The sequence below is a fragment of the Lolium perenne genome, chromosome 5 (genome assembly GCF_019359855.2).
Source record: "Lolium perenne isolate Kyuss_39 chromosome 5, Kyuss_2.0, whole genome shotgun sequence".
NCBI classification, from domain to species: Eukaryota; Viridiplantae; Streptophyta; class Magnoliopsida; order Poales; family Poaceae; genus Lolium; species Lolium perenne.
Genome location: NC_067248.2, coordinates 229,417,187 through 229,489,275, shown reverse-complemented (window position 1 = coordinate 229,489,275; position 72,089 = coordinate 229,417,187). Strand labels below are relative to the sequence as shown.

Sequence of the window (72,089 nt, the reverse complement as noted above, 5' to 3'; positions counted from 1 at the left end):
TGTAGTAGCTTTTGTGGAGTTGTTGCCTTTGTGGCGTTGTTGACTTTGTGGTGTTGTATCCTTTGTGGCCTTGTAGCTGTTTCTCACGTTGTAGCCTTTGTAGCCTTGTAGCTGTTTGCCTCAAACTTGTTACTTGGGAGATTTCCCCAAACTTGTACGGTTTTGGTGACCACCTCAAGGAACCCTTAGTGGATCGAGGTTTTCCCTTTTGGTGGGAAGGCTCGAGGAGAATAATGTGGCCTTTCTGGCATTTGGAGTGCCTTGTGCCTCCACACCGCACCAACGGAGAGTAGCATCCGCAAGGGTGAGAACTTGGGGATACATCGTTGTCTTCGCATGCCTCGGTTACTTCTCAACCCGATCTCCTTTACTTATATACTTTACTTTGTGATAGCTTTCGTGCTTGATGTTTCATATATTGGTATCACCTTGTTGCGTATCTTACTTAGCATATGTTGTTGGTGCACATAGGCAAACCCTAGTTTATAGGTAGGCTTTGTGGTTGACAATTAAAACTTAGTTTTATTCCGCACTTGTTCAAGCCCCCTAGGTAAAAGTTTTTAAACCGCCTATTCAGCCCCTTCTAGGCGACATCGTTGGTCTTTCAGTTATGATAGCATGTGCAACCGACTTGATGAGAACTTCCTTCCCTCCCGATGTCAAAAGAATTTCCATCCATCCTTGAACCCTTTTGCAGATCCTATCCTTCAAGTATTTAGAACATCCATTCATAGATCGGCCAACATCTTATGGGAGACCCATGTATCTATGTGACAAAGATTCATTTGGGACTTTAAGCACTACCTTGATATCTTCCCGCACATTTTCTACAACTCCTTTAATAAAGAAAATTGACGAATTTTCCTTGTTAATTCTCTATCCCGAGGCATTGCAACAGATTTGAAGGATTTCTCCAACACGCCCAACTTCTTGTGCACTAGCACCAAAAAAAATAGCAGGATGTCATCCGCGAATGAAAGATGATTAACTGAAGGAACCGTACCTGCAACCTTAACCCGCTTGATCTCTTCGGCATTAGCATGCACCTTCATGAAGCAAGAGAGTCCTTCCACTGCCAAGAGAAAGAGATACGGCGATATAGGTTTCCCTGGTGGATCCTAGAGAATGCCTCAGATATTCCCATTCTACGCCGGCGTAAGCATGACTGCGTACTGCCAAGAGAAAGAGATACGGCGATATAGGTTTCCCTGGTGGGACACTTTCTACAACAACCACGTCAACATCGGCAGCCAAGATGTCGGACGAACTGATCAAGTACGAGAATCTACCTGCAGAGCATAAGAAGAAATACGATGAGCTCAAGGCCATCTTTGAAGCCGATCTCATCGGCTCTTTTGAGAAGACCCGTTCGCACGGCATCAGGTTCAAAGGATTCTCACCCGAAGGCACGTTCGAGGGATTAGATCTGTCTCTCCCTTCGGAGGAACGTACCAGAGCCCTGCGCCAAGAAATTAACTATGCTGTGGCTCATTCTCTACATCGGCATTCTGAGAGCCTGGTGAATACACTTGAGCGAGTTGCGCTTCGTGTGGTGCAAGAAATCATGAAACATCAGTATTCTCCGTCAGGACCCGCTTTAGGGACTCATCAGGGAGAGATACCATTCCACACCAGGCCACCACTGCCATTCGCGATGGCAGCTCCACAGCAACAAGGTTCACCGGTATACGTTGTCTACAAGGTTGGAGGTGATCCTGGCGACTACCAATTCTTGTATGAGCCGCCCAAGGAGATCCCACATGGATACGTGTGCACATACGTGCCGGACTGCAACAACTGGACGCACGCGATCCAAACTTCAGCAGGAGGAATTGCCGGAGCAGGAGCTATTGTTACGACAGGAGGGATTCTTTGGAGCAGCGGGGAGTTCTGGAACAGATGCTGAGAAACAAGCGTGGCTAACTAAATATGCCACTGCAACGAGTCATGAAAGCTCAACCCCTACAGCCCCTACTGTGGATCAGATCAGCGCAATCTTGAGAGATCAGTTTGGCATCCTGCCAAAGAAGAGAACAATCGGCTATTCCAAGCCGTACCCCAATGAGTATGACCTAATCCCGCTGCCACCTAAGTATCGGCTCCCTGACTTCACAAAATTCAATGGATCAGAAGGGTCTAGCTCCATCGAGCACGTGAGCCGATACTTGGCACAGCTGGGCATGGTTTCAGCATCAGAGCCCCTACGTGTGAGGTTCTTTGCCCAATCTCTCACGGGTCCAGCCTTTGGGTGGTACACCTCGCTACCCCCAAATTCAGTTCGGACATGGAAGCAGCTGGAAGAGCAGTTTCACATACAATATCATTCAGAAGCTACTGAAGCGGGCATTGCCGATCTGACACAGGTTCGGCAAAGGCGAGGAGAGACGGTGTCTGAATACATTCAACGTTTCAGAACTGTCAAGAACCGATGTTATTCGGTTCATTTATCTGAGAAAGAAGCAGTCGAGCTGGCCGTGGCAGGCCTCGCAGCGCCACTCAAGGATCTGACGTTCCTAGTGGAGTACAATTCGTTGGCGCACATGGTCCAGAGACTAACTTCGTATGAACAGCGCCACCCAGAATTGTACCAAGACAAGTTCAAGCGCACGATAGGCCTGGTCGACGCTGAGGAGGATGAAGACCTTGCGGAAGATCAGGAAGTCGCCGTGGCTGAATGGACTCGGACGGCAGTTCCCGTGTCCTGCAAATGGGTGAAACAACCAGGGCCTCCAAAAGGGTTTGACTTTGATTTAAGCAAAACTGAGCAGATTTTTGATTTGCTGCTGAAGGAGAAACAGCTGAAGTTACCCGAAGGCCACAAAATTCCTACGTCACAAGAGATGAACGGTAGGCCATACTGCAAATGGCATCACACGTTCACCCACGCCACCAACGATTGCAAAGTGTTGCGCGCACAGATTCAAATGGCGATAGAGTCAGGCCGATTAATCTTCGGACAATTTGCCATGAAAGTAGACACACATCCGTTTCCTGGCGTCAACATGGTGGATCTCAGTCACTCCATAAGATGTGAGCCAGGTTTCTCTTTTGGTGTCAACATAGCAGGGCTTGGTAACCGCCATGACAAGGATAAAGCAGAAAGCAGTAAATCCCGTGGCAAGGAGAAAGAGGAGGCCGATCCACGCGACCGGCCCCAACATGATAACAGACGGTACCTGACAGAAGAAGAAGTGAGTGATACGTCTCCGACGTATCGATAATTTCTTGTGTTCCATGCCACATTATTAATGATATCTACATGTTTTATGCACACTTTATGTCATATTCGTGCATTTTCTGGAACTAACCTATTAACAAGATGCCGAAGAGCGATTCTTTGTTTCTGCTGTTTTTGGTTTCAGAAATCCTAGTAAAGAAATATTCTCGGAATTGGACGAAATCAACGCCCAGGGTCCTATTTTGCCACGAAGCTTCTAGAAGACCGAAGAGGAGACGAAGTGGGGCCACGAGGTGGCCAGACCATAGGGCGGCGCTGCCCAGGCCTTGGCCGCGCCGACCTATAGTGTGGGCCCCTCGTGTGGCCCCCTGACCTGCCCTTCCGCCTACAAATAGCCTCCGTCGCGAAACCCCCAGTACCGAGAGCCACGATACGGAAAACCTTACTGAGACGCCGCCGCCGCCAATCCCATCTCGGGGGATTCTGGAGATCTCCTCCGGCACCCTGCCGGAGAGGGGATTCATCTCCCGGAGGACCCTTCACCACCATGGTCGCCTCCGGAGTGATGAGTGAGTAGTTCACCCCTGGACTATGGGTCCATAGCAGTAGCTAGATGGTTGTCTTCTCCTCATTGTGCTTCATTGTTGGATCTTGTGAGCTGCCTAACATGATCAAGATCATCTATCTGTAATACTATATGTTGTGTTTGTCGGGATCCGATGGATAGAGAATACTATGTTATGTTAATTATCAAGTTATTACCTATGTGTTGTTTATGATCTTGCATGCTCTCCGTTATTAGTAGAGGCTCTGGCCAAGTTTTTGCTTTTAACTCCAAGAGGGAGTATCTATGCTCGATAGTGGGTTCATGCCTCCATTGAATGCAGGACGATGTGAGAAAGTTCTAAGGTTGTGGATGTGCTGTTGCCACTAGGGATAAAACATTGATGCTATGTCTAAGGATGTAGTTATTGATTACATTACGCACCATACTTAATGCAATTGTCTGTTGTTTTGCAACTTAATACTGGAAGGGGTTTGGATGATAACCTGAAGGTGGACTTTTTAGGCATAGATGCATCTTTGGATAGCGGTCTATGTACTTTGTCGTAATGCCCAATTAAATCTCACTATATTTATCATGTCATGTATGTGCATTGTTATGCCCTCTCTATTTGTCAATTGCCCGACTGTAATTTGTTCACCCAACATGCTTTTATCTTATGGGAGAGACACCTCTAGTGAACTGTGGACCCCGGTCCTATTCTTTACATCGCATACAATCTCTTTGCAATACTTGTTTTCTTGTTTTTCTGCAAACAATCATCTTCCACACAATACGGTTAATCCTTTGTTCTGACAAGCCGGTGAGATTGACAACCTCACTGTTTCGTTGGGGCAAAGTACTTTGGTTGTGTTGTGCAGGTTCCACGTTGGCGCCGGAATCTCTGGTGTTGCGCCGCACTACATCCCGCCGCCATCAACCTTCAACGTGCTTCTTGACTCCTACTGGTTCGATTAAACCTTGGTTTCTTCGAGGAAACTTGCCGCTGTGCGCATCACACCTTCCTCTTGGGGTTCCCAACGGACGTGTCAACTACACGCATCAAGCAAATTTCTGGCGCCGTTGCCGGGGAGATCAAGACACGCTGCAAGGGGAGTCTCCACTTCCCAATCTCTTTACTTTGTTTTTGTCTTGCTTTATTTTATTTACTACTTTGTTTGCTGCATTATATCAAAACACAAAAAAATTAGTTGCTAGCTTTACTTTATTTACTGCCTTGTTCTCTATATCAAAAACACAAAAAAATTAGTTACATGCATTTAGTTTACTTTTGTTATCATGTCTAGCTCTGTACCTGTTACTTCTTCACCTGAGGAATTAGTTTTTACTTTTAAACAAGGGGATGAGGAAAGTTTTAAAGATGCTTGGTCCAGGATTTTTTACTTCTTATCGTAAAGCTGAACCTCAAATGACTCTAAGTTTACTCCTTAGTAATTTTTATTTTGGTCTTATGATTCGCTATAGATATGCCTTGGATGCTCTAGTGGGAGGAGATTTCCTTCATTGTAATGGGGATCAAGCTTTTAATGCCATAAAGAAGTTGGTTGCATCACATGATTCAGCTAATAACTTTGATTCAGCCCTTATTAGCATTTATAATAGATTAAACACTCTTGAGACAAGTGCATCTCGCTTAAATGAAAATTATGGATATATTCGTAACCGTCTTGATCAAGCTTTAGTGAACTCTGAACCTTCATTGTGGGATCCAACTATTAAAATTGTCATAGGTGACCAAACTCTTCATGCTAATTGTGATATTATGACTGAATTTTGCCTAATGCCTAAGAGTATTCATAAATCTTTGAAATTTGGGAATTTGCTGAAGGGGGAGAAGGAATAACTCTTATTGATAACTCTGTTATAATTCCTAAAGGGATAGCTGCGGGTGTGCATACAACCATTCTTGGGAGAACAATATCCATTGATTATCTTGTCATTGAATGCGCAGGAACAGGACAAATCACACTCGGAAGATCCCTGCTGAAACTATTGGGAGCAGTCATAGACATGAGAGAAGGCACCCTAAAATTCACCTCTACACCCGGGGGTAGCCATATATTCCCTAAGCCAAAGAGTAAGAAAAAGGACAAGAAAGGTAAGGGTAAAACCCAAGGTAACGTCGATGCTTCGTCTCTCGATAATACTTGATATACACTTTCTGCGCCTAGCTGAAAGGCGTTAAAGAAAAGCGCTTATGGGAGACAACCCATGTTTTTACTACAGTATTTTTGTTTTATATTTGAGTCTTGGAAGTTGTTTACTACTGTAGCAACCTCTCCTTATCTTAGTTTTGTGTTTTGTTGTGCCAAGTAAAGTCTTTGATAGTAAAAGTTCATACTAGATTTGGATTACTGCGCAGTTTCAGATTTCTTTGCTGTCACGAATTTCGACCTGCCTCCCTGTAGGTAGCTCAGAAAATGTCAACACCCGGATTTTGAAGTCCAGATGCCTATTATGCCGTACATCGCAATCCCAGGAATAATGTTTTTGCGAGACATAATAGTAAGTAGCATAGAGTCATCATTTATTACAACACATATTGTCTTACAACCATAGATCACATGATCCAATATTACACGAATATATTGTTCAACATCACAAATAGTAGCGGAAGCGAAGTAGTAGTGGACGAGCTATTCCACAGGCAACGCTTGACGTTAGAAGACGATCCTAGTTATCGTAGACGTCCTGTTGTCCGTCATCCTGATACTGGTGCTCTCCTTCATAGTCTGGCATTTGAATAGCCAGGGCAAAGCCATGAGTACTTTTTAAAGTACTCGCAAACTAACTCTAAGATAAATACTCATTAAGTGTAAGAGGGTGCTAAGCTCTAGGTTTATTTGCATAAAGCCAAGTTTTAGTTTCATAAATCTTTGGTAAAAGCCTAATTCATGTGCTAGACTAACTCAAGTGGGAACATTAGTGTCATTCCCACAACTCATTATGGATCACCATAATGTCACCTTTCAAACCACCATTCATTTCTCGAATCAAAACATTTTAATGATAACGGAGATAGTATGGCCTTTCCAATCGTCCGTAACCGTGGACACGGCTATTCGAATAGGTTTAACACTCTGCAGAGGTTGTACTCTTGTGCCACAACTTTTGATTACATCCGTCGAGGGTAACCTCGAATCATCGTAACACAGTACGCGGATCATCAATCGAAACCTTTCACTTATATATGCTAGTATGAGCACCTCTCCCCATGAGCTTGGCCTCCCGGTGAAAACCGCAGTCAACCCGGAACTGCACAGGGCTTGGGCCGTACATTCACCTCATTTCAACATCAATCCACAAGTAACGGAGGCAGCCGCAGCGTAACCCCTATGATGTTTGTTCAGAGGGAACCCATACTAAAATACACAAGTTTCTAGTTAAGCCCTACCCATAATCAGATATTGTGGGGGTACTTGTATAATTGGAAGGGTATCGCATTCAAACTCAATCATCTATTTTATCAAAAATCACCATCTCCTCAAGGTCATATTCACCTTCAAAATCTTCCACTTCAGTTCATTTCACAAATGTTCCCATCTAGAGTAGTCAATTTTAGTTCTTAGCAATAGCCACTAGTCATGAGGGGGTGCTATCTATCTTTATTTGCTTAGGCTAACTTTGATGCTCTTGTTCTAATCTAGACAAGTGAGTCATAAATCAAAAAGTACTTTGAAATAAATAAGCAAAAGCAATTGTAAGTAAAAACATGGGATGGGTAATACATAAATGTAAAGGGTGATGGTGCCTTTGCTCTTGTAGAGCTAAGCACTTGTGTTTAGCAAGGGTTAGCTTGCCTTGAGCTGGGTAGTTATCGAAGTTCTCTTCTTCTTCTGAGAGTAGCCCTCCTCCTCTTGGTATTCCTCGGTACTAGCGTCTATATACGAATACGAGGTATAAATACTAAACCAAGCTTTCATACTAGACTAGAAACACTCAAAGAGTTCACACTCTAGTCCTATTATCAATCAAACATGGCATGGTGGGTTATTTGATGAATTATTATTTAGGAGAAAAATAATTTCCTCTCATTATTCCTAATTCTTAAATTTGGTATGTAGATCTTTAAAAGAATTCATTCCTTTTCATTACCTCTTATTAAGATTTAATCTCTTCATATAATAATAAGGTATGAAATATAGGTTGACCCAAAGTCAACATTTCATATCTATTATATGTGAGTTCAATTTAATTGAAGTGCTATACTTCACATAGTTTTAAAACTTAACATTTAAATGAATTAAAATCTCTAAGTAATAATTCTCAAGGGTTCATTAGCCTAAGTCATTCCCCCTGGTTATTAGTACTTAGGATCAAAATTTAAATGAGAGGTAATTCTCATATTGGGGTTGAGTTTGAATTCCACTTTAAAATGCTCTAGAAATGACTACATAGCCATTTTATTTGATCTAGTCCATGATCATACAAACAACAGGGCTATGTTATTGCATAATCAATTAGAGGACATCATTTGTGATTTATTAGAATTGGAATTACTTAAAAATCTATTTTGGTTGAATTTTAAATAAAGTTTGAATGTGCAAAAGTCCCTGTCTTGTCTTTTTTGTCAAATTAAATCTACAAAGAAAATGGAGATGGGGCCAGTGGCATTGGATAGATAAATTCATGGGCTTTCCCACGGTATAAAGTTTGCTAGATTTGGTTTGGTAGAATTCAAATTATTCAAATTTTTCTAAACATTCAGCAGGGTAAATTTGAATAAAGAATAAACCCAGATTTGAATTTGTGGGCTAGGCGGGAAAAGTTATTGGGCCGAAACGAATTTCAACAGCACTTCGCAGCCCAACACGCGGCTGGCGCGCTCGGGCCGCGCTGACAGGGTGGGGGCCACCTGTCGGCGCCTCTTTAAACGCCGAAGCGGTATTTCCTATCTCGACCGTAGGATTAGAAAGAGGATCGACGGCGGTTGAGCGTCGTCGTCACCGACGGGATTCCGACGAGGTCACGGCGGCAGTAGGGGGTCGGAGAGCCTACCAGGCCGATGCAGGACTCAGGCAGTATGCGCGGTGAAGGTGTAGTAGATGGGGAAGAGCTTGGGAGCAGCGGCGGCGCTTGGGGTGGCGCCAATCGTCGACGGTGAGCTGCGTCCCCCGGCGGCTCCGATCTTGAAATTGCTTCTCCTCCGGCGGCAATCGATCAAGCTAAGGTGGTGAGGAAGATCAGGGGTGAGAGGGGAGTCGATTGGTGTGAGGAGAGCTTGCTGGGAGGGCCTCGGGGTGCCGTGGGGTGCTGCAAGGGCGCGGCCATGGCGTGGCGTTTCCAGCGAGCGAAAGGGCAAGCGAAGGACTGCTACGGCTAGCTGGTGTACGGGAGATGCTCAACCTGTATCGGGACAGAGAAAAGAGTGATGGGAGAGCTCGAGCGCTGGCAATGTCTATCACTGGGCGCGCGGCATCATTTTGGTCTAGGGCGACGGCGACGGTGCAGGGCAGGCACGGGCGTCCGTCTAGCGTGTAGAGGGTGCAGACGCGATGCTCGACGCGTTGATAGGGATGCAGGGCGAGGGCGGTAGCGGTCGAGTGCGTGGCGTCCTTGCGCGTTCAGGGCGTGATCACCACGCCGGCTGGCACGTCCTGGCACGTTTTGGACGCGGGCGTTCTGGCCAGTGCCGTGCAATGGCGATCGAGTGAGGGGTACAGGCTTGGTCCTTATGCATCAGAGATGCTCGCAGACATGGAGAAACGACGAGGGAGAGGCCAGGGAGAGGAGTGCCAAAGGTGGCCGGCATGGCATTGTTTGGCAAACTTTAGTGTTTCTCCTCGACTTTAATCGACCATGCAAGTACTGGGCTAGAGGCAGGGGGTGTAGGGGAGGCTGATGATCACAAACCAAAAGTGGTTTAGGTCAAAATCTGGTGGATAATAGCATGTAACAACAATTCTAGAAGCTGCCTGCCACCTGTTCGGCAGAATGCCCGCATGAAAGTTTCTTTTGAAATTTGAAATTCTCTTTGGTGATTCTCATTTATATAATTATTGTGATGTATTGGTGGTGGTGGCACTCAATTTGGAAGTGATTTGCAACTTTGCAAATTTGAGGTGATCTTCTTCTCTCTCTCGGGTTCCCTCTTTGCCCTCTTATTCTGGTCAACCTAGTCAACTTTAGGGAGGGTGGTCAACATCAAAGTTACTCACCTTGACCTGGTCTTGGATGACCTGGCTTTAGTTGACCTTGCTTAGTTTAAGATTTGAGAAATACAGAGGGGTAAAGTGGTGAAGAAAATAATTTTGGGCTAAGTGACCATTATCACATGTATGTAGAAATCTTGATTTATTGCTATTTGATTCTTGATCCAAGGATGCAATTGTGTTAGTTTATCACATTGAAGTATTTTAGAAGCAAGGGAGCAAGCAATCTTGGCCTTGGTTGAGGATTTGCTAAAATGCATATTGTGTATGTGAGTGAGAAATGAGTTTTTCTCATTTTCTCTATTTCCCCTCAAATTAGGGTTTAGTGATCTTGCTTAGGGTTCACATAACAATACTTAATCATACTAACACTCATCATGGCAATTGCACAAAAGAATATCACTCAAATGCATATATCTATATGTGGCACTATATGCATGGAAAAAGTTTTTGTTAATTGCAAAATTTGGGTTTGGGGAATTTCTCTTTCTTGTTTATTGTTGTTGAAACTTGGGATGTTACAGAAAATTAAGCCAATTTACGTGCGTGATCCTCAGATATGTACGCAAATTTCATTCAATTTGGGCATTTTCATTTGAGCAAGTCTGGTGCCTCAATAAAATCCATCTTTACTGACTGTTCTATTTTGACAGATTCTGCCTTTTATTTCGCATTGCCTCTTTTGCTATGTTGGATGAATTTCTTTGATCCATTAATGTCCAGTAGCTTTATGCAATGTCCAGAAGTGTTAAGAATGATTGTGTCACCTCTGAACATGTTAATTTTTATTGTCCACTAACCCTCTATGAGTTGTTTCGAGTTTGGTGTGGAGGAAGTTTTCAAGGATCAAGAGAGGAGTATGATGCAATATGATCAAGGAGAGTGAAAGCTCTAAGCTTGGGGATGCCCGGTGGTTCACCCCTGCATATTCTAAGAAGACTCAAGCGTCTAAGCTTGGGGATGCCCAAGGCATCCCCTTCTTCATCGACAACATTATCAGGTTCCTCCCTGAAACTATATTTTTATTCCGTCACATCTTATGTGCTTTGCTTGGAGCGTCGGTTTGTTTTTGTTTTTGTTTTTGCTTGAATAAATGGATCCTAGCATTCACTGTATGGGAGAGAGACACGCTCCGCTGTAGCATATGGACAAGTATGTCCTTAGGCTTTACTCATAGTATTCATGGCGAAGTTTCTTCTTTGTTAAATTGTTATATGGTTGGAATTGGAAAATGATACATGTAGTAATTGCTATAAATGTCTTGGGTAATGTGATACTTGGAAATTGTTGTGCTCATGTTTAAGCTCTTGCATCATATACTTTGCACCCATTAATGAAGAAATACATAGAGCATGCTTAAATTTGGTTTGCATATTTGGTCTCTCTAAAGTCTAGATAATTTCTAGTATTGAGTTTTGAACAACAAGGAAGACGGTGTAGATTCTTATAATGTTTACAATATGTCTTTTATGTGAGTTTTGCTGCACCGGTTCATCCTTGTGTTTGTTTCAAATAGCCTTGCTAGCCTAAACCTTGTATCGAGAGGGAATACTTCTCATGCATCCAAAATACTTGAGCCAACCACTATGCCATTTGTGTCCACCATACCTACCTACTACATGGTATTTCTCCGCCATTCCAAAGTAAATTGCTTGAGTGCTACCTTTAAAATTCCATCATTCACCTTTGCAATATATAGCTCATGGGACAAATAGCTTAAAAACTATTGTGGTATTGAATATGTACTTATGCACTTTATCTCTTATTAAGTTGCTTGTTGTGCGATAACCATGTTTCTGGGGACGCCATCAACTATTCTTTGTTGAATATCATGTGAGTTGCTATGCATGTCCGTCTTGTCTGAAGTAAGAGAGATCTACCACCTTAATGGTTGGAGCATACATATTGTTAGAGAAGAACATTGGGCCGCTAACTAAAGCCATGATTCATGGTGGAAGTTTCAGTTTTGGACATATATCCTCAATCTCATATGAGAATAATAATTGTTGCCACATGCTTATGCATTAAAGAGGAGTCCATTATCTGTTGTCCATGTTGTCCCGGTATGGATGTCTAAGTTGAGAATAATCAAAAGCGAGAAATCCAAAATGCGAGCTTTCTCCTTAGACCTTTGTACAGGCGGCATGGAGGTACCCCATTGTGACACTTGGTTAAAACCTGTGTATTGAGATGATCCGGTAGTCCAAGCTAATTAGGACAAGGTGCGGGCACTATTAGCATACTATGCATGAGGCTTGCAACTTGTAAGATATAATTTACATAACTCATATGCTTTATTACTACCGTTGACAAAATTGTTTCATGTTTTCAAAATAAAAGCTCTAGCACAAATATAGCAATCGATGCTTTACTCTTTGAAGGACCGTTCTTTTTACTTTTATGTTGAGTCAGTTCACCTATCTCTCTCCACCTCAAGAAGCAAACGCTTGTGTGAACTGTGCATTGATTCCTACATACTTGCATATTGCACTTATTATATTACTCTATGTTGACAATTATCCATGAGATATACATGTTACAAGTTGAAAGCAACCGCTGAAACTTAATCTTCCTTTGTGTTGCTTCAATGCCTTTACTTTGAATTATTGCTTTATGAGTTAACTCTTATGCAAGACTTATTGATGCTTGTCTTGAAGTACTATTCATGAAAAGTCTTTGCTTTATGATTCACTTGTTTACTCATGTCATTACCATTGTTTTGATCACTGCATTCATTACATATGTTTACAAATAGTATGATCAAGGTTATGATGGCATGTCACTCCGAGAAATTATCTTTGTTATCGTTTTACCTGCCTGACGAGCAGAACTAAGCTTGGGGATGCTGATACGTCTCCGACGTATCGATAATTTCTTGTGTTCCATGCCACATTATTGATGATATCTACATGTTTTATGCACACTTTATGTCATATTCGTGCATTTTCTGGAACTAACCTATTAACAAGATGCGAAGAGCCGATTCTTTGTTTTACTGCTGTTTTTGGTTTCAGAAATCCTAGTAAATAAATATTCTCGGAATTGGACGAAATCAACGCCCAGGGTCCTATTTTGCCACGAAGCTTCCAGAAGACCGAAGAGGAGACGAAGTGGGGCCACGAGGTGGCCAGACCATAGGGCGGCGCGGCCCAGGCCTTGGCCGCACCGACCTATAGTGTGGGCCTCTCGTGTGGCCCCCTGACCTGCCCTTCCGCCTACAAATAGCCTCCATCGCGAAACCCCGGTGCGAGAGCCACGATACGGAAAACCTTGCGAGACGCCGCCGCCGCCAATCCCATCTCGGGGGATTACGGAGATCTCCTCCGGCACCTGCCGGAGAGGGGATTCATCTCCGGAGGACTCTTCACCGCCATGGTCGCCTCCGGAGTGATGAGTGAGTAGTTCACCCCTGGACTATGGGTCCATAGCAGAAGCTAGATGGTTGTCTTCTCCTCATTGTGCTTCATTGTTGGATCTTGTGAGCTGCCTAACATGATCAAGATCATCTATCTGTAATACTATATGTTGTGTTTGTCGGGATCCGATGGATAGAGAATACTATGTTATGTTAATTATCAAGTTATTACCTATGTGTTGTTTATGATCTTGCATGCTCTCCGTTATTAGTAGAGGCTCTGGCCAAGTTTTTGCTTTTAACTCCAAGAGGGAGTATTTATGCTCGATAGTGGGTTCATGCCTCCATTGAATGCAGGACGAGTGAGAAAGTTCTAAGGTTGTGGATGTCTTGTTGCCACTAGGGATAAAACATTGATGCTATGTCTAAGGATGTAGTTATTGATTACATTACGCACCATACTTAATGCAATTGTCTGTTGTTTTGCAACTTAATCTTTGGAAGGGTTCGGATGATAACTTTGAAGGTGGACTTTTTAGGCATAGATGCATGCTGGATAGCGGTCTATGTACTTTGTCGTAATGCCCAATTAAATCTCACTATATTTATCATGTCATGTATGTGCATTGTTATGCCCTCTCTATTTGTCAATTGCCCGACTGTAATTTGTTCACCCAACATTCTTTTATCTTATGGGAGAGACACCTCACGGTGAGCTGTGGACCCCGGTCCTATTCTTTACATCGCATACAATCTCTTTGCAATACTTGTTTTACTGTTTTCTGCAAACAATCATCTTCCACACAATACGGTTAATCCTTTGTTACAGCAAGCCGGTGAGATTGACAACCTCACTGTTTCGTTGGGGCAAAGTACTTTGGTTGTGTTGTGCAGGTTCCACGTTGGCGCCGGAATCTCTGGTGTTGCGCCGCACTACATCCCGCCGCCATCAACCTTCAACGTGCTTCTTGACTCCTCTTTGGTTCGATTAAACCTTGGTTTCTTACTGAGGGAAACTTGCCGTTGTGCGCATCACACCTTCCTCTTGGGGTTCCCAACGGACGTGTCAACTACACGCATCAGTGAGAAGCGTGCGGTATCAACGACCACTCTCCGCGCACCTCCTTAACAAATATGAGCAGCAGTATGACCGACGTCGGCGCTACGACGTGGATGACGAAAGATATCGTCGGTCGATGCGGATGACGGGAAGGTATCGTCGATATGATAGAGACGATGAAGGGTACGAGTGTCACGCTAGAGGGAAGTCAAGAGAGCAAGAAGACTTGGATAGGCATTGGAACTGTCCTTTCTTTAAACACTGCTGGGACTCAGGAATGAGCCGATTGCCTACAATCGAGAACTGCCCAGAATGTAGACAGCAGAGGAAGGGAACAAATGAAGTTTCAGTGTTCAAGCGTCTAGGGCCTCTCCCACCTCAGAACAAACGAGCTGCGTCATCTCAAGATGAAGACTTTGACGAGTCAGATGAAGAAGAAGATAGGTACCACCGGCCAAGATGGTGCCCTGATGGACTCAGCCATTCTCAGAAGCGTAGGGTGCAACGGTGATACGCGTACAACACGCGTCCACGGGAACCCCAAGAGGAAGGTGTGATGCGTATAGTGGCAAGTTTTCCCTCAGTATGAAACCAAGGTTTATCGAACCAGTAGGAGCCAAGAAGCACGTTGAAGGTTGATGGCGGCGGGATGTAGTGCGGCGCAACACCAGAGATTCCGGCGCCAACGTGGAACCTGCACAACACAACCAAACTATTTTGCCCCAACGAAACAGTGAGGTTGTCAATCTCACCGGCTTGCTGTAACAAAGGATTAGATGTATAGTGTGGATGATGATTGTTTGCAGAAAACAGTAGAACAGTATTGCAGTAGATTGTATTTCAGTATAGAGAATTGGACCGGGGTCCACAGTTCACTAGAGGTGTCTCTCCCATAAGATAAACAGCATGTTGGGTGAACAAATTACAGTTGGGCAATTGACAAATAAAGAGGGCATGACCATGCACATACATATTATGATGAGTATAGTGAGATTTAATTGGGCATTACGACAAAGTACATAGACCGCCATCCAGCATGCATCTATGCCTAAAAAGTCCACCTTCAGGTTATCATCCGAACCCCCTCCAGTATTAAGTTGCTAACAACAGACAATTGCATTAAGTATTGCGCGTAATGTAATCAGTAACTACATCCTTGAACATAGCACCAATGTTTTATCCCTAGTGGCAACAGCACATCCACAACCTTAGAACTTTCTCACATCCTTGTCCCGAGATATCAATGGAGGCATGAACCCACTATCGAGCATAAATACTCCCTCTTGGAGTTACAAGCATCTACTTGGCCAGAGCATCTACTAGTAACGGAGAGCATGCAAGATTATAAACAACACATAGACATAACTTTGATAATCAACATAACAAGTATTCTCTATTCATCGGATCCCAACAAACGCAACATATACAATTACAGATAGATGATCTTGATCATGTTAGGCAGCTCACAAGATCCGACAATGAAGCACAATGGGGAGAAGACAACCATCTAGCTACAGCTATGGACCCATAGTCCAGGGGTAGACTACTCACACATCAATCCGGAGGCGACCATGGCGGCGTAGAGTCCTCCGGGAGATGAATCCCCTCTCCGGCAGGGTGCCGGAGGCGATCTCCTGAATCCCCCGAGATGGGATTGGCGGCGGCGGCGTCTCTGGAAGGTTTTCCGTATCGTGGCTCTCGGTACTGGGGGTTTCGCGACGGAGGCTTTAAGTAGGCGGAAGGGCAAGTCAGGAGGGGGCACGAGGGCCCCACACCACAGGTCGGCGCGGCCAAGGGGGGGCCGCGCCGCCCTAGGGTTTGGCCACCTCGTGGCCCCACTTCGTCTCCTCTTCGGTCTTCTGGAAGCTTCGTGGCAAAATAGGACCCTGGGCGTTGATTTCATCCAATTCTGAGAATATTTCGTTACTAGGATTTCTGAAACCAAAAACAGCAGAAAACAGCAACTGGCACTTCGGCATCTTGTTAATAGGTTAGTTCCAGAAAATGCACGAATATGACATAAAGTGTGCATAAAACATGTAGATAACATCAATAATGTGGCATGGAACATAAGAAATTATGGATACGTCGGAGACGTATCAGCATCCCCAAGCTTAGTTCTGCTCGTCCGAGCGAGGTAAAACGATAACACGTATAATTTACTGGAGTGACATGCCATCATAACCTTGATCATACTATTTGTAAAGCATATGTAGTGAATGCAGCGATCAAAACAATGTATATGACATGAGTAAACAAGTGAATCATATAGCAAAGACTTTTCATGAATAGCACTTCAAGACAAGCATCAATAAGTCTTGCATAAGAGTTAACTCATAAAGCAATAATTCAAAGTAAAGGTGTTGAAGCAACACAAAGGAAGATTAAGTTTCAGCGGTTGCTTTCAACTTGTAACATGTATATCTCATGGATATTGTCAACATAGAGTAATATAATAAGTGCAATATGCAAATATGTAGGAATCAATGCACAGTTCACACAAGTGTTTGCTTCTTGAGGTGGAGAGAAATAGGTGAACTGACTCAACAATGAAAGTAAAAGAATGGTCCTCATAGAGGAAAAGCATCGATTGCTATATTTGTGCTAGAGCTTTGATTTTGAAAACATGAAACAATTTTGTCAACGGTAGTAATAAAGCATATGTATCATGTAAATTATATCTTACAAGTTGCAAGCCTCATGCATAGTATACTAATAGTGCCCGCACCTTGTCCTAATTAGCTTGGACTACCGGATCATCACAATGCACATGTTTTAACCAAGTGTCACAATGGGGTACCTCTATGCCGCATGTACAAAGGTCTAAGGAGAAAGCTCGCATTGGATTTCTCGCTATTGATTATTCTCAACTTAGACATCCATACCGGGACAACATAGACAACAGATAATGGACTCCTCTTTTATGCATAAGCATGTAACAACAATTAATAATTTTCTCATATGAGATTGAGGATTTTGTCCAAAACTGAAACTTCCACCATGGATCATGGCTTTAGTTAGCGGCCCAATGTTCTTCTCTAACAATATGCATGCTTAACCATAAGGTGGTAGATCTCTCTTACTTCAGACAAGACGAACATGCATAGTAACTCACATGATATTCAACAAAGAATAGTTGATGGCGTCCCCAGAAACATGGTTATCGCACAACAAGCAACTTAATAAGAGATAAAGTGCATAAGTACATATTCAATACCACAATAGTTTTTAAGCTATTTGTCCCATGAGCTATATATTGTAAGGCGAATGATGGAATTTTAAAGGTAGCACTCAAGCAATTTACTTTGGAATGGCGGAGAAATACCATGTAGTAGGTAGGTATGGTGGACACAAATGGCATAGTGGTTGGCTCAAGTATTTTGGATGCATGAGAAGTATTCCCTCTCGATACAAGGTTTAGGCTAGCAAGGCTTATTTGAAACAAACACAAGGATGAACGGGTGCAGCAAAACTCACATAAAAGACATATTGAAAACATTATAAGACTCTACACCGTCTTCCTTGTTGTTCAAACTCAATACTAGAAATTATCTAGACCTTAGAGAGACCAAATATGCAACCCAAATTTTAGCATGCTCTTTGTATTTCTTCATTAATGGGTGCAAAGCATATGATGCAAGAGCTTAAACATGGGCACAACAATTGCCAAGTATCACATTATCCAAGACATTTATAGCAATTACTACATGTATCATTTTCCAATTCCAACCATATAACAATTTAACGAAGAAGAAACTTCGCCATGAATACTATGAGTAGAAACTAAGGACATACTTGTCCATATGCTACAGCGGAGCATGTCTCTCTCCCATAAAGTGAATGCTAGGATCCATTTTATTCAAACAAAACAAAAACAAAAACAAACCGACGCTCCAAGCAAAGCACATAAGATGTGATGGAATAAAAATATATTTTTATGGGGAGGAACCTGATAATGTTGTCGATGAAGAAGGGGATTCCTTGGGCATCCCCAAGCTTAGACGCTTGAGTCTTCTTGATATATGCAGGGGTGAACCACCGGGGCATCCCCAAGCTTAGAGCTTTCACTCTCCTTGATCATGTTGCATCATACTCCTCTCTTGATCCTTGAAAACTTCCTTCACACCAAACTCGAAACAACTCATTAGAGGGTTAGTGCACAATAAAAATTAACATGTTCAGAGGTGACATAATCATTCTTAACACTTCTGGCCATTGCATAAAGCTACTGGACATTAATGGATCAAAGCAATTCGTCCAACATAGCAAAAGAGGCAATGCGAAATAGAAGGCAGAATCTGTCAAAACAGAACAGTTCGTATTGACGAATTTTAAAATGGCACCAGACTTGCTCAAATGAAAATACCCAAATTGAATGAAAGTTGCGTACATATCTGAGGATCACTCACGTAAATTGGCATATTTTTCTGAGTTACCTACAGAGAATTTAGCCCAGATTCGTGACAGCAAAGAAATCTGAAACTGCGCAGTAATCCAAATCTAGTATGAACTTTTCTATCAACGACTTTACTTGGCACAACAAAACACAAAACTAAGATAAGGAGAGGTTGCTACAGTAGTAAACAACTTCCAAGACACAAAATAAAAACAAAGTACTGTAGGTAAAAACATGGGTTGTCTCCCATAAGCGCTTTTCTTTAATGCCTTTCAGCTAGGCGCAGAAAGTGTGTATCAAGTATTATCAAGAGATGGTGTGTCATCCTTACCTTGGGCTTTTCCCTTACCTTTCTTATTGTTTTTCTTTCCCTTTGATTTAGGAAATATATGATTCCCCCCCCCCCCCCGGTGTAGAGGTGAATTCCAGGGTGCCTTCTCCCACATCAATTACTGCTCCCAATAGTTTCAGCAGGGATCTTCCGAGTGTGATTTTTCCTGTCCCTGCACATTCAATAACAAGATAATCAATGGATATTGTTCTTCCAAGAATGGTTGTATGCACACCTGCGGCTATTCCCTTAGGAATTATAACAGAGTTATCAATGAGAGTTATTTCTTCTCCTCCTTCATCGACTCCCCAAAGTTTCAAAGATTTATAAATGCTCTCAGGTATAAGGCAAAATTCAGACATAATATCACAGTTGGCACGAAGAGTTCGATTACCGATAACAATTTTAACAGTAGGATCCCATAATGAAAGTTTAGAGTTCATTAAAACTTGTTCAAGACGATTACGAACATGGCAATAGTTGTCATCCAAGCGAGATGTACTTATCTCGAGATTGTTTAATCTATTATAAATGCTAGTGAGGGCTGAATCAAAGTTATTAGCTGAATCATGTGATGCAACCAACTTCTTTATGGCATTAAAAGCTTGATCCCCATTGCAATGAAGGAAATCTCCTCCCACTAAAGCATCCAAAGCATATCTATAACGAATCATAAGACCAAAATAAAAATTACTAAGGAGCAAACTTAGAGTCATTTGAGGTTCAGTTTTACGATAAGAAGTAAAAATTCTAGACCAAGCATCCTTAAAACTCTCCTCATCCCCTTGTTTAAAAGTGAAGACTAATTCTTCAGGCGAAGAAGTAACAGGTTCAGAGCTAGACATGGTAACAAAAGTAACTAATTTTTTTTTTGTATTTTTAATGTAGAGAGCAAGACAGTAAATAAAGCAAACTAGATAAAGTAAGTGCAAGTAACTAATTTTTTTTGTATTTTGATTTAGTGCAGCAAACAAAGTAGTAAATAAAACTAAGCAAGACAAAAACAAAGTAAAGAGATTGGGAAGTGGAGACTCCCCTTGCAGCGTGTCTTGATCTCCCCGGCAACGGCGCCAGAAAAAGTGCTTGATACGCGTACAACACGCGTCCGTTGGGAACCCCAAGAGGAAGGTGTGATGCGTATAGCGGCAAGTTTTCCCTCAGTATGAAACCAAGGTTTATCGAACCAGTAGGAGCCAAGAAGCATGTTGAAGGTTGATGGCGGCGGGATGTAGTGCGGCGCAACACCAGAGATTCCGGCGCCAACGTGGAACCTGCACAACACAACCAAAGTACTTTGCCCCAACGAAGCTTGATGAGGTTGTCAATCTCACCGGCTTGCTGTAACAAAGGATTAGATGTATAGTGTGGATGATGATTGTTTGCGTAAAACAGTAGAAACGATATTGCGATAGATTGTATTTCAGTATAGAGAATTGGACCGGGGTCCACAGTTCACTAGAGGTGTCTCTCCCATAAGATAAACAACATGTTGGGTGAACAAATTACAGTTGGGCAATTGACAAATAAAGAGGGCATGACCATGCACATACATATTATGATGAGTATAGTGAGATTTAATTGGGCATTACGACAAAGTACATAGACCGCTATCCAGCATGCATCTATGCCTAAAAAGTCCACCTTCAGGTTATCATCCGAACCCCCTCCAGTATTAAGTTGCTAACAACAGACAATTGCATTAAGTATTGCGCGTAATGTAATCAGTAACTACATCCTTGAACATAGCACCAATGTTTTATCCCTAGTGGTAACAGCACATCCACAACCTTAGAACTTTCATCCTTTGTCCCAGATATCAATGGAGGCATGAACCCACTATCGAGCATAAATACTCCCTCTTGGAGTTACAAGCATCTACTTGGCCAGAGCATCTACTAGTAACGGAGAGCATGCAAGATTATAAACAACACATAGACATAAGTTTGATAATCAACATAACAAGTATTCTCTATTCATCGGATCCCAACAAAGGCAACATATAGAATTACAGATAGATGATCTTGATCATGTTAGGCAGCTCACAAGATCCGATAATGAAGCACAATGGGGAGAAGACAACCATCTAGCTACAGCTATGGACCCATAGTCCAGGGGTAGACTACTCACACATCACTCCGGAGGCGACCATGGCGGCGTAGAGTCCTCCGGGAGATGAATCCCCTCTCCGGCAGGGTGCCGGAGGCGATCTCCTGAATCCCCCGAGATGGGATTGGCGGCGGCGGCGTCTCAGTAAGGTTTTCCGTATCGTGGCTCTCGGTACTGGGGGTTTCGCAACGGAGGCTTTAAGTAGGCGGAAGGGCAAGTCAGGAGGGGGCACGAGGGCCCCACACCACAGGTCGGCGCGGCCAAGGGGGGGGCCGCGCCGCCCTAGGGTTTGGCCACCTCGTGGCCCCATTTCGTCTCCTCTTCGGTCTTCTGGAAGCTTCGTGGCAAAATAGGACCCTGGGCGTTGATTTCGTCCAATTCCGAGAATATTTCGTTACTAGGATTTCTGAAACCAAAAACAGCATAAAACAGCAACTGGCACTTCGGCATCTTGTTAATAGGTTAGTTCCAGAAAATGCACGAATATGACATAAAGTGTGCATAAAACATGTAGATAACATCAATAATGTGGCATGGAACATAAGAAATTATCGATACATCGGAGACGTATCAAACGGCTACGAAACCTAGAGGAAGCCGAGGCTCAGTACCTGTACACATTGAGGAAGGCACGGCCCGACCTGGCCGTGAAAATTCAGCAAACGCTGGAGACGGAGACGCGCCCGCCAAAGAAAATGTGGCGCCCCAAACAGACAAAAGCCGATGCAGAGGCATCGACTGATACAAACATGGTGTTCATACTCCCGTCAGAGTTTTGTGCTCCAAAGGACGAGGAAGTATCGGTGGCTCAATTCGACTGTGGTCCACGGCCAGTGATCTTTGAGAAGCCACGAGAGAGGAGCTACAGGCATTTGAAAGCTCTATACCTAAAAGGTTATATCGATGGGCAGCCTGTCAGCAAGATGTTGGTTGACATGGGGGCGGCAGTCAACATAATGCCGTATTCCATGCTACGACGTTTGGGACACTCCAATGACGATCTGATCAAGACCAACGTCACGTTAAGCGATTTCAACGGCCAAGCATCAGAAGCAAAAGGTGTTCTGAATGTAGACCTGACCGTGGGCCGAAAAACCATACCTACCTCGTTCTTCATCGTCGACAGCAAAAGCAATTACGCTGTCCTGTTAGGAAGGGATTGGATTCACGCTAATTGTTGCATCCCATCCACGATGCACCAATGCATCATACAGTGGGATGGAGATGAAGTGGAGGTTGTTCAGGCAGATGACTCAATCGAGATCTCACTAGCTGCCATGAATATTTGGGATGCGAACGGCCAAGAGCCGCTCTCTGGAATCAGTTTGGACGGTTGTGAACGCATCGAAGCTTCAAAAAATGGGGTGAGGCTGGTCTTATCCACCGGCCTGACAGAGTAGTGATGTCTACGCCCCCCTCCTTTTCCTGTAGACAGTGTTGGGCCTCCAAGAGCAGAGGTTTGTAGAACAGCAGCAAGTTTTCCCTTAAGTGGATCACCCAAGGTTTATCGAACTCAGGGAGGAAGAGGTCAAAGATATCCCTCTCATGCAACCCTGCAACCACAAAGCAAGAAGTCTCTTGTGTCCCCAACACACCTAATAGGTGTACTAGTTCGGCGAAGAGATAGTGAAATACAGGTGGTATGAATAAGTATGAACAGTAGCAACGGTGCCAGAAAATAGCTTGCTGGCGTGTAGTTGATGGTGGTAGTATTGCAGCAGTAGTAATGTGATGAAAACGATGTAAACAAGCAGCGATAAGCGATATTTAGGAACAAGGCCTAGGGATTACACTTTCACTAGTGGACACTCTCAACATTGATCACATAACAGAATAGATAAATGCATACTCTACACTCTTGTTGGATGATGAACACATTGCATAGGATTACACGAACCCTCAATGCCGGAGTTAACAAGCTCCACAATTCAATGTTCATATTTAAATAACCTTAGAGTGCATGAAAGATCAATTCGACTAAACCGAGTACTAACATAGCATGCACACTGTCACCTTCATGCTATGTAGGAGGAATAATACACATCAATACTATCATAGCAATAGTTAACTTCATAATCTACAAGAGATCATAATCATAGCATAAACCAAGTACTAACACGGATGCACACACTGTCACCATTACACCGTGCAGGAGGAATAAAACTACTTTAATAACATCACTAGAGTAGCACATAGATAAATTGTGATACAAAACACATTGCAATCATAAAGAGATATAAATAAGCACTTCACTATGCCATTCATAACAGTGAATAAGTATTCTGTGAAATATAGCCTAAGAGACCCACACGGTGCACACACTGTCACCTTTACACACGTGGGACAAGGAGTCTCCGGAGATCACATGAGTAAAATTCACTTGACTAGCATAACGACATCTAGATTACAAGCATCATCATATGAATCTCAATCATGTAAGGCAGCTCATGAGATTATTGTATTGAAGCACATAGGAGAGAGATGAACCACATAGCTACCGGTACAGCCCCGAGCCTCGATGGAGAACTACTCCCTCCTCATGGGAGCAGCAGCGGTGATGAAGATGGCGGTGGAGATGGCAGCGGTGTTGATGGAGAAGCCTTCCGGGGGCACTTCCCCGTTCCGGCGGCGTGCCGGAACAGAGACTCCTGTCCCCCAGATCTTGGCTTCGCGATGGCGGCGGCTCTGGAAGGTTTCTGTGGGTTTCGTCGAACGTAATAGGGTTTTCGCGACGGAGGCTTTAAATAGGCGGAAGGGCAGCCTCGGAGGGGGCCTGGGGCCACCACACCATAGGGCGGCGCGCCCCCCCTCTGGCCGCGCAAGGGTGTAGTGTGGGGCCCCCAGGGCTTCCCTCTGGCGGCTCTCGGGTGTTCTGGATGCTTCCGGGCAAAATAGGAACCTGGGCGTTGATTTCGTCCGATTCCGAGAATATTTCGTTACTAGGATTTCTGAAACCAAAAACAGCAGAAAATAGGAACTGGCACTTCGGCATCTTGTTAATAGGTTAGTTCCAGAAAATGCACGAATATGACATAAAGTGTGCATAAAACATGTAGATAACATCAATAATGTGGCATGGAACATAAGAAATTATCGATACGTCGGAGACGTATCAGCATCCCCAAGCTTAGTTACGCTCGTCCGAGCGAGTAAAAGCGATAACAAAGATAATTTCTGGAGTGACATGCCATCATAACCTTGATCATACTATTTGTAAAGCATATGTAGTGAATGCAGCGATCAAAACAATGTATATGACATGAGTAAACAAGTGAATCATATAGCAAAGACTTTTCATGAATAGCACTTCAAGACAAGCATCAATAAGTCTTGCATAAGAGTTAACTCATAAAGCAATAATTCAAAGTAAAGGCATTGAAGCAACATAAAGGAAGATTAAGTTTCAGCGGTGCTTTCAACTTATAACATGTATATCTCATGGATATTGTCAACATAGAGTAATATAATAAGTGCAATATGCAAATATGTAGGAATCAATGCACAGTTCACACAAGTGTTTGCTTCTTGAGGTGGAGAGAAATAGGTGAACTGACTCAACAATGAAAGTAAGAGAATGGTCCTCCATAGAGGAAAAGCATCGATTGCTATATTTGTGCTAGAGCTTTGATTTTGAAAACATGAAACAATTTTGTCAACAGTAGTAATAAAGCATATGTATCATGTAAATTATATCTTACAAGTTGCAAGCCTCATGCATAGTATACTAATAGTGCCCGCACCTTGTCCTAATTAGCTTGGACTACCGGATCATCGCAATGCACATGTTTTAACCAAGTGTCACAAAGGGGTACCTCTATGCCGCCTGTACAAAGGTCTAAGGAGAAAGCTCGCATTGGATTTCTCGCTATTGATTATTCTCAACTTAGACATCCATACCGGGACAACATAGACAACAGATAATGGACTCCTCTTTTATGCATAAGCATGTAACAACAATTAATAATTTTCTCATATGAGATTGAGGATTTTGTCCAAAACTGAAACTTCCACCATGGATCATGGCTTTAGTTAGCGGCCCAATGTTCTTCTCTAACAATATGCATGCTTAACCATAAGGTGGTAGATCTCTCTTACTTCAGACAAGACGAACATGCATAGTAACTCACATGATATTCAACAAAGAATAGTTGATGGCGTCCCCAGAAACATGGTTATCGCACAACAAGCAACTTAATAAGAGATAAAGTGCATAAGTACATATTCAATACCACAATAGTTTTTAAGCTATTTGTCCCATGAGCTATATATTGCAAAGGTGAATGATGGAAATTTAAAGGTAGCACTCAAGCAATTTACTTTGGAATGGCGGAGAAATACCATGTAGTAGGTAGGTATGGTGGACACAAATGGCATAGTGGTTGGCTCAAGTATTTTGGATGCATGAGAAGTATTCCCTCTCGATACAAGGTTTAGGCTAGCAAGGCTATTTGAAACAAACACAAGGATGAACCGGTGCAGCAAAACTCACATAAAAGACATATTGTAAACATTATAAGAATCTACACCGTCTTCCTTGTTGTTCAAAACTCAATACTAGAAATTATCTAGACTTTAGAGAGACCAAATATGCAAACCAAATTTAAGCATGCTCTATGTATTTCTTCATTAATGGGTGCAAAGTATATGATGCAAGAGCTTAAACATGAGCACAACAATTTCCAAGTATCACATTACCCAAGACATTTATAGCAATTACTACATGTATCATTTTCCAATTCCAACCATATAACAATTTAACAAAGAAGAAACTTCGCCATGAATACTATGAGTAAAGCCTAAGGACATACTTGTCCATATGCTACAGCGGAGCGTGTCTCTCTCCCATACAGTGAATGCTAGGATCCATTTATTCAAGCAAAAACAAAAACAAAAACAAACCGACGCTCCAAGCAAAGCACATAAGATGTGACGGAATAAAAATATAGTTTCAGGGGAGGAACCTGATAATGTTGTCGATGAAGAAGGGGATGCCTTGGGCATCCCCAAGCTTAGACGCTTGAGTCTTCTTAGAATATGCAGGGGTGAACCACCGGGGCATCCCCAAGCTTAGAGCTTTCACTCTCCTTGATCATAATATATCATCCTCCTCTCTTGACCCTTGAAAACTTCCTCCACACCAAACTCGAAACAAACTCATTAGAGGGTTAGTGCATAATCAAAAATCCACATGTTCAGAGGTGACACAATCATTCTTAACACTTCTGGACATTGCCCAAAGCTACTGGAAGTTAATGGAACAAAGAAATCCATCCCACATAGCAAAAGAGGCAATGCAAAATAAAAGGCAGAATCTGTCAAAACAGAACAGTCCGTAAAGACAAATTTTAAAATGGCACCAGACTTGCTCAGATGAAAATGCTAAAATTGAATGAAAGTTGCGTACATATCTGAGGATCACTCACGTAAATTGGCATAATTTTCTGAGTTACCTACAGAGAATTAGGCCCAGATTCGTGACAGCAAGAAAACAGTTTCTGCGCAGTAATCCAAATCTAGTATTGACTTTACTATCAAAGACTTTACTTGGCACAACAAAACACAAAACTAAGATAAGGAGAGGTTGCTACAGTAGTAAACAACTTCCAAGACACAAATATAAAACAAAGTACTGTAGCAAAATAACACATGGGTTATCTCCCAAGAAGTTCTTTCTTTATAGCCATTAAGATGGGCTCAGCAGTTTTAATGATGCACTCGCAAGAAATAGTATTTGAAGCAAAAGAGAGCATCAAGAAGCAAATCCAAAACACATTTAAGTCTAACATGCTTCCTATGAAAAGGAACCTTGTACACAAATAAATTCATGAAGAGCAAAATGACAAGATCAGGAAGATAAAACAAGTGTAGCTTCAAAAATTTCAGCACATAGAGAGGCATTTTAGTAACATGAAAATTTCTACAACCATATTTTCCTCTCTCATAATAATTTTCAGAGGCATCATGAACAAACTCAACAATATAAGTATCACATAAAGCATTCTTATTCACATGCATAAAAGTATCATTACTCTCCACATAAGCATAATCAATTTTATTAGTTGTAGTGGGAGCAAATTCAACAAAGTAGCTATCATTATTATTCTCATTATCAAATATAGGAGGCATATTGTAATCATAATCAAATTTATCCTCTATAACAGGTGGTACTAAAAGACCAATATCATTATCATAAATAGGAGGCAAAGTATCATCAAAGTAAATTTTCTCCTCAATGCTTGGGGGAATAAAAAGATCATGAAAACCAGCTTCCCCAAGCTTAGAACTTTCTATATTATTATCAACAATGGTGTTCAAAGCGTTCATACTAATATTACTACCAGCATGCAAATAAGATTCCATAGGTTTTTTAATTTTCGCATCAAACAATCCATGTTTTAAATCAGGAAATAGAAATAGAAGCTCATTCTTGTCCATTATGCCAAACTAGTGTAAACAAGAAACAAAAAGATGCAATTGCAGGATCTAAAGGAAATAGCTTTGAGTACTTACAACGGCGAAAATAGCTTAGTAGCCGAGATCCGGAGTGTGACTACCTTTTACCTTTCCTCCCCGGCAACGGCGCCAGAAAATAGCTTGATGTCTACGCCCCCCTCCTCCTTTTCCTGTAGACAGTGTTGAGCCTCCAAGAGCAGAGGTTTGTAGAACAGCAGCAAGTTTTCCCTTAAGTGGATCACCCAAGGTTTATCGAACTCAGGGAGGAAGAGGTCAAAGATATCCCTCTCATGCAACCCTGCAACCACAAAGCAAGAAGTCTCTTGTGTCCCCAACACACCTAATAGGTGTACTAGTTCGGTGAAGAGATAGTGAAATACAGGTGGTATGAATAAGTATGAGCAGTAGCAACGGTGCCAGAAAATAGCTTGCTGGCGTGTAGTTGATGGTGGTAGTATTGCAGCAGTAGTAACGCAGGTAAAGCAGATGAAACAAGCAGCGATAGCAGTATTTAGGAACAAGGCCTAGGGATTACACTTTCACTAGTGGACACTCTCAACATTGATCACATAACAGAATAGATAAATGCATACTCTACACTCTTGTTGGATGATGAACACATTGCGTAGGATTACACGAACCCTCAATGCCGGAGTTAACAAGCTCCACAATTCAATGTTCATATTTAAATAACCTTAGAGTGCATGAAAGATCAATTCGACTAAACCGAGTACTAACATAGCATGCACACTGTCACCTTCATGCTATGTAGGAGGAATAATACACATCAATACTATCATAGCAATAGTTAACTTCATAATCTACAAGAGATCATAATCATAGCATAAACCAAGTACTAACACGGATGCACATCTTTGTCACCATTACACCGTGCGGGAGGAATAAAACTACTTTAATAACATCACTAGAGTAGCACATAGATAAATTGTGATACAAAACACATTGCAATCATAAAGATATATAAATAAGCACTTCAATATGCCATTCATAACAGTGAATAAGTATTACGTGAAATATAGCCTAAGAGACCCACACGGTGCACACTGCTGTCACCTTTACACACGTGGGACAAGGAGTCTCCGGAGATCACATGAGTAAAATTCACTTGACTAGCATAACGACATCTAGATTACAAGCATCATCATATGAATCTCAATCATGTAAGGCAGCTCATGAGATTATTGTATTGAAGCACATAGGAGAGAGATGAACCACATAGCTACCGGTACAGCCCCGAGCCTCGATGGAGAACTACTCCCTCCTCATGGGAGCAGCAGTGGTGATGAAGATGGCGGTGGAGATGGCAGCGGTGTTGATGGAGAAGCCTTCCGGGGGCACTTCCCCGTTCCGGCGGCGTGCCGGAACAGAGACTCCTGTCCCCCAGATCTTGGCTTCGCGATGGCGGCGGCTCTGGAAGGTTTCTGTGGGTTTCGTCGAACGTAATAGGGTTTTCGCGACGGAGGCTTTAAATAGGCGGAAGGGCAGCCTCGGAGGGGGCCTGGGGCCACCACACCATAGGGCGGCGCGGCCCCCCCTCTGGCCGCGCCAGGGTGTAGTGTGGGGCCCCCAGGGCTTCCCTCTGGCGGCTCTCGGGTGTTCTGGATGCTTCCGGGCAAAATAGGAACCTGGGCGTTGATTTCGTCCGATTCCGAGAATATTTCGTTACTAGGATTTCTGAAACCAAAAACAGCAGAAAACAGGAACTGGCACTTCGGCATCTTGTTAATAGGTTAGTTCCAGAAAATGCACGAATATGACATAAAGTGTGCATAAAACATGTAGATAACATCAATAATGTGGCATGGAACATAAGAAATTATCGATACGTCGGAGACGTATCAAGTAGCAAGATCTAAATCAGTAGGTGTACATGGCAAGGCCGATCCATGCGATCGGCCCCAAAAAATAAAAAGTAGTAATCTTATCTCAAGCGCGTCACGTAGCCATACTGAAGCACCAAGAAGTTGTAGACCCTCATTGGGCATTGCGATGAAAAAGGAGGCCGATTCTAGCAATCGGCCAAAATTATCCTCAACATGCATTTTGCCTGTGTTCAGCATCTAACGTTGTATATGATGCCCCCCATAGGGGGCCTCACAGCGTTTTGAGCCTGTGGGCCATCGGATCTTACCAGCAGGTGAATCTTGGCCGTCTATTTTTCACTGGTGGAGTAGTAGGAAACGAGGCCCTCGCGCGACCCGCTTTTTATCCACGGGTCAATGAAGCCCATCCGGCCCGGCGTTGGCGGCGTCGTGCCCTATCCCAATCCCGTCGCCCGGTTCCTCCTCCGCAATCCCAGGCCTCGCACGCCCCATTGCCCCCGCTGCTTCGTCTCCTCCCAGTCGCTCGCGCCGCCACCCCGTCGTCGTCGCTCGTGCTGGAGACGGCGGCGACGTGCTGGATACGCTCGTGCTGGAGACGGCGGCGACGTGCGTCGTGAGGCTGCTCCCCAATCCCCTCATTTCCACGCCCTATCCCCAACCGAGGAGAACAGGGCAGCGGCGGCGGCGCCGACCACGCGCCCGGGGACGAAGCCGAGCGCGTGCCTGAAGACGGCGAAGGGCGCGCCTGGCGACGGCGGCAAGCGCGAGCACGCGCACGGGAGACGGCGGCCGCGAGCGCGCGCACAGAGACGGCAGCGGCGGCGCGGTGCCTGGCGACGGCGGCGGCGGCGCGCGGCTGGAAACGACGGAGGCAAGCGTGTGCCTGCGCGGCGGCAGCGGCTGCGGCGGCGACGGCGAGTGACATGGAGGAGGCTCCGCCGGCGTGCCTCCATCGCCGATCTGCTGATCCCTCCTCCTCGTGGCCTACTCCTAGAGAGTTGCTGGATGGAGGTGGACCAGCGGCGAGGTGCAGCGCTGGGCCGGAGGTGGACGAGCAGCAAGTGGCGGTTGATCTAGATCTCCTACACCCAGGTTCCTCTCTCGCATCCCTTGCAACCGTGGCCTGTCCCATGGTCCTCTTCCCTTACCCTGTTTTCTGTTCCTTGGCACTTGATAGGAGGATGAGAAGAAGGCAGCTGTGAGCCGTCGTTTTTTTTTTATCTTCAGCACTTGATTGAGTCATCTCCCTTTTCCCCCCACCAAAATTAATATTTCTGCAAGATGATGTAAATCAACATCTTCAAAGAAGGCACCAGTTCACAACAATCCAAATCAATGAACAAGGTAACCTGATGCAGCAGAACTTAGTTTACATGGTGGCCATTTGCCGTACAACATTAGGATTGAGATCTATGACTTACTACTTTATTTGGTAATCTGATATGGACAGTAATTAGACTATTCTCCAACAAATTTGGATCTTTTATTTTCCACTGATATGGTGTTGACTGATGTATAATCATTTTCTCGTTTGTACTTATTCAACGCATATGTATTTATATCTGACTTTGTGCAGAGGCTCCAATCTGTTGAAGTTGCTATCGTGTGAATTCACATGAGAAATTTCCTTTTTGTTTCATGTTGATTTCAGCTGTGAGCGTTGCAAAGATTAAATTGGATGATCATGTATTTCTTGGCAATCGGCTGCATGTGTCATATGCACCTTAGTTTGAGATATTTTTGGATACCAAGGAGAAATCGGAACTCGGGAGAAACGAAGACCTCGATCACATAGGATGTATGGTCTCACCATTTTCCAAAAAATAGTTGCATCTTACAATTTACTGTTGTGATGAGAGAATGTAACCAAAAGATATTCTAGAATTGGCATCATTGCTACTGCAAATTCCTTGGTACTCAAATAATTAGATTTAGGTACTTGTGTTTTTTAGCTTCTAGCGGAATCAGACTTGAAGCTTCCTTTAGATATCTAGATGCAATCTTTTGTGCAATAGTTCAGCGAAACATCAAATGATATTACTTATTTTAGCCAAATGTTGTTTCGTAATGGATTTTAGCCTTGAGAACAAGGCAGAGACTAGACGCATCATATTTCTCCCTTATTAGGACCAGAAGCATGGTTATTTTAATTTCCCTTATAGTGTATATTTAAGTTTTTGCCATACGAGTGATTCTTTCTTTGCTACGTTCAGGGTAAGAACTAAAGAGAAGAGTCCGTGTTGTTTTTGAGGATATCAGAACTGGTCCCCTAGATTTTGTATTATTTAGATAAAGAGAAGGATCTGAAGCCACAACCCCTTCTAACATTTAATTGTATTTAGGACATGCTGCACTCTCGTGGTTTAGATAGATAATTATCCAGCTTAAAAACTTAATTGTAGTTGTTCAAAAAATTGTGTAGATGCTACAAAGCTTTAGGTGTGCACTTTGATATATTCCTATAATTAGTTTGCATTTTCTTTGAAATTTGCCCACTCTTGGCCTTTCATGGATTGTTATTAAACATTTTAGGTGAGGTGCGAGATGAGAGTTGTACCTTTGTCACGTCGACAGGAGGCAGCGATGTCTCACACAGTAAACGCCGGCGCAGCCATTGCCGGAAACAGCGCCCGAATCATGTCGTTGATGTTGTTGTCGCCGAGATCAGCGCCGCCTTACGCCGTTTAGCCCGCATGCAGCATTGTGGCGAGTCCACGGCATGCATCGGCCCAAATTGGTAGGTAAAATTTTGCCATGCCTTCATTTGTTCATCTCTTGATCAACTGCATCAGGCAATGATTCCCTTGCAGCCCAATATTTATTTCAGAAATTTATGTGTAAAGTTTGTTTGTTTCACCGCCATAGTTCAGGATTTGCTGAAGCTGGGATGTATTTCTTGTGGATGCACAGGTCACCAGCACTCAAGCCAGAGTATATTGGTAACATTCTCATGGAAATTCTATTTAAAGATTGTTCAGGCTGGTTTTTATATTAGTACTTAAGCGCTTGGACTTGGAGCAATGGCCAATGATATGGGCAACAACATGGTTATTGTTCAGCAAGGTATGCATGTTGCGGAATGCTATATGCTATCTAGGAATTAGTCTAAAACAATTAAAAACTATCCTATGAAACTTTAGCATCAGAGAAAAGTGCTAAGGGTTGTGAAAAACCATGCACCTCCCAGATGCATTCATTTGATGCTTTGTGTGATATGGCAAGGAGTTTTTGGTTCCTATTAATTCAAAGGCTATGGTAATGGCACCTTACAAAACTAAGTGTAGCAGATCATTGTTGCTCTATTCAAGTGAGGAGTGATTTAGAAGAAAAATTGCAAAACAAAATGGTATATGCTCTTTCTTATCACTTATCAGACAACTTCTGTAACCATGTAAACAGCATGTTCCCATTTTTGTCTTTGCTTTTTCTCAGGTTGGCACTACTTGGTAGGGTGTCTACTCCATCGTAAAAGAAGTGAAGTAAACAAGATAAAAGGGTACTGATATTGGGTTTATATCAGGTATGCATACCAAGCATGGTATAACCATCATCTATTAGTTGCTACTGTTTATTGCAGAAATTAATATATAATGATACAAAGATATTGCACAATGTAGCATAACTTACATGGAGATGTCTCCGTTTTTCTATCGCAGTGGTGTAAGGAGTAGATCCACGTAGTAGAAAACGAATTTCTTCATTACAAATATTCTTCACAGTTTGAGTTGATCTTTTTATTTGTGTATAAAACATATGATGGATGATATTTTCGGCTATAGATGAAATTCTAGCTGAAAATTAAATATGATACCATGCATTACCTTTCTTCAATCGAATGGAGGAATCCTGGGACAAGTGAGTTGCTTCATGTGTGTGAGGCACCCTAAATTATTTGATTTCTTCACCGTATTAACTAATTATAACTCATATATAGCTTATGCCAGTTTTGTTTTCAGATCAAACCAGCTTCATGTGACGCTACTTCTAGAAGAGCTAAGACTTAAGACGCTATCTCTACTTGGGAACAAAATGGGTAAGGGCCTGCAGGTCAAGGCCTCAGATCCAAGGAGGATCTGCTGTGCTTCTAGAATTAGAAATTTCTTCTAAAATATTGTTGTTCAACTTTTTTTCACTCATTTTTGGCAACGACGGTGATACGCGCTTAAGAATGGCGCTACAATCTAGACAAATACTTTAATTGCATATGTATTGATAGAGTTTCTTCTTTATCACGCATTTAAAAAAATACGCTTGTGTAAAAAACAGACGTGTTTCATCCTTTGTCTCTATGCTTTTTTGTTAAACTTATTGTCTTGTTTTTTTTGCAGGATGAGTCTAAGGTTAAACTTCAGAAGTGTAAACCGGCTCCCATAAATATGAATGGTGTTGCAGACCTGGTATTTCCGTTACGCCATTTGTGACATGCCCTATATGGGGCGTTAGAGAAAGTGTGGATAAATATTATGCAGGCATCAGAGTTTAAATCTTCCCCTATTTCACTGGTTATATGTATATGTGTTCGGTACTCCGTTTGTAGTTCTCTATGCTTTAACCTAATTTCATCCTAACAACATAGTTTTGTAAAACCCAGCAAATGTATTATCACATTGGCAGCTAAATTTTATCGTTGACATACAAAATCAACAGGACGAGCTCCACGGGCCCGTGCGCCAAGGCGCACATCTAAATCTTCTCACGATCATTGATCATTTCACCAATATGTGTGGATAGTTATTTTTAGATTTGTAGGTAGCCTTGCATATTGTTCAGCTGGTTCTAAGTTAGTTTGTTTGATACTTATCTGTATTTGTTACATATTTGTTCTACTTGTCTGATAGTTTTTTTTTCCTTGAAGAAAAGGTATGATTTTTATCTTCTGGTATATATTGAGAATACTGTTCGAGGGTTCACCCTGCTTGGTACTACTGATAGTTGTTGCTGCATGGGGAGTGTTGACTGATTCCAAGGAATGTTTGTTAGGAACTTTGCCCATCTTCTTGACAGTTCTCTTCTATACAGGTCGGGGATAAGCTAATGGTCTTCATTATGTGCTTGACTTAATTCTTTCTTCTCTGATTTCACTGAAATGCTTTCTAACATTTCGATATTGCTTGCTATTACAACAGTACCATTAACATCTGAGATGTATGCCTTAGATTGAGACATGTGTCTCCAGATCTTAAAGTTAAACAGGTCTGTGAATGTTGAAATCAGTTAGATAGGAAGTTGTCTGCAATTCTGGATGTTATTGATTCTTATAACTTTTGAATGGATTAAAATATCAGTGGCCTAAAAAGGCTGTGTTCTTTAAGTCTTTATTGAACTTTGAAAGTTTAATGATGGTGCCTACTACATATTGTTCAACAGGGTATTGCAGCGGTGGGCGTGAGCGTGAGCGTGCTGTTGTTTGGAGTGTAGGAGTTATAGGAGGACATGCTTTGGGCTCGCGGCCGTGTGCACAGGCTACGGAGGTGCACCAGGTGGCCGAGATTGTGACCGGTTGCGAGGGATTTCAGAACTAGAGCAGGGACCTCATCTCCTTGCTGCCGTAATAATTGGCCACAATACTAGAAAGTCTGCTCCAAATGTTTTATTGTTCTTGATATTAGCAAGTGCTCTTCCTCATATGCCGAAGTGACCTCCTATTATGTATTGACCTTTATTCTTCCTCAGAACAAGAGTTTGAATTGTTCTAAAATTTTGTTCTATGAAATTAGTTGTCTTGAGAAAAGCTACCATATATTGTGACAATGGGCTACCTATGTAGATGATGATCATTTTCATATTTTACACGAGTCACACGGGGTCGTGCGCCAAGGCGCACATCAAAATCTAGTCTAAAGGTATAATTGTTGCACCCCCATGGGGCTCTCACAGCGTTTTGAGCTTCTCGGCCGTCAGATCACTTCATCTGTGCATCTCAGCCGTTCGTTTTGGACCCTCCCCTCACTAGCTAACCCCATGCAATAGCCGATTGTTACCCGCGTCTGGCTGCATGTGAGCCCCACCTTTGCCGGACCCGCACGTCAGCCACCGTGGCTGGGATCTCTGTCGGTACGCGTTGGCATCTGGCAGTGGATCTCAACCCGCAGGGGTATTTTTGGTATTTCACCACGGCTCATATAAAAGCGAGCCCCAGGGTGAAAAAAACCCTAGCCGTCGCCCACGCCCCTGCCCCGCACCTGCCCCGCCCCGCCTCGCGCCCCGCCCCCGCCCCGCCACCGCCACCCACGAGGAGGCCAGCGGGGAGGGCGCGCATCGACGCAGTCGCTCGAAGGCGCGCGAGCAGCGGCGGTGGTCAGGGCCACGACCACGAGCCGGATGCGGGTGTGCGGAGCCGCGCGACAAGCGACGGTGGTCGGGGCGGCGGCCACGATTCGGGCGCGATGGCACGGAGGTGCGCGAGCAGCGGCGGAGGAAGCAGCGTCGGCCGCATCGAGCCACCACCGCTCGATCTGGTCGAACAGGATGAAGAGGCGCGGTCGACGCGCTAGAACCAGCCCGTCTACAGAGTCATGGCCGCCGACGGCCGCTCCCCGCGCGACGGCAACCAACTCGAGATCCTCCGCTACTACAACCCTCCCCAGGCCAGTTCTTCCTCCCGCCCCACGATTTCCAGCCGATCTGTTCGAGTAGCCCCGTGTGCATCTGCATCTTAGATTGGGACGAGTCACCTCAGCTTAGGTAACCGCCAGAATTTAGCAGCTATTTGAATCAAAAGCTTCTGGTCGTGAATGTTACTAAATTAACGCAGATTTTCCTATTGCATAAGTAAATAGAGTCAACTATGTATGCGGCTTGCTCTGTGAAAGAAGGACAGAGTACCCACACTCCTTTTCCTTCCTGATTTGACTCCTCACCTCCTCTCTTTGATTTCATCTACTATATAACTTCTGTTTTTTTTGTCCCTGCAGATTATTTTTGATCTATGCCTATGAGGTGTTCGAAGGAACTCCAGGCAGGTGTTCATGCTTAGTATTTTTTCTTCTTCTGAATTTTTCTCCGCCGCTAAAAAAAACAGGTTTGGTACATCTCTAGCCTCCATAATTCTGCAACATGTGTATTTATGCCATTCATGAAGTTTCTAATTCATATTTACCTCATGAATTCTTATTTATCTATCTACAATGAGAAGGTGCATCATCATTTATTATATGTGTATTTATTTGTCTCATAGGTTAATTGGTGTTGGGCATCATCATTGGAGCTAACCCAAGATTAGCTGACGAGGAAGTTTTCTGTTCATTTGATGGTGACGAGAGAAATTTGTCTGTGTTAAGTGAGTTCTGTTCGTTCCATTTTTAGAGATGTTATTTTTGCATATTGTTGCATCTGCTGCACCAACACTAGAAGTAACATTGTTTGTCCGCCCCCTCTATATTAACCTATTATTGATGGCTGGGCATTTTGAAGACTAGACCAAAATAAATTTGTGGTGATTCAGTCATATGGTCCTTGTCTTCCTGTGAGGTGTCACATGTGTATAACTGGGGATATTCACAAGGTAAATAAAAAGAAAGAAAGTTGAAACTATGCGCTGCTGCGCTATTGTGCTTGTTGATGTCAACTGTCAACTCATTTTACCCTCGCTGGCTTTCTCCCTTGTTGAACCAAATGACATAGTAACAATATTAGCTGCTACAAGTGTGCGAAATGTTTTTGGTATGTATTTGCTACCAATATGTTGTTTTATCCGCCTGCCTTGCAAGATCACATTACATCATACAACTGCATTGACATCATGCAACTATACTAGGAGGATGGGCCGCTGCCGTGGAGGACGGACAGAGGACCGGCAAAGGCACGGGCGACACGGCGAGGTCGCCGGGGCCACGCGACCTGGAAGCATTCCCAGGTTCCTCTCACTCTCTCTGGATAATGTTCTTCCTCATGAGCAAATTTGGTGAAATTGTTGTGTGATTGGTTAGGAAAGGACGCTGCAAGGAAGCTGTTGATTTTGAACAGATTGTCTGTGTCCTCAGGTAGCCTCTTCATTTCCTGAAATTTAGCTACAAGAGTCCCTTGCATGTACAATATACTATGTCGATTATGTGGCTTGCCTATACAAACTATTATTGCTATACAGATAAATCATTCCTGACAAAATATAACGCTGGACACGACCATGAAAGATGTGATCTCCTACTTTGTGGCCGCTGTACCGTGGTGAGCCGAGGTGAGCCGACCACAGAAGTATCCTTTTTTGTGTATTGACAATGTCCATTGTTGTTTTTTGGCTAAAATATTGATAATATGAAGAACTTGGTCTTTCATAAATCTGCAACTCTAAATAATAAAAATTTGGAATAGGTAGATTCGGCGCATTGTGTATCAGTGATTACAACATTCTCTTATGAAAATCTGCATCCTGGTACCATTTAGTAATGGACCTTTTAGTTCCTTTCTATACTATTTTCTCTCTCGATATCCCATTTACCGCAGTTCTATAAGTCTAGACTTAAAACATGACAGTGGATATGATAAGAGGTGGCATCTGCATAGGAAAGCATCGGTTTCATTAAATTGACAAGCTATTTTTGTATGCCAAAGGCCCCTATTGTAATTTCTACGACTTCCTATGCAGAGATGAATGGGTGTAATGCAGAAGAGAGGGTGTGTGAGGAATAAGAGGAGACTTAATTGTTGTTTCTCATGTTGATGTTCATGCCTAACGTCAGAAAACATGGCTAGAGATCCACTTATGATGAGGGTAGTAATTCCGGTTTGTTTATTTTTTTATATTTTAGAGAAAATTTACCATTACCATCTTAAATCTCTGTGGGCTAGAATCTCTGATTATCCAACATCCCATGATTATGCTATTAGTCAACTACTGAAATTTTTGTTGGTTTCCCAATATCAATTTGGCTTAGGAAGGAAGAGCATGGAGGCGGCTTGCCGCATAAGAGGCTGGAGCGGCAAGTTTGGTGTGGCTGCTCCTTCATGCAAAGGTCTTCAGTTCATAATTTATTTTCCTTACTTTTGTCCCTTAAGGAGCAGCCACATGCTTTGTTTCGTTTCTCATATAGTGTGTAATTTAGGCTTTCTTCACACCACCTATTCTTGATTTTTCTATCTTCCACCTTTTAGCAAAAGAAAGTAGAGAATAAATCAATGATTGTTTGCCTTTAAGAATTATTATACCATTTCATCGGATGTAATAAACTTAAAATAGTTATTTGTGGCTTTAGTTTGCTGCTTAAATTTCATTTTCTACTGTGCAAATGTTTGCTAGGTTTAGGTTCAGATTTAGGTTTAAATCTGATTAGGAATAATATAGTAGACACCTTTTAGCTTTAGATTGTGTTATGCCTACTTCAGTAAGAACAATATGAGGATTAGGATGGAAAAAATATGCCTAACCAAAAAACACTGACCGCTTTAGTTTCCTGTTCTCCTCGGTAAGAAGAATATAATATGATGTGAGTCCAATATCGCAGGCTGAGGTCCAACACTGACCGCAGGCAAGCCCCATGGCATTCACTGTTTCTTAGGTGTTGCTGGAGGATGACTCACACCATGCGAAGCAATTAGCTTAGGTGAGATTCTTCCTTTTCTTCTCTTTTCCACTTTGGTTATTTCTTCTTATGTCTATATTTATGAATTTCTATTGCTGTTTTATCTTACATTGATCCATAAATAAACAAAGGGGAAGCTTAAAGACATTTTATTCTTGGAAAATGCGCATGCTCCAATGTACGATCAGATTTTTTAATTAATTATGTTTGCTTCATCTGATCCTATGTGAGAGTTCTTCTCTCTGTTTTTAGTTGATCTTCTTGCATCCATTTTTTTAGAGTTTTCTTGCTCAAACGGAACTTATAGATGACTTATTTGTTTAACATTAATATTGTTTGCATTTATGTTATTTCACTTTGAAAGATATTAGCATTCAGGTTACCGCCTGGTGGACCTCACCATTTTTTTCAGTTTACAGTGTTGCAGATCTCCTATTTATTTCTATTAATTGTATGTTTTATTAGAATTGGACTTTTAAAGGATGTGTTCTGCCAATGGTATTACTGATGGTTTAAAATGCATCCTTCATAGTTATGGTTCAAGAATTATTTTATGTCACCTCTAAAAAATAAACATGATGCAGACCATCGCAACCTTCAGTTCGACCATTCAAAATCATCTCCTGAAAGTATCCCTAAGCACTTCCCTGTTTCATGTATATATCGGTAGCTTTTGAGTTCATGCACTTTCAGTTTTAAACCATTGTATACATTAAAACACTGAAATATATTTTAAATTATTATCTTGTGTGTACTACATCGCTTCCGGTCTCATTTCTTGTTTGTACTATAGTTTAAATGTAAAGAAAATATCTACTAATATGGTTTGCATATATATAATTTATAATGTTTTTCCAGTCTCATTTCATAAGCCAACATGGTAAGATCTCTAGAGAATTTATTTTCAGTGTCCATTGTAATATTTTAGTTCAGTACTAGAGTTATCTTTCACTGTGAAAATTTATTATGTTACCTTTTAGATTTTAAATGCCCCTCTTATCATGTTTTTAGGAACATAAATAACTTGATTGCTGTTGCTGGTTTGGTAAATTGCGGACAACCATAATATCAGACAACAGGGATATTGTTCCGCTTTTCAGCATTCTACCGGGAACATTTTTACCGTGTGAGGTGAGAGGTCACATCGAAGTTACAGGTAATGCTCATCTGAAGCAAACCTTTGTATAAAAATATGTTCAGACGATGAGATATCACTGTATATATTGTTGACAAATAATAAATTAATAATCAGAATTAAGGGTGGAAATATGTAGCATTGCAACTGCCTATTATTTAGTGACCTGAACATTTTCAGGTTGCACAAGTAGAGTTAAATGGAGGGGTATGCTTAAGTAAATATTTGCATATTAATATTTCCTTTTTGAGAGGTTTAGAGTCCCTTATGTAGTGTTTGATGATAGTTGCGTTTTGCTGAAATGTCATATACGTTGCAGACTTTTAGTTGAATCCCCACTGGTTTATTTTCAGTAATCAGTGCATAAATAACAAAAGTTGCGTTTATGTCTGAATATTTTGGTTCCTACATTGAATTAGGAACTAAGTTTGTAGTGCTATTGCTTCAATTTGAGTATGTTAAACTATCATTATTTCTGCCAGACCTGTACAATTAGCAACAAAGCTGCCTTTTTCAGGTATGGTGTTAAAAGATTGAGAAATCAGGTCTGAAATTACTATGCTGAATCAGTTGTTTTGCCAGGTAAAAAATTAGTTTTATCTCCGGCCTCATCTTAGCTTTGTCTCTGATAGATTATTTTGTGTGTATTAACAGAAAAGATCACTGTTCTTACACTCTATTCCATCGAATTGGCTTTAAGAGGTGGGAAATGAAGCTATCTGAAATCACTTGCTATTCTTGCAGTAGAAAATGTGTACAGTAGACCTCCATTTGTACTATTCTGCAGACACCTCTTCGTTTTCTTTGTAGGCATCTCTCTTTTTATAGTCTTAAGTGGACGCAGTAGACAATCTATATTTTATCATGCCAAATTTCTTTATGTAAATCATGTGACAGTGCACGCCTATGTGTAGTATAGCTACTTTCCTTCTGGTTTCATGCGTATATGTTAGAAGTCTAGATTTGTACATCAAAAGAGGTATCGCTTTGTGCCCTCAAATAATGGCCCAATTGTTACTCAAGAGGTGTGCTCTCAGTTATATGTAAAAGATGAACTTGCTTGCACTTTGTACAGAACATTGATGTGATAATTGGAGTGCACCGACAAATTTTCTACCTTTACACCACATATACATATGGTCTAACCCAAAAGGTTTATTTTGCATGCTCTAGAGAATTGAAAAAATTATCTGCTATATAATACTAATGGATTTTAGATATTTTTGTATATGAATGGCCCTGTGCAATTTCTCAGACTATTAATATGTTCACATTCTTCATTTTTTGATTCGTTCTTTGCAGCTCTCGGTGTTACATTCCAGCCTCTTCTCTACAATGATTCTCTAGAGGTGATGAACTACTTTCCTCCCCCATTACATGGTCTAATCAATATTTTGATTCAGCTAAGTGTCTTCATTTGCAGGATAAGGTTCATGTAGCTAAGCTAATTTTATTTTCAAACAAAATTACATCATGCCTGTCTGAAATTTTCTAGCATCCCTATGCTTACAGATCTGAATTCATTTCCCCTTACATTTTGATTGTTCTATACACTTTTGATCTAAATCCATCGTGTGTTGTGAATACATTCACCCAAAATCGATGTTGTTGTTATGTAGACCGGTTCAGCTCAATGTATTGTTTCAGGATAACATCATGTGCATGAGATAATTTTGCTTTCAAACCAAATTGTTGTATGCCTGTCTGAAATAGCGAGGCGACAACGCTCCAGCTCCTAGGATCAATCGGCAAATGTATAAAGCCTAGGTGAAGCCGGTGCACAGATCATGTGGAAAAAATGCACCAATAGCGAAAAATGCCGTAGCAACACCGGCGGAGGGTCCTTCTGGTTTGACCTAACTCAGATGGCATTAATTATGCTCTGGATTGTTGCAATTTACTCAGTACATGATATCCAGAGTCCTTCTGGTATGACCTAATTCAGATAAATAATTTGTGTGCGGGCGTCGAAGCAATTAATTCCATTATGTAGATGCGGGGAAAAAGGTGAAGTACAAAGACGGAGCAACAAGCCGTGCGAGGTTGGTCTCAGTCACTCCCAGGGTTTTCTTTTTCTCAGTGGAGTTTCCAGATCTGACCGATAACTGCAAACCTTGCCCCCCTCCGACAAAAGTTGGTACCTCTCAAAGAAATTTGACGATTTTGAATATAAATTCTCATAAATGTACCAAAGCTGGTAGTCAGTTAAATTGTGCTCCTTTGCCAAGTAACTTTACTATAGACAAATGTAGTATGCCAGCTATTGCTGTTTCATATTCATCGTTCTCAGTTCCTCCTTCACCAGTACTTCTATCTTTGTTACTCTGATTGGCAAATTCATAGATTCCATATATTTAGTATTTCTTTTCTGTATTGTTGAATAATTGTGTCCTTGAATGAATCTGATATCCTTTTGTTTACTATGGTTATACTTTACAGGTCCAGGTAAGTATCTATCCAATGATATTTAATATCACACTTGATAGTTCCAGATTTTGGAAGATCAACTGGGTGCATATGCCTCATCAATGTATTCGATTAGTAAACATATTTTTACAAGTACAGTAATTGTTGAGGTAGTGATTACGGATGATGTGCATGATCATGCTATTAATTACCACTGTAAGATTGTACATAACAAAAGCCAAACAGTACTTTATATATGTGATAATTTTCTGTTCCTATCCTGCACTTAAAACACTTTCCACAATTATTGATAACTCTGGTTAAACATCGGCAGCCGCAGATCTTGGGATACTATTGTTCTGGTGTAGAGAAAAATATTTAAGTTGTATGATGCCAAAGTTCCTGGCTATCTGATACATTATAGGCACACAAGCTGCTATTATTTGTTGATTCAATTTCATTATTATTTTTTTCCTTTTGTAGAAATTGGAGTTTATATGCAGCAGCCGAATGAATCAAAATAATATCTCTGCTCTGTTTTTTTTTTGCAAGGATTAGAATTTCCGTTCCTCATGTGCATTATTACTCCATAGACAATCTCACTAACAAACGAATTGGACTTGAGCCATCCTACTATCCATTCTTAGTGTTTAATTTCGTTGGTGAACTAGCTTAGTTCCTCCCAGTATCAGTACTGATTATTTTCCTCACTCCATTTGGTATTTTATATTTCATTTACATACCACACATTATCTTCAGTTGCGATAGATCAGTGAAGAAAAACATTTTTTTCCTGTGCCGTATGTCACTTTTATAATCAGGAGTTCGAAGTTTTTCTGTTGCATGATGGATTTCTTTGTAGAGACAGGGGATTATGAGAACGAGCAATGGCTCCATGATTGGTATAGGTGGTGGCCACCCAACCCATCCGAATTTCCTGGGATATCTCACCAGGGCTTTGGGTCTCAAATAAAATTCCACGTGGTTCGTGATGCTGGATTACCTTCAGGCCATCATTCCACTTTTTCTTATACTAAGTAATAGAAAGAGACATTCTCTTGTGACAATGACCTAGATATTATATTCATTTGGATTTCATAAGATGTAATATTCTATTGCCTGATATAATTTGCTTGCAGCAAGAGAGCACTATCGGTTTTCTCCTCATCAATCTCTTTGTACTTGATCTGGTGCTCGTGTGTTTAAATTTTACTGATGTTCAAAAGGATAGGAAGGGATTTCCAGTTGGCACACAATGCTGGCTAATGCTTGTCCAATCTAGGTTAGCTTTTTACAAATGTGAAGTATCATGCTTCTTAACGATTCTCTTGAAAAGGACCCTATTATATAATCGGCTTTTACAGATACATGCTTGTATATGTGAGAAACGCAAGAAGTTGAGGCAGACATATATGCATTATTTTAATTTTGTAAAACTCAGAAATGATCTAACGGAGACCTGGCTCCTCTACCTCCAGTGTCGCTCGCGCGAGCGATTCCGGAGGCACCCCAAACCCAAGCAAAAAGCCACCGCTGAACTTGCATCCCTGGCTGGTGGCGCCCGACCGCCAAAGGCGGTGAGGGCATGCGCGCACCCTGGCAGGGTTCCTTCGCGCGAAGAAGCATCACCTTCTGGGTCACGTGACCTCGGCGAGGCGGAGTGGCAACGGTGATTCAGAGCGGTGAAAGGCGTTGTGGCGCGGTGCCAACTGCACGAGAGGTTGGCGGCAACGCTCTGGCCCGACCTGGGCTTGGACGGGCCACGACAGTGCACCCCCGATCCAATATCCTTCCACCCATCCCTCCGCTGGTGGAGGACGCCGTGCATGCGAGCATGAGCCTATTGTTGTTATGGTCTATAGTCGAGGGCACCTCCTTACCAAGTTGTAGTCGCTTGGTGAGGATGACCGTGTATGTGTGTGTCGTGTGTGTGTTCCTCCTTCTGGAGGTTGTACCCCTGATGTTTTCTTCCTGTTCAATAAAATCGAATGCAAAATCTCTTGCGTTTTCTTGAAAGAAAAACTAAAAAACATATTACCATTTTCTCACTTAATTTTTATCATCGTTATATAAAACGTAAACAAATACGAATTCTACGGGGTCGTGCGCCAAGGCGCACATCTAAATCTAGTTGATCTAAGAAAGGATGCCTGAAGAGCCGATATCTTCAATCCCTTTGAAAAATCGGCTCGGGGGGCACTTAAACGGATAAGATACGAGGTTACGAAGTATGAAGTGGCTGTCAATGGCCAGCAGCTCAAGATATATTCCTCGAAGATGATGGACATTGGAATACCGGGGCTGATGCATAAGTAGATCAGCCGGAAAAAATATAATGTTTTAAGCACAGCCGATGTACAGCCATCGACTCTAGAATAAAAAGCCGATGCACAGCCATCGACTCTAGAATTACAAGCACAAACTGCCACATGCGCAGGCCCTACTGAAGGAAAGTTTCTAAGGCGCGGAGTGCACCAGCACGGACGTGATCCACCTCTGCGATCTCGGCCTTGTCGTCATCATCCTTGCCTGTCACCAGTTGCTTGTTCAAGGCACGTATCTCTGCCAAGTCAGTTTTCAGTTCAGCCACAGGGCCTTACGCTTCCGTTGGGAGCGAGCAATGGAAGCTTCCTTGTCATAGATGAGCTCTTTGGTGACCCGCACCTTTTCTTCGAGATCCTTCAGCTCCTTTCGCAAGATCTCAAGCTCAGCGATCTTGTGAGAGGTGTCAGTCTTGGCATCCAAAGCTGCCTTTTTCTCGTTAAGCCGTTGACATTTGTCTGCAATATCGGCTTTCAGCGGGAGTTGGGTGTGGCGTAAGTCGATTCTCTGACGAGCCAACTGCACCCTTGACCTGAAGGCAGACAACGTCACGACTGGCCAGAGCTTCAACTGCAGCGTCACTGGGACGTGAGGCTGGATTTCTTCAAGAATGTTCTTCACCTCCTCAGAGTTTTCGACTAATGTCTCAATGGGTGAAAAAAGCAGAGCTTTGAGGCGTTGGAGTTGGTCGGCGATAATGGCGGGCTCGGTTCATCACGTGCTGTGGAGTGGGCCGGCTCGATAGATTCAGGGTCGAACGACAGCAAGCCTGAGAGATCACAGCCCTGACAAACAACAAAAAGCAGCATAAGTCTGCAGATCAGGGTAAGGGCAAGCCCAACAAAGGGAGCATACCATGGGAACAGCCGATGACGAAGCAATCGGCTGTGGCGTCTCTGCCTGGGGTTTGGCCAAGGTGGCAACTTGGTCGATGTCACCTTTAGAGGTTGTTACCTCCAGAGTTGTGGAGGGCATCAGAACTTCCTCGACATCCCCACTGGAAGTTTCATCAGTCTGCAAAAAGGATGGTGAGCCGATCTGGGCAGCAAAGCACAAGAACAAAGCTAGGAGGAGTTGGAGAGCCGTTACATTTGAAGCTTCTTGGTTTGAGGAAGGGGTTTGCTGATCCTTCCGAGCCCTCTTGGTACATTGACTCTTTGTGCGTAAGCTTCCTTGCCCTGTTTTGATGGGAGCTTGAAGGGCAGCAGGTTCAGGGGCTGACCTTTTCTTGGAAGCCGATGGTGGCACATCTGGCTGTTTTTGCGTGGTGGTGTCCTCGGAGGTGCCCGAGCTTGAGCCTCGTCGGCTGGACTGCGTCTCCTCGCTGGTATTGTCTTCAGTAGAGGTCTGCAAGAGCAGGATTAATGGACACTGACATGCTATAAAAGCCTAGAAGGATGAATGGAACAAGATGGGGTATAGAATAGCTTACATATAAGCTTTCCGGAGCTGGCGCAGGGTTTTTGCCCTTCAAAGTTTTCCTGGCAGCTACTTTTCTCACTGCTGATCTCGCCCTGACTGAGGCTCGGGGGGCAGCTAGCCCTGAAGAGTCTTTACTCTTGGGAGCCGATTTTATTGGAATCGGCTGGCTCTGCATCACAACCTTTTTAAAAGGTGGTGAGTTCTTGCAGAAGAGGACCACTGGGGCTGGTGGGAGGAATTTGAAGGGGGATCCATCATCATTGAGAGGCTCTGGGCCATCTTGTTGCTGCAAAGAAACAGAGCAGGGTTATAAAGCATCACTGGAAACTATCGCAAGGAAATTTGCGAGCAAGTGGTACACTGTTGCGAAGTATCAGCTTCAGCGTCAAGTTGTTTCAGCAACGGTCCTAGGGCTCTCCTGAAGGCATGGGTCTTCCACATTGTCCACCAGATCTCAAAGTCATCAGTCGAAGAGATGAAGGATAGATTGTGAGGGATTGGGATGACTAGAGCATCAAAAAAGGAGTAACATCTTTGACTGGTGATAACATCAGGCAAGTCAGCCCTGCTCTCAGTTAGATGATGGAGAAAGAGGTGAGGAGACACCTGCCCAAGACCGAATTGTCGGCCTACTACAACCGGCTGGTAAGATTCATAACCAGGTTTTATGATCCTGTTTGAGGTGCTCATGCCAACTGGGAGGAAGCAGGGACGGATCATGATGGAATATAACTGCCGAGTGCTGTCGTCATCGGCAAAGCTGTCTAACCTGAAGGAGACTGGGTTTCAAAATTTTCGGACTCTGATAAGGAAAGAAGAGAGGGTCATCCAGGCCTTGGTAAAAAGTTACGAACCATCCTGATGCTTCCTTAGGGTTCGGTTGCTTTGCCTAGAAAGGCTTGTACAAGGCTTGGCCGTAGGCTGGTACAGCGGATTGGCTTCCGTTGGTGTTTGGAAAGGTGCGGGTAGCCAAAGGTGGAAAGTTAGGGATGTGGTTACGGAAGTACGGTTGAGCCCATAACTGAATAAACCACCGAGGGGCCTCCGTTTTAGCTTGTCTTTTGAGAGAATAGTTTGACGGACATCGGTTGGAGGTATCGATAGACTTCTCCCGAAGCTTGACTTGCCAATGCCAAGTTGGGTGCCTTTGGCAAGTTCATAGGCCAAAGAGAGATAGTTCTTGGTGGGAGCGAGGGAAGGACCACAGAATATGAAATGCTCCAACCAGAAGTTCAGGAAAGCCGTGTGTTCTTTCTCGGTTACAGGGCCCTTGGTTTTCATGTGGCGTCTAAGATAGGCACCCCAGTTAGTGCACTCTTCCTTAGAGGAGAGTTTGAATGGCACCTTTGGCAGCATGAAACGAGAGGGGGCGGGGATGAAACGTCTAGGCCGGTGATCATGGCCACGTCCGGCAAGGTTGGCGTCATGGGGCCATGGCCAAACATGAAAGCGATTTAGCGCGTCGGACCAAAAGTAGCCGATGGTTTTCAGGAGATTTTCATGTTTCTCAAGGGGAGACAATGACAAAGACGAGCATCGGCTATTCTGTGGTTTCCCATTTGGCTTGGTCCGTTTTGGCTACTCTATTGTACCAAGAAACCCGGTCCTCGGGAGGGTTAGGCCAGGCTCGTAAGCAGTCGGCCCAGGAGGTTAGATCCAGGTTTTGGTTCACGAAGGGAATCCTATTGGCCTCGTGGGAAATCAAATTGGATGGATTTTCGGTGGAACGGGGACCAAGGCAAAGGGAATTTGGAAGAGAAGGATGCGGCAGAAGAATGTCTGAAACCTAAAATTAATGATGAGACCAGGCATTAATTCAGGAGTTTTGCCGTTAAATCTAATATTACGCTCAGGTGACTTGGGGCGGTTAAGGATTACCTTTAGGCCAGAGACCGTGGCGTTGGCGTTGGATGATTCCGCCATTGGGTTCGCTGCGGAGTTTGGATTTGCGTGTCCAAGATCTAGGGTCCGCGCGACTGCCGTCTGGACCTGTTCGATTAGAAATTTGGGGATCTGAATTTGAGCAAGGTTTGTAGGTTACCGTGTGAGGGGGTGACTAAATTGACCTATCTCGTAATTTATCGTGAGGGACCGATGCGTTGCCATCGGCTCATTGAGCATTGACCAAGTTGACAATCGGCAAAGTCAGTATGAGGGGAAATCGGCTAAATTAGCTTAAAGGAAATCGGCAAAATCAAATTAAAGGAAGTTCTTCATTGATAACGGGATTCCTTACATAAGGAGCTGATTGCTCTCAAAAGGAAGTACCAGGGGATACATTGCCCCATCTACTACTACTGATCCTATGCTAAGGGTCCTATCTATGGGCCGTCGCTGCCCTCGTCGTCGCCGTCGTCGCTGCTGTCGGCGCTACTCCCGGCTGGCTCGTCGTCGCTGCTGCCGCGGTCGCCGGCAGGGCCCTCGTTGTCCTCGTCCTCCTCGTCAGCGTCGTCGTCGCTGTCAAAGTTGCTGAGGTTCCCCGGCCAGGGGCAGAAGCGCTTGGCCGGCGGCTCATCGGAGGAGGTGTCGTCCTCCTCCTCCTCGGAGGAGGAGGTGAAGTCGTCCCAGGAGAAGCGATCGTCATCGCTCTCCTCCTCCGTTTCCCCGTCGGCAAGGAAGCGGAGGTCACTTTCCCCGTCGGTCGAGGACTTGTCGTCCTCAGACCAGACGGAGAAGTCGTGATTGGACTCGTCCCCGTCTTCTATGGCGCGGCGAATGTGGGCCTCGTGGGCCTCCTCCGGGTCCCACTCCGGCGTCGGCTCGCGGGAGGGGGAGGACTGGGAGGAAAGACCCAACGAGGCAGAGGAGGAAGAAGACATGGTGGCAGAGGAGGGCTTTTGGAGTGCTAATGCGAAGGGGATGAAGAAGTGAACTGCAGGATGCGGTTAAAATAGAGGCGATATAGTGGAGATGATTCAATGTTGCAGCGGTTCCCGAGGATGTGGTGCCAAAACCGTCAAATCATGCGGAGAAGTTGAGAAGGCAAGGTATCATGATGAAGGGATACCGTGGCGGTTACATTACGCGATTTGACACGACGAAGAAAAGGAAAAACAGAGTGGTTTTGGAATTACTATTGCCAAAACCAGGGGGGCATGTGTTATCGCCAGAATTTGACCGCATTGGAGTTGGGCCGAGATGAAGATGGGCTTGGAAGATTTATATCTAAGAGGAGTTTCTGAATCGGCCTTGGGGCTAGAATTTGGGCCAGCGTGCCCGTGTATCTGTAAATAATAGTAGTATACGTGTCGGTTAGGATTAAGAAACAGAGTCTAGCTCGTACACGGTTGGGTTTATGCCCACGTTAAACAGTCTACGGACTATAAATATGTATCTAGGGTTATTGAGAAAGGAGGACAATCACGTTCACAACAAACACAAACCAGGCGCATCGCCACCCCTTATTTCGAGGGTTTCTTCCGGGTAAGCATCATGCTGCCTAGATCGCATCTTGCGATCTAGGCGATATACGTTATTCGTTACCTTGTGTTACTCGTCTTTGAAGCGTTGTTGATGGCGAGTAGCACTATTTATCATAGATGTTTTGGGGCTTGCATTGATGCTTTTCTTATGCATATTTGCTTAGCAATGCCGTCCTTTGACATCTAGGCTGCCCTTACACCTATCTAGGTGTAAGGGCGACACCTTGCTTGTTCGTTACTTAGTAGATCTGATCTGTTATAGTTGCTCCTTGTTCCAAGGATTAGTTTAATATCTGCATGATTAGGCCTTATGCTGGGGTTGGACGATCCGGTAGTGCGTGAGGTGTTGTTTCACCGTTCCTATAAGGGATGTTCCGGGAATTGACTTAACGTTGGTTTTTAGGCCTCTTTTAGGGATAGTTTCCATCATCTTTCGTATCTGCTAGGCCCAACTACGCGTAGGATGTTCCGATTATGCGGTGAAAACCCTAAACTGTCGTAGATTGGTTTAGCTTTATTTTGATCAAGCAGGATCCCCATGTCATCGTAAATCCAACGTGAACCATGGGGCGATCGGCTCTTTGAGCCGATCCACAGGCAACACGAGAGCCGATCGGGCTCGTATTTAATGTTTACGTGTCTACCATGCGGGAGACTAGTTGAAGCAATCCAACACCTTCACGATCGGGTATAGGTCAGGTGGCACGCCCTTACAACCGCCGGGACGTGTCTTTGGAACTTTGCGGGACGACGCGAGGCACCAGGGCCCACTTAGCAGTCTTGGGAGTCTCCCGGCTCTTCGTGTTGCTTAACCACTGCTCGCCGGTGGGTTTTGGCAGGCAACAGTGGCATATGGTAGCCTTTGTGGTGTGGTAGCTTTTGTGGAGTTGTTGCCTTTGTGGCGTTGTTGCCTTTGTGGTGTTGTATCCTTTGTGGCCTTGTAGCTGTTTCTCACGTTGTAGCCTTTGTAGCCTTGTAGCCGTTTGCCTCAAACTTGTTACTTGGGAGATTTCCCCAAACTTGTACGGTTTTGGTGACCACCTCAAGGAACCCTTAGTGGATCGAGGTTTTCCCTTTTGGTGGGAAGGCTCGAGGAGAATAATGTGGCCTTTCTGGCATTTGGAGTGCCTTGTGCCTCCACACCGCACCAACGGAGAGTAGCATCCGCAAGGGTGAGAACTTGGGGATACATCGTTGTCTTCGCATGCCTCGGTTACTTCTCAACCCGATCTCCTTTACTTATATACTTTACTTTGTGATAGCTTTCGTGCTTGATGTTTCATATATTGGTATCACCTTGTTGCGTATCTTACTTAGCATATGTTGTTGGTGCACATAGGCAAACCCTAGTTTATAGGTAGGCTTTGTGGTTGACAATTAAAACTTAGTTTTATTCCGCACTTGTTCAAGCCCCCTAGGTAAAAGTTTTTAAACCGCCTATTCAGCCCCTTCTAGGCGACATCGTTGGTCTTTCAGTTATGATAGCCTGTGCAACCGACTTGATGAGAACTTCCTTCCCTCCCGATGTCAAAAGAATTTCCATCCATCCTTGAACCCTTTTGCAGATCCTATCCTTCAAGTATTTAGAACATCCATTCATAGATCGGCCAACATCTTATGGGAGACCCATGTATCTATGTGACAAAGATTCATTTGGGACTTTAAGCACTACCTTGATATCTTCCCGCACATTTTCTGCAACTCCTTTAATAAAGAAAATTGACGAATTTTCCTTGTTAATTCTCTATCCCGAGGCATTGCAACAGATTTGAAGGATTTCTCCAACACGTCCAACTTCTTGTGCACTAGCACCAAAAAAAATAGCAGGATGTCATCCGCGAATGAAAGATGATTAACTGAAGGAACCGTACCTGCAACCTTAACCCGCTTGATCTCTTCGGCATTAGCATGCACCTTCATGAAGCAAGAGAGTCCTTCCACTGCCAAGAGAAAGAGATACGGCGATATAGGTTTCCCTGGTGGATCCTAGAGAATGCCTCAGATATTCCCATTCTACGCCGGCGTAAGCATGACTGCGTACGTGAAATAGATAGAGCAAAACAGGGGATGGAGATTTGGTGCCATGGGCACTAATGATCCTGTTTTTTATAAAAAAAAAAAAAATCATATTTTTAAGTTTCAAAAAATTCTAAAAATAAATCTGTATATAGTTAATGTTGTATCCACAAGGGTGTAAGATATCAACTTCAAATACTTTATATTCTGATCTACATAAAAATGACAAAAGTGTAGATCTGAGTAGTCATTTTCAAATCTCTCAAACATATCAGATTTTGTCATTTTTTTTTTGTCTAGCACAAAATAAAACGAATTTCGGGTTAAGATTTTGTATGATATTGTGAGATGTATCATTGACAATCCTCAAATTATTTTCAAATTTCTTAGTAACTTGTAAAAATATTTTTTAACTTTTTTAAAATGACGGAAGCATTGAAGATGGGGAGCCAAAAAAAAAACACTTTAGGCAAAATAGGATTCGAAAGAAAGGAACCAAACTGAGCACCAACGATGCAAGACATAACGAGTCGAGCCCACGAAACGGGTGAAAGGAATCGGGTTAAGATCACGAGGTGTCACGGGCTGAGCCCACTTTTTGGAAATCCGGCTGGGATTGGGAGCACCCCACCCCATATAGGTAGGTGGGCCGCAAGGCCCTAGCAGCACACTGCCCATCCCCGCCCCGCCCCCACCGGCCACCCCACAACACCAACGCACGCTCGCTCGCTCGCTCGCTGCGCGTCTCCGCAAGCCACCGCCGACGATGGCGATCGCCGGTAGGATCGCGCTGCTTGCGACGCTGCGGGCGGTCCTTGGAGAGCCCTACGTCGCCGGAGCCACGACCACGCCCTCCTCCATCTCCTTCGGCCTCCGCGCCCCCGCCTCCGCATCCGCGCGCCTCCACCTCCCTGCTTCGTGCGCTCGCTCCGCCGCGGCGCGCTCCTCGGTGGCCGTGGCTCGCGCCGCCGGGGCAAACTCGTCCTACGGTATGGATTTGGTATATATGTAGGTACCCTTGTCGAGATTTAGGCTTATATGCCTCTTGTTCGTACGCAGATGCTGCCGCGCTACACTACTGCCCCTCTTCCCGCGCTTGCTCCGCCGCGCCGCGCTCCTCGATGACCTTCGGTCACGCAACCGGCGGAAAATCAACCTCAGGTACGCGATTGGTTGAAATAGAGGTCGGATTCTGGAGATTTGCTCTTGAATTGTCCTTGTCCTCCTAACTTGTTCGTACGCAGATGCTGCCGCGTCACTCCACTACCCCTCTTCCTGCGCTTGCTCCGCCGCGCCGCGCTCCTCGATGACCTTCGGTCACGCAACCGGCGGAAAATCAACCTTGGGTATGCGATTGGTTGAAATAGAGGGTCGGATTCTGGAGATTTGCTCTTCAATGGTCCTCCTAATTAACTTGTTCATACGCAGGTGCTGGTGGTACAAGCAGGGGCAGCCGGGTTCTGCGCAACTGCAGCAAGGATGCGGCCGACCATGGGCTTGCAGATGCTACTCATACTGATCCTGGTATGATTTCTAGCTACTTTTTGGGGACACGAAACTAATGCATGGCGTGCCACCACCTATAGTCTTGCTGTTCCGATGTGGCTGACGAATCTGAAATGGAAATTAGGCATGTTCCTGTATACTCGATAGCTACGGACCTAACTGACATAGATACATGAGGATCCCTTGTTATTTGCTGCAGCCATTGATCGTAATAACAATTGGTAAACATGGGAATTTTTGTTGTTCGGGTGACAGGGTTTAATCCTATGTTTTGTTATTGGATTCGTCAAGTTCTTTATAATGGGACAGTTAGTGGATCAGTGATGAGATTGGACCTTATTTTTAGAGCGCAATCCTCTTTTATGTTTAACTTGGCTGGGGAAGTGCTCACCAAGATGGTGATAACAATGTGGCCATTCTTCAGTATATGGTTCTATGCATTGAACATGATCCAGAGAAAGCTGTCAATCTGAAGCTTCTTCTCTATATGTTTGAGATGATATCTGGTTTTAAAATCAGTTTTCTGAAAAGTGAGTTGTTTATTATTGGAGGTGATAACAATGTGGCTCAATTCTACTCTGAACTTTTTAATTGTCAAGTTGGCAAGCTTCCTCTTACGTATTTGGGTATGCCGGTTACTTTTCAGAATTTTAAAAATGCTGATTGGGATTTCCTTGACGCTAAGTTCATTAAAAAATTGGATGCTTGGGTGTGTGATTCTGCAACATCTGGTGGGAGGTTAACTCTGTTGGGTTCATGCTTTTTAATTCTGCAACATCTTGGAAATATTATATGGTTAAGTGGAATAGAGTGTGCAGATCTAAGAGTTAAAGGGGTTTGGGGGTAAAAGATCTGAGGAGACAAAATATTGCTTTATTAACTAAATGGTGGTGGAAACTTGAAACTCAAAATGGCATTTGACAAGATATTGTGAAAGCTATATATTTGAGAAATAAGTCTGTGGCGTCTGTTAAGCCAAGGGCATCAGATTCCCCCTGTTGAGTTTTATTTTAAATGGCGTCATTTGGTTCTGAATAATGGCAATATAGTGAGATTTTGAATGGATCCTTGGTTGGACCAAACCTCTCTGTGTGAAAGTTACACTTTTCTATTATGATATTTTTTATGCTCAGGATTGGACATTTGAAAAGATGTTGGGCTGTGATTTTGCTGTTCCCTTTAGGAGGAGGTTGCTTCCTGACATGGTGCAGCAGTCCTATAGAATAGACCTGGAGTGTCTGATGGTGTCTTGTGGAGTTTAATTGCCAATAAGTTTGTTTTCTACAAAGTCAATGTATCAGTTTTTGGAAAAATACCTAGCTGATTCCAATAACAAGTGGATTTGGAAAGCGAGAATTCCCCTCAAGATTAAGATTTTCCTGTGGCAAGTGTTTTAAAATGCTATTCTTACCTGTGATAACTTGAATAAAAAGGCAGTGGCAAGGTTCTGAGCTATGTTCATTTTGTGGGTGCAATGAAACTGCCTCGCATTTGTTTTTCGTTTGTTCGCATGCTAAAGTTTTTTGGGGTACCTTGGGTTCTGTCCTTAAAACTACTGCATGTCCATCTTCTCTTTGGCAGTGCATGACTTGGTTATCACATTTTACTGTTGGCTGCAGCCTGTTGGGCTATGACATATTTGTATAAAGGATAACGTCTTTTATGACATATATTTAGATGTGTTCAAGTTTTGCACATTTACTGTCCATATCTAAATATGTTGTCATGTCGTTTCTTTCAGAGTATTTGGTTCTTGATGCCGATGAGGCTCGGAAGATTGCAACAATCGTTGCCATGTTTCTGATGATTCAGAAGGCTTATTTTCTGAGAGATAAGAAAGTTTCCAATATCATCAGAAAGTCTGCCCTGGTAGCACTCGTAGGTTTAAGCATTTGGTGTGGCTTCATGGCGTCAAAGGGTCATGAGTGGGCTGTGATCTTAGCAGGAACTTGTGAAAAGGCCGACAAGCTTTATAAGATAGTCACAACAATCTGTGCCATCTTCAAGTAGACCTGTGTCGCTGTAAGTATATTTAAATTGTGCTAAGTTTCTGTTTTTCTCTCGAGGTTATGATTGACTTAATGTTTTCTTGCACTTCCGTTGTTGGCAACTTGATCAAATGTTGTTCAATTTGTATGCACCAAAAACACCAGTTAAGTTTATTCATTGTTTGATGTCAATTGATTGTAATATTTCAGTTACTGAATGATAGTTAATTTTAGTCTTGAGATTTTGAATAAAACTATACATGAACTAATAACTCATATTTTGCGTTATTCCATTCCCTCTATATTCCAATGTTTGTTGGGTTCTAAGTAGTCTGCAGGCTACACCCTGTAGAATAGAATCTGTGTGGGTTGAGTTTAACGGGGAGTGGTTGCATTGTGCAGAAGGTGGTCGAATGTGATGATGGAGGAGAAGATGGAAGAGAAGATAGGATCTGAACATTGCAGGATTTTTTAGCTGTCGTTTCAGCTTTTGTATATATATCTGATATGGTTCTGATGGATAGTGGGCGTTTTATTTCCTTGTAGTGGATTTTGTTGCATTAATAACAGATTGCTTAGCTTGGTGGTTTGGTTTGGTTGCAGTAAACCTGAAGCGGTTAGACCTCTATTGACTTGGGATCATACTTTGTTCCGTTACAATATGATAGTGGAACCAGGAGCTGAAAAACAGTAGGTAGTTTATGGTGCTGTGTTACGCAAGGATTGATACCATTGAAAAATCTTTTTATCCTCATATTGGGCGAACCACGTCAGAGAAACAATGGGTCAGGATTTTTGTTGCAAAACCATGGCTCACACTGGAACAAGAGTTCAGCCTTTTTGTTGCAGTGAGTACCTGATATGCCATTATACTGGGGTGTTCTTCTTTCATGTGTTACCATGTTAACTTCTGTTCTTTGTGATGGAGTTTTTTTTAGCTCAACTGTTCGCTTTAATACATGTCTGGAGATTAGTTGAGAACGGGTTGGCTGTTGGATCTGAACTCAAACACAGGAATATCAAAGACGGAGTTGTATGTCTAGTGTGCGGTAGGGAGGAGAGTTTGATTGACAGATTTTGGTCGTTGTCCTCACTCATCCATGGCGTGGAAAGAATTGCAGGAAGGGTCTGGTTTTAAGATGGAGTGCCCACCCAACATGCTTTTGCACCGCACCACTAGGAGCTCAAGCATTGGTTTCTGGACTGGATTGGGAAGAACGGACCTGATCAGGTTGCACTTATGATGAGAATGATCTACAACCTTTGGCAAGCAAGAAATGATGCGCGGGAATCTGGGTGAATTGAAAACCCTCGAGCGGTGGTAAGAAGATCAATCGATGGGGTCGAAGAGTGGCCAGTCTGCATACCCTGGCGCAGGCCGTGCCTGCTAAAACCGTGGAGCTGTGGCTCCCTCCGGATCCTTCTTGGAGTTCTTGGAGTAAGGTGAATGCAGACGGGGCGTTCTTGTTGTCCACTGGTAGCGGTGCGGGTGGCGTGGCGTGGTCATCAGAGACCATCATGGCAGATTCGCGGCTGGGGCCTGCCATTTTTTCCCTACGTTGTCGATGCTGAAGGAGCTGACTTACTTGCTTTGCCGGAGGGCACTTGTTCTCGCGAAGGAGGTGTCGGTCCAAAAGGTGTGCCTGGAAACTGACAGCACAGGGGTAGCAGCGAAACTTCTGAAGGATGAAGTGGACCAGTCGGCCAACGGACAGTTGGTGAATGAGATCAAGCTTCTTCTGATGAATATCCACATGTCTTAGCAAAGGAAAGCTGCGTGAATAAAAGTTGTAATGAGCGGCTTGGTGCTCCACCGGCTGTACTGTAGACTTGTTGAATCTGGACATGTCCAGGATATGAATATAGTCGCAGCATTTAATCTAAAAAAGACATGCTAATTGTGGGTTTAAGAGAATACATGCTGCAGGTTTCCTGTTTTCGTCCTCTACACCATGTCGATGCTTTGGGACCTTGCTGGCCTGAAGAAATATGCAAGTCTGCACTCCGATGCATTCTAGGTCTCGAAGACCAAAGACAGGAGCCGCCGGCTCATAAGCATGCTACTTGATGATACGCTAGCGGCCGATCATAGGATGGGAAGACAGGCTCTAAATCGTTCCAGGTCATACTATGCTGTACTAGCGAGCTGTTAAACGCAGAGTACCTGAACTCCAAGTGGACCACAAAACCGCACAAACTTCAGGCTATTGTTTTCTCTCTCGTAGGTAACAAGAATATGTATTTGGCAATGAACGATTGCATTATCCCCAGTAACCACATTTGCTGTGCAAACCAAGTTATCACAATAATCAAACATCAATTGGTATCACATAAGAGTAGGATAATATACAATAACCACTAGAGAACTTCAATAAGATTCATAGAACAGTGGCAAATGTGCAAATATCAAGCTAAGATAAGTTAGGTACTGGTCATATGTCATGACTTGTACAGATGAGACCTTGTACGCACATATTGAAATTACACAAAAGCTTCCGAACTGGTGGCCAGTCCCGCAGGCTCCCCACCTTCTATACAGTAAGGGCTTATTCGGATGGGACATGACTACATCGCATCCCTTCATATGGAAGGGAAAACTGAACAAAATTTCTTCCAAATCTTCAGGAACTGGATCCACTCTCATGCACGAGAGTCTCGATGCGAGTCTCGCAGCCACTCAGCGGAATCATCATAGGGAGAGATATAACCAGGATACCACATAATCCTATATATTTCTTGAATTCCACCTCTAGTTTTCAGCAGCTTAATCAAAGAAATCAGACCGCGCCTTCCATACTTCTTCACGCCAGCAACATCAAATAGGAATGCACAGATGTAGAGGAGGAAAACTGGCATCCTATGACATGAAACAACATTTAGTTAGTGTTAAATGAAGCATCTCCAAAAAAAATGCATGAGAAAAATGGAACTTCCCAGGAAGCCCAATCTACTAACAAGTGTTTTCATGGTATTGTCGATTTTGTACTAATTGACAGTAGATACAATGAATTCCCGAGTTAAACTCCCACCTTTATCATATTGATACAGTAGATACAAAAAAAATGAACTTACTAGCATGAAGTAGGACTCAGGACTCTATAATCTACAGAGTTTCATTTAAGATTGGCAGAGAAATGAGGGCTGACTACAAACATGTATATATGAATATCGAATACATAAGAAACATACAGATAGAACACAGCTGAGTGATATCTTATGTGAAAGAATTATACTTATCAAGACCACCACATCGCTAATAAACACAAAGTGTTTCATATGTTTGTGTTCAGGCTCCAATATTAGTTCTCAAAGCTAATACATAAACTTGGCAAAAAAAAACCATCACAGGCACAACATTATTTGCACCAACCATGTTGAATGGCGAACCAAGGACTGAATGAGATGGCATTAGACATTGAGAAAAAACATCCAACAGCCCATATTTTGTACATTTGTACTCTCTCTACATGCAGGGCAATGAGACAAATTGGTTTAACAATACTTCATGCATTATGAACTGCTTTGTCATAGAGGGGGAGAGGGAGAGAGAATTTGGCGATTGAAGATCTCCTGACCTACCAGATGTGAAGCAAAGTCCACAGGGTTCATGTTAACTATGAAAACCTTGTGTTATCTCGTTTTAGGGCAATTTATGACAGGCTAACTGCTCTCGGACATCATGTATTGCTTAATCTGTGTGACTCATTCGCACTTTGAATACCTTTGTCGCCCTGTTATTAGTGTGAGACAACCACAACACCTGACACTAATCTCAAGAAATAAAGTTAAACTAAGGCACCGGAACAAAGTGACACACACAGCGGAATCTAATAATGGCAAGAAAAAATGTGTCCCTCATCTTTCTCTTTCATCACTCGTCTCACAGAACCTTACTGTACCCATCTTAATCATGAATTCAACATCACAAATATGTACATTGTTCTAGTTTAACCCTCACGCGTCTAATTTTCTAGGAATGTTTTCTACCGCTATAATGTATCCCTAAAGATCACAGTTGGAACAAGGTTCATGTGGATACCAGAAAGCATTAGCTACCTCTGTGTTAATGACCTATAGGTAGATAACCATAATGAAATATAACTTCTATGACGCTTTATTGTTGGTATATGAGCTTGACAAGTTATCCAAATTGTAAAATATATAAGAAACAAAAGGAATCCTCAAACCAGAACTATGTGGTGCATAAATTGAAAGGTAAGTTTTAAATGACTACTGAATGATTCAATAGTTAGACAATTGCCTACTCACCTAATAACATCCAGGAGAACATAATTTTTCTTGATGTCCTTCAAAACCATGACAAGTATGGTACCTACATTGAGAAGGCTATCAAATGAGCGTTCAAAAATATGACGAAGTGGAACTACTACAAGCAGGAACGCGGTTCAGCCATTGGGGAAAAAAGCTGAATGCCTTCTGATATGCAAAAAAGTTACCCTTGGTTATAAATTTTATATGAATGTGCAAGAAATACAGTTATAATTAATGCTAAAGAAGCTATTTAATGTCGCTACAGAAGGTCCTCCGTGATCTAAATAATGAACACACGATTGTTGCTATTGATCAATCTTGCAGTGGACATATGGCATTAGTGCAAGTAACCAAGAACATTCAGGTGTATGCATTATAAATTTGTTAACTGGATCCAAAACTGAATGCAGTTTTGAATAGAGCACATAGTACCTTTTAAGTCTCAAAACATTAATAATGAATCAAGATAAGACCATAATAATAGTTCTAGGAACAGAATAGATCAACAGAGAACATCTTGTATCTATGCTTCGCAATCAGATACATCTAGGATCTAATTGGTAGTTTGGTACCATGTAACCCAATCAGTGATATTACATTAGTACAAGCATTATAAATCACTCGTGAATCCCAAAACAGCTACACCTTTGAATTTTGATTATACTAATATTGACAGTTACTGAGTAACTATGGCTCAAGATAATCTAAATATTGTTATGTTTAGGCTCAGAATAGCTTAAAGGGAATATCTTACACTCATGCTTCGCAAGCATAGAGAATATCTTAAGTTCAACGTACGTATCATGCCTTCATGTCTGATTCTATCACCTAATTTAATATGAAATGTATTGCCGTCCTATGAGAACCACCATTCCAAGCACGGATTAACATTCCCATATTAAGTAACTATACAACCTTCATAACTGCCAGATATTCTGTTGAGGTAACTAATGCTAACTTTAAAAAATTCTAAGAAATTTAATTAGATAGGTCTATTACTCCAACATTGGTATAGGTTCAACAATGGCAGAGCATAACCAGTAATATTGCTATGTGAACAAGGTTTTCTGCTTGAAAAAAGGTTTTTATTTTTCTTTGGGTGTTGCTATTTTTATAGGATAGTTTCGAATGTGTTTGATTGTTATAATTCAGTACTGTCATTTGTACCTTTTTTCCTCCCATTAAAAGGTGCAAAGATTAAGATACTAGTTTGTTATATAATTTCCTCTGCTACCTCTATTAATTTGTGCAGCACATGACTCGTCTTGGTACTAACAGTCTGTAGTATAACTGGAAAGCAATTAAAAAAATTTAAGGAGTACCAAATTTCAGCCGGGTGGTCCAGCTGTTGGACTTGCGCTGTCGATGCAGCTCTGAGGATACAATGCTAAGCTTATAGAACAAGAAAGCTAGCGTGACATCCACGAAAATCGAAGGAGCCGTCTTCCACAGTTGGTAGCAGCCAACCAATCCAAGAAACGCACCTGCAGATAGACATAAAAACTGTAACGTGAGGGGCGCTGCGTTGGTTCAGCAATTAAACAAATGAATATGTAATGGAAATTTTCAATTCGAACGCACCAAAAAGCATGCCGATTTGGTAGTCCTCGAGATCATACGCACGGCGGAGCGAGCAAATCTCAGCTAGGTTGCGCAGCAGGGGGCGGAACATGTCGGCGATCTCCGCCTTCAGCGCCTCCCATTCATCGTTCTTCTTCTTTTTATTGCTGACGCGCCGCTCCTCAATGTCATGGGAAGGAGCAGGGGAGCAACGCTACAGAGACAGTGACTTAGAGTAGAGCTCAAATAAAGAATGGGTGAATTAGGGAACTGAGCAACCCGGAAGGTACTTACCACTGGCCAAGGGCATGAAGCACCGATCCGGCAGGGGCGGGAGGACGTCAGGAAGGAACCCCTAAGGGTAAGCTCCCTGGCCACAGTTCCCGCGGCAAGAACGGTGACGCGGCCAACTCTACTCTGAGCTGCCGTTATTCTCTGGTTTGTCAGTTGTGCGCCGGCGGCGGCGCACCGGGAAACCAACATCAGAACAGTCGCGACGCAGGGTTTTCTTCTTGTTTTAGAGGGAGAGGCGGGGGTGCTGGGAACCGGGGGAGGGGGAGGGGAATTGAGGCTTGAAAAATGACGGCGGCAGATACTACTGATCGAAGAGAACTGATGCTGCCATCAGTCCGGCGTGCGTGGCCAGCGGACACGGCAGGAGCAGGTTAGCAGGGGTGGAATCCCCCATGAGAGAGGACGTGGGTGCTAAAGAAACCAGCTCCTTCCCGCTGCCGGAGCTGGGATCGATCTGTCGACAGCGCCGGTGAGAGGGGTGTCGAAGGGGGAAGCCGGATGAAGAATGTGGAAGGGAGGAGGGGCCTGCCGGCCGACGGTTGCTGCAGAGGCGATGGGGCGGTGATGGCTGGCGGCTAGGGTTGTCGAATGCGGTGATGGCGAAGGCCGAAGGGTCTGGGCCTCTGGGCTTATTTCGCGTAACAGCGGGTACCATATATCGGTTTCGAAATTCTCAAAAAAAAAAATATCGGTTTCGGTCTAGCGGGTTTACCCTTTTTGGATTCCAATTTTTAAAAATTAAATACGCACATATATAAACATTTCAAATGTACGGTAATAAATTTGGAGAAAAATATGATTTATTTTGAGCTGTACAAAAAATTCAAATTTCTGACAAATATATGCCCCTATACACAACCGCAAATTTATTTTTTTCCTATAGCTCAAAATACAAAGCAATTTCTACCGAAACTTTGCATGATTATTCTAGAAATGTGTATGTATCCATGGAATAATTTTTATGATCTTTTCTGGAACACAGAAGTATAATTTTTAAATATTTTAAAAACCGAAAGGCTCATGTGCACCAAATCCGCTTCCGTTTACCCTACGGCTATACATCGCTTCTAGCGACGCCGATCGGGAAGGGCGGGCCCGTTTGCTTTCGTACTGATTCCAGCTTTGTGTGTGTCTGCCCGATTTTTCGGCAGGGACTTCGGTTTTGTTTTAGTTTTTTTTTGTTTTCTATCTAGTTTTCGATTTTATAAATTTTTGTGAAGAATTATTAAAATTTGAACAAACGAAACTTTAAAAACAAATTAATCTGAATTTTGAAAATATCTAAACATTTTTCAAAATGAAAAACATTTCTAAATTCTAAACATTATTTAAATCTACACATTTTCAGATACAAACATTTGAAAAATTTATTTTTTAAAAAACCAAAACAATTTTCCTTACACGAACATTTCTTAAGTCCCAACTTTATTTTTTAAATTTGAACATTTTACAAAAAAAAAAGATAAAAAAGCCACAAGAAAAAAATGGAGCAAGAAACAAGCTATGCAAGAAAACCGGCTAGTAGCATTTGTGTTCTTTGTGGCATGGAACGGGAGGATACCTTCCACGTCTTTTGCAGATGTCCTATGGTGAGGGATCTTTGAGATGCAATGAATGAGGTCTGGCCTATACCGGCATGCGATGAGATCAAGAACACCGGTTCGGAATGGATACTGCAAGCCCTATCTTTGGCATCCGAGCAGGTGCGTGTGATGATGATGATGGTGTGGTGGCGGATCTGGCATGTCCGCAACGAGATTGTCCACCACAAACCAGCACCGCCGATAGAAGCATCACGCCGCTTCTTATGCAGCTATGTCGACTCTCTGCTATGCATAAATCAAAATCCAACTGCGGACTGATACGTCCAAAACGTATCTACTTTCCCGAACACTTTTGCTATTGTTTTGCCTCTAATTTGTGTATTTTGGATACAACTAACACGGACTAACGCTGTTTTCAGAATCGTTACAGTGTCTCGTTTTTGTGCGAAATCCAACTTTCGGGAAAATCCTCGGAATTTATGCGAAGGCCCTATTTTTCCGAATGCGACGGAGCCAGAAGGACAAGTAAGGTGGAGGCCCGAGGGCCCCACACCATAAGGCGGCGCGGCCTAGGGGGGGCCCGCGCGGCCCTATGGTGTGGCCCCCTCGGCCGGCCTCCGACGCCCTCCTTCGGACTATATAATGCCTTCGACCTAAAAACGCACGGGGAGAAGTCGAAGTCGCCAGAAAGCCTCCAGAACGCCGCCACATCGCGAAACTCCGTCGCGGGAGCCAGAAGTCTCCGTTACGGCACTCGCCGGACGGGGGTGGAGGAGATCATCGCCATCATCACCGCCAACGCCTCTCCATCAACCAGCCATGTTTCCCCCATCCATGTGTGAGTAATTCCCCCGCTGTAGGCCGAAGGGGATGGTAGGGATTGGATGAGATTGGTCATGTAATAGCATAAGATTGTTAGGGCATAGTGCCTAGTGTCCGTAATTGGTACTTTGATGATATTGTTGCAACTTGTTATGCTTAATGCTTGTCACTAGGGCCCGAGTGCCATGATCTCAGATCTGAACATGTTATTATTTCATCATGATATTCATTGTTTATGGTCTTATCTGCAAGTTGTATACACATGTCGCTGTCCGGAACCGATGGCCCAGTGACAGAAATCGGGCCAACCGGAGGGAATCGTAGTGACGTGAGGATCACATGTGTTCACGGAGTGTTAATGCTTTGCTCGGTACTCTATTAAAAGGAGTACCTTAATATCCGATAGTTTCCCTTGAGGCCCGCATTTGCCACGGTAGGACAAAAGATGTTGTGCAAATTTCTCATTGCGAGCACGTACGACTATAATTGGAACACATGCCTATTGATTGCTTTGTCCTTGGACACCGTATTATTATTATCTGCAAATGCCCTGCTATGATTGTTACATGAGTTTCTCTCATCCATGCAACGCCCGTCATCCGTCCCCGTGCCTACAGTATTTTAATCCTACTGTTTACTATAATCACTACTGATGTCTTTGTTACTCTGCTGCTGTTATTTCACTACTCTTTGCTATAAAGCTGTTACTCTTGATAAACCCTTGCGAGCAAGTCTGTTTCAGTGCAGCTGAATTGACAACTCCGCATTGTTAAGGCTTCCAAGTGTTCTTTGTCTCCCCTTGTGTCGAATCAATAAATTGGGTTATACTACCCGCGAAGACTGCTGCGATCCCCTATACTTGTGGGTCATCAAGACTGTTTTCTGGCGCCGTTGCCGGGGAGCATAGCTTTATTTGGAAGTTCACTTGGATTGATATTATTCGCTGCAAATTCTCCATCATGGGTAAAGCTCACGATTCTAAAGTCGCCATATTACCATCCACTACAAGAAAAGGTACAACTCTGAGTACCTCTGCTACACTTGATTCACCATCTGTGATAAGTGAACTTGTTTCACCGCCACAAGCTGGTACGTCTGCTGAATCTGAAAACTCTCATAGTATTGATAATGTTTCTGCTGTGCTTGATGATAGTGGTTCATTGGGATCCTTTCTAGATGCTACAATTGCTAGGTCTAGACAAATTGAAAATGCTGAAACTCCTGATGAAAATGCCACTACACCTGTTAGTTCACCTGAACTTGATTATTCTAGTGATGATCCTGATGAAGATTATGTGGAGCTTAATGATGATTTTATTGATAAATGCAATTCTATTACTGATGCAAGAAACATTAAAAAGTTTCTCGCACAATATCTTGTTAGACATAAGCTATCTCCACGATCCTGAATTTGCCACATCTCCTATATGCATTAAGGATAAAGATTATGATTTTTCTCTTGATCTATCTCATATAGCTATTGTAGAGAAAACACCCTTTTGTGGTACCGAAAAAGAAAGTCTTTGTAGAACACATGATTGAACTTTCTTCTATGAGTAGCTTGTTTTCTGATGATATCAAGATGCGTACTTACTTTGTCGCTAAAATTTTTCCTTTCTCATTAAAGGATGATGCTAAAACTTGGTATAATAATTTGCCTCCTGGTTCTATTAAAAATCCAACTGAGTTGCGTGATGTTTTCTTTCAAAAATACTTTCCTGCTAGTGCCCAACATGCTGCTTTACAGAGAATCTACAGATTTGATCAGGGAGATGAAGAGAAATTGCCTGCTGCATGGGCAAGATTTTGTTCTCTTATCAGAGCTAGACCTGGACATGATTTGGAAAAGAATGATCTACTTGATATATTTTATAGTGGACTAACCATTGAATCTAGAGCATATTTGGATAGTTGTGCTGGTTGTGTTTTCAGGAAAAGAACTCCAGACGAAGCTGAAGAACTATTGGCTAGAATAAGCCGGAATCATGATGATTGGGAAACACCTGAACCAATTCCAACGCCAATATTGAAGAAGAGGGGTTTAATTGAATTGAATGATGATGATATGCGGGAAGCTAAGAAGTCTCTCAAGGAGAAAGGTATTAAATCCGAAGATGTGAAGAATCTACCTCCCATAGAAGATATATGTGAGATAATTCCCCCTTCACCCATGATTGAGGTAAACTCCCTTCAACGCTTTACTAGGGAAGATATTCCGTATTCAAAACCTCCTACGCAATGCTTAGATGAGTTTGATAATTATATTGTTAAGCAAGAAAATTTTAATATGAGAGTAGAGAATCATCTAATGGAAAATTCCCAAGCTATTAGCAATTTGCATGATATTGTGGAGAGAACCTCCAATGATGTTAAGGTGCTTGTTAAACATTTTCAAATGATTCAAACTCAAATTGATTAACTCACTAAAGTGCAAAATGATTTGCTAAATAATAATTCTAAAGAGAAACATGCTTATGAAGTAACAACTAGAGGTGGTGTCTCTACCCAGGATCCTCTATATCCTGAAGGGCACCCCAAAAGAATTGAACAAGATTCTCAACGCATTGAACCTAGTGCTCCTTCTAAGAAGAAAAAGAAGAAGAAACATAAAAATGTTGTAGAATCCTCTGAACTTGTTAATGATCCTAATAGTATTTCTATTTCCGATCTTTGAGCCTGAAAGTGGTAATGAACATGATAATGATAATGATAATAATAAGAATGATGCTTCTGATAAAGAAGAGGTAGAAGATGAACCTGAAAAGCATGCTAAAAATAAAAAGTATACTAAAGAAGATTTTATTGCTAAGAAACATGGTAATGAAAGAGAACCTTGGGTGCAAAAGCAAATGCCTTTTCCTGCTAAGAAATTAAAATCAAAGGAAGAAGAACACTATAATAAATTTTGCGATTGGATGAAACCTTTATTCTTGCAAATCCCTTTGACTGATGCTATTAAATTGCCTCCTTATTCAAAGTATATGAAAGATATTATTACTAACAAAAGGAAAATCCCCAATGAGGAAATTTCCACTATGCTTGCTAATTACTCTTTCAATGGAAAAGTGACAAAGAAGTTGGGCGACCCAGGTATACCTACTATTCCTTGTTCTATCAAGAATAATTATGTTAAAACTGCTCTATGTGACTTGAGAGCCGGTGTTAGTGTTATGCCTTTTTCTCTTTATAAGAGACTTTATCTAGATAAGTTGATACCTACTGATATATCTTTGCAAATGGCTGATAAATCTACTGCTATTCACTACAAGAAAAGTTCTGATAGACAACGTCTCAAAATCGTCCGCTAAGGGGTATTTTTCGTCGCCTATGGGCCTAACCCGACGATATGGGTTCTGTTGTGGAAACTGCGTCAGGCAAAGTCCTACAACGATTTTTTCGGTCCGTCGCGCTTGGGCGCCCTTCCGCCATGGAAAATCGGACCGTTGCCCAAGTGTTTCCGGGAGCCCGTTGACTGCTGACGTCATGCAAACTGACACGTGGCGTACGCAGATTAGCGCGATTAACGGCGTTAGCAAGCTGAAACCCCGTGGTAGATGGTAGGCCCACACGAGGCTGCCACGTCTTAAGCGGGCGGCCCATTAAGTTTGCGGGCCGAGCCAGTGACTTAGTTTGACCAGGTCAACTATATAGCCGGGCTGGTCCATTAGTTACGTGGGCGGGCCTAACCTCTAAAGTTGATCGGTCAAAACTTTAATGGGCCGGCCCACTAAGCATGTGGGCGGGCCGAATGCACTCGTTTGACCTGGTCAACGAGGCAAAAGGGCCGGCCCACAAGACATGTGGGACCCACTTTCACAGTATCGGGCCGGCCCATTTACAAAGTGGGGTCCACATTAAATCAAGTGGGCAGGCCAAAAATTATTGGGCGGCCCAATTAGCATGTGGGTCCCACTTTCCTGCTATCAGGCGGCCCATTTAGTACGTGGGGTCCACATTAGATCAACTGGTGGCCCAACAAGCCGATGGCGGGACCAAAAGCACAAGTGGGTCCCACTTTCTGTTAAAGGGCCAGCCCATTTAGTATGTGGGGTCCACCATATAGCAAGTGGGCGGCCCAACAAGATAGTGGGCGGGCCAAAACCACGGTGGGTCCCACTTTCCGATTAAAGGGTGGCCCATTTAGTATGTGGGGTCCACCATATAGCAAGTGGGCCGGCCCAACAAGATAGTGGGCCGAGGCCAAAAACACAGTGGGTCCCACTTTCTGTTAAAGGGCGGCCCATTTAGTATGTGGGGTCCACCATATAGCAAGTGGGCGGCCCAACACGCTAGTGGGCGGGCCAAAACACAAGTGGGTCCCACTTTCCTCTTAAAAGGCCGGCCCGTTGAGTATGTGGGGTCCACCCTATAGCAAGTGGGGAGGCCCAACAAGAGTGTGGGCCGGGCCAGAAACGCTGGTGGGTCGCACGTTGGTCTTCAGGGGCCGGCCCAGGTAGGGTGTGGGGTCCACCACAAAAGCAATTGGGTTGGCCCAACTAGTTAGTGGGCGGCCCGGTTGTGGGTGGGGTCCACCTTAAAGCAAGTGGGCCGACCCACTTAGAGTGTGGGGTCCACAGTAAATCAAGTGGTGGCCCAATAAGTAAGTGGGCCAGCCCGTTTAGTTGCTTGTTTATATGCAGCGTAATAGGCGCTTTAGGATTTTGCGGCCGGCACATATGTGATTTCGCTTAATTGGGCCGTTTAAGGGATGGGAATTCGTGATTTAGATGCGAGAATATTTACGCGACATTGATTTCTATCGGATAGCCTCACTTACCACAAGCACCAAAGAAAAAATGCGCGAAAGAACTATAAAAACTAACTAAATATTACATCATTTGCAAGGCTTTGAAAAAATATTACGAGAACCCGAGAGAAATTGAATGGTAATTAAACCTATAATACAATGAAGCGATCCACAATCTTTTAAGTTGTCCATGCGACACCTATATACGAAACAAAGACATTACAAGTTAAGACAAGCAACAATGGAAACGCAAAGACAACTGCAATATTGTTTGCCAAAGAATTTGGAACTCATCATTTCGTCGTTATAACAAGATCATTGTAATGTGCACAATAAGCAAACAAAGAGTGCATGCCGCATACCAACGACCAATATAACGAAAGCATGTTAGAATGAAACAATGAGACTTACTCTTTGTCGAGTCCCATGCAAACCAACATGTTCGGGGAGTACAAAATTGGCATGAACAACATAGTAGCAGACTATAAATTTTGTAACAACGACTAGCAAGATGAAGTTATGATGGCTACATCTACGAGAGCGAGGGAATGTAAACCAAAAATAGAAGTTACGATGGCAAAAGCTAAAGAGGAGGGAATGTGAACCAACATGTGCCAAGTGCAATTACTTCATTTTGGCCGTGAACAAAATAATACTCCTGAACTTATAGTGAAGGGGATGCAAATCAAGATGTTTCGGGATATAAACTTGTAATGAGCAACACATAGAGGATAGTTAATGCTTTGGAGCTTAGGATGGACCGGATACGTAATATAGTGGGATCACCTGTGAACTTGTATAAGAGGGAATGCAAACCAATATGTTCAGCTTTCCATATGTGAGCGTCATGCCAAGTCAGAGAAACAAGTCAATAATGCAGCTTTTGAAGAACAAGATGGCACGCAAAATTATTATCTAGTAGTATGACAAGTTTATTTGTACTACATGCTAGATAGCAGAGTGATAGCATGCCAAACTAAGTCCTTACTTTGTTAGCTTACAATGAACTAGATACAAAACAATGGCATCACCTGTAGTACAGGAATGCAAGCCAACATGTTCATGGAGTAAAAAATTGGCACAAACAACATAGTAGCAGGCCATAATTTTTGTAACAACGATCGAGTAAGATAAAGTTATGATGGCTAGATCTACAGAGCAGGGAATGTAAACCAAATATAGAAGTTACGATGCCAAAAGCTATAGAGCAGGGAATGCGAACCAACATGTGCAATTACTTAAAATTGGCCGTGAACTAAATAATAGCGAGGATGTTACTATAATACCTATAATTTTTGTAACAACGACCGAGCAAGATAGAAGTTATGATGGCTACATCTATAGAGCAGGGAATGCAAACCAAAATGTTAGATCGCTTAAAGTTAGCAATGAAGTAGAAAATAGCAAGGTGTTACGGTCATAGCTAGGAATGAACTAAAAGAGCTTCGACAAACAAGCATACGAACCCGAACATGGCGCTAAAACAAGGGACTTACATTAGGAGAAGCACTCTGTGGGAGTCACGACGAGATCTTCACAGGGTTGATAGATCCGGTGATGAAGTACGCTACATGTGCTACTTGGGGTTGGAGAGACGGCCATTACACTTCATGATTACTCATCTCATCTGCAAAAACGTAAGCTGCGCGTCGTTAGCACAAACGGGTTCCCCAAGATTAAACAAGAACTTGCGGTGCAAGCAATAGAAAAGCGACAGTAGAAGAGTTTAGATCATGCAAGGCACCGGTGAAGCAGATCCGGTTCATGCACAGCGGTGTCGGTGAGCAAGATACGATGCGGTGGACGACGGATCCGGCGAAGCGGCTCCGGTGGGGTGGACGATACCGCAGCTGAAGCGACTGCGGTAGACTGCTGGATGAGCATATGGTTTCGAGGTTCGGCGGGGATGATCCGGTCCGGTTGATGACGGCGTCGAGGAAGCGGCTGCGGCGGCAGCCGGATGACGAGGATCGCGAGGGCTCGGGTAGGCCGGGGAAGTCCGGCGGGGATGTTCCGGTGCGGTGGTCGTGGAGGTGGGAGAGAGGGACTTGGGAAGTTCCGGTGGGTGGTCTGAAGGAAATGTATTTTTTGGGAGGGTTTCCGGGCTAGGGAGGTGGTGATCCAAAAATGACGGGCGAGACCCCCACCAACCGACTTTGCTGCCATCTCCACAGGGGTAGAATGGGAATTTGAAAGCGTGTGAAATTTTTGTATTTTGTGGGCGGGAAGTTTTGCCGCTATGAGATTTTGAATTTGGCCACCATCCAAGTATAATGATAAAAAATTGTGAGACCGTACTAGTACCTCTGTTCAAGGCCGAGTGCAAAATCAAATCATCATCACGTTGAAAATTTGTTACCAACTTACCATGATCATGATCTACCTCTGAAAATGGGCACATCCACTAAAACTTGCAAAGTATAATGATACAAATTTGTGAGACCGTACTAGTACTTATGTTCAAGGTCGAGTGCAACATCAAATCATCATTACATTGAAAATTGTGTTACCATGATCATGATATTTCTCTGAATTTGGCGCATCCGCTAAATCTCGCAAAGGATAATGATAAAAAAATGTGAGATTGTACTAGTTCTTATGTTCAAGGCCGAGTACAAGATCAAATCATCATCATGTTGAAATTTGTTACAATGATCATGACATATCTCTAAAATTGGTGCATCCGCTAAATCTTGCACATGGCGCATCTCGGTGCGGAGCAACAGGTCGGTGCTATCAAGGTTGAGGCGTCGGTAGCGTCATCGGGCTCTCCTCTCTTGATAGATCTTCTACATGGCGCGGCGCACCACCCGCCGATAAGCAGTCACATGTGAGACCAAGGTGGAGACGTCCCCGGCATCCTCGAGGCGCGGCCGCCCTTCTACGAGCCAGCGTCGACTCAAGGTATGAATCCATGTGGTGCCTTAGATTTATTGTTCTTCTCTTATGATTATTTTGAGCCGAACATGTGTGCTCTTTCTCTGAATATATTGCTTGAAAAGCTTACCAAGTTACTTAAATTCACTTCGTTCTTAATCTTGCGAGCTAATATTGTTATTTTAATGAACGGTGGTGCGCGCAAGCAGAATTATTTGTGGGTGTGTTGAGCTGTTAGGCATAAGTCGAAATCCTCATCTAAACGAGGCCTCAGCTTAACACATAAAAAAGGTGTTCAATCTCGCCCACAATACCCTCTTCTTTCCTCTCCCTTTATTGGAACTTGTTTTGCAGACAAGGAAAGTGGCACGTGTAATGTGAGTAAAACCCTCTTAGCCAAAATCATCTACGAGCAAGATTTTCTATATTGTAGATGCCCCAATTGACTCTCATCCCCAAAGTAGTTTTTTTATGTCAGTATAGACTTCTTTACTGGATGTATACTATCGTACATGGCATGCATTTGCCTAATGAGCAGCATTGTATTGCTATTCTAGCCAACCTGATCGATATGTCAAGCTTCATGCACGAGATGCCATGTTTAATTTACTCCCTCGCTCTGATTCATATTTCTTGATGTGAAATGAATGTGAATCGGAGGGTGTACTTTTCTTAGATAGTACTATATCATTTCAAAAAAAGTACTACTACATCACAAATGCATCAAAAGAGTACTACATCACAAGACCACCACGGTTGTACTAGTAGAGTTTAATGCTAAACTTCCAAAGGGATTAA

At 43.1% G+C, this 72,089-nt stretch overlaps 1 protein-coding gene, 3 long non-coding RNA genes and 1 pseudogene across 10 annotated transcripts; 4 read left to right on the top strand and 1 right to left on the bottom strand.

Annotated features, from left to right (window-relative positions):
* Positions 1-30,334: 30,334 nt before the first annotated feature.
* Positions 30,335-35,187, top strand: LOC127302182 (uncharacterized). Of its 5 annotated transcripts, XR_007852701.2 has the most exons (7): positions 30,341-30,532; positions 30,618-32,177; positions 32,351-32,503; positions 32,728-33,473; positions 33,769-34,459; positions 34,567-34,633; positions 34,808-35,187. It is a non-coding gene; the product is annotated as an uncharacterized lncRNA (long non-coding RNA). The 5 variants fall into 5 exon arrangements; XR_007852696.2 differs by lacking the exons at positions 34,567-34,633; positions 34,808-35,187 and having other exon boundaries at positions 30,335-30,532; positions 32,728-32,786; positions 32,873-33,473; positions 33,769-34,122; XR_007852697.2 differs by lacking the exons at positions 34,567-34,633; positions 34,808-35,187 and having other exon boundaries at positions 30,339-30,532; positions 30,618-31,238; positions 31,973-32,177; positions 33,769-34,122.
* Positions 35,188-37,317: 2,130 nt separating this feature from the next.
* Positions 37,318-40,091, top strand: LOC127304165 (uncharacterized). 3 transcript variants are annotated; one of them, XR_011746096.1, is made up of 6 exons: positions 37,381-37,422; positions 37,573-37,606; positions 37,991-38,150; positions 38,314-38,391; positions 38,881-39,136; positions 40,031-40,091. It is a non-coding gene; the product is annotated as an uncharacterized lncRNA (long non-coding RNA). The 3 variants fall into 3 exon arrangements; XR_011746094.1 differs by lacking the exons at positions 37,573-37,606; positions 37,991-38,150 and having other exon boundaries at positions 37,318-37,422; XR_011746095.1 differs by lacking the exons at positions 37,381-37,422; positions 37,573-37,606 and having other exon boundaries at positions 37,856-38,150.
* Positions 40,092-42,360: 2,269 nt separating this feature from the next.
* On the top strand, positions 42,361-43,023 carry LOC127302181 (uncharacterized). The gene is made up of 2 exons (XR_011745617.1): positions 42,361-42,669; positions 42,983-43,023. It is a non-coding gene; the product is annotated as an uncharacterized lncRNA (long non-coding RNA).
* Positions 43,024-52,368: 9,345 nt separating this feature from the next.
* On the top strand, positions 52,369-55,753 carry LOC127302180 (uncharacterized). Its single transcript, XM_051332581.2, has 6 exons — positions 52,369-52,670; positions 52,741-52,842; positions 52,926-53,027; positions 53,110-53,205; positions 54,929-55,209; positions 55,578-55,753. The coding sequence occupies exons 1-5, from the start codon at positions 52,448-52,450 to the stop codon at positions 55,195-55,197; spliced, it is 792 nt and encodes a 263-aa protein (XP_051188541.1). The 5' UTR covers positions 52,369-52,447; the 3' UTR covers positions 55,198-55,209; positions 55,578-55,753.
* A 1,748-nt stretch (positions 55,754-57,501) lies between these two features.
* LOC127302178 (uncharacterized) lies at positions 57,502-61,915 on the bottom strand (annotated as a pseudogene).
* Positions 61,916-72,089: the final 10,174 nt, after the last annotated feature.

Bases quoted from the DNA above. Each gene is read 5' to 3' on its own strand.
- LOC127302180 (XM_051332581.2), top strand. From the start codon at position 52,448: ATGGCGATCGCCGGTAGGATCGCGCTGCTTGCGACGCTGCGGGCGGTC. The intron at 52,671-52,740 runs GTATGGATTTGG...GTTCGTACGCAG, and splicing joins CGGGGCAAACTCGTCCTACG to ATGCTGCCGCGCTACACTAC. The intron at 53,028-53,109 runs GTATGCGATTGG...GTTCATACGCAG, and splicing joins CGGCGGAAAATCAACCTTGG to GTGCTGGTGGTACAAGCAGG.